This window comes from Hibiscus syriacus, unplaced genomic scaffold (genome assembly GCF_006381635.1).
Source record: "Hibiscus syriacus cultivar Baekdansim isolate YM2019G1 unplaced genomic scaffold, ASM638163v2 tig00117056_pilon, whole genome shotgun sequence".
Taxonomy (NCBI): Eukaryota; Viridiplantae; Streptophyta; class Magnoliopsida; order Malvales; family Malvaceae; genus Hibiscus; species Hibiscus syriacus.
Window position 1 is genome coordinate 3148226 of NW_024063539.1, and position 72089 is coordinate 3220314.

General features: G+C 33.1%; 2 protein-coding genes, 1 non-coding gene and 1 pseudogene across 3 annotated transcripts; all 4 read left to right on the forward strand.

Annotated features, from left to right (window-relative positions):
• The first annotated feature begins 14441 nt into the window (after positions 1-14441).
• Positions 14442-24843, forward strand: LOC120198277 (MADS-box protein AGL24-like). Its single transcript, XM_039199623.1, has 8 exons — positions 14442-14558; positions 14826-15009; positions 23179-23257; positions 23542-23585; positions 23665-23764; positions 23848-23889; positions 24546-24587; positions 24682-24843. The coding sequence occupies exons 2-8, from the start codon at positions 14828-14830 to the stop codon at positions 24841-24843; spliced, it is 651 nt and encodes a 216-aa protein (XP_039055554.1). The 5' UTR covers positions 14442-14558; positions 14826-14827.
• A 1806-nt stretch (positions 24844-26649) lies between these two features.
• Positions 26650-26720, forward strand: TRNAG-GCC. The gene has a single exon. It is a non-coding gene; the product is annotated as a tRNA-Gly (tRNA).
• A 5128-nt stretch (positions 26721-31848) lies between these two features.
• On the forward strand, positions 31849-39214 carry LOC120198659 (annotated as a pseudogene).
• A 7176-nt stretch (positions 39215-46390) lies between these two features.
• On the forward strand, positions 46391-53315 carry LOC120198198 (kinesin-like protein KIN-4C). Its single transcript, XM_039199565.1, has 20 exons — positions 46391-46499; positions 46612-46704; positions 46792-46894; positions 47019-47210; positions 47516-47659; positions 48375-48463; positions 48583-48674; positions 48757-48872; positions 48955-49085; positions 49882-49982; positions 50296-50392; positions 50541-50584; positions 50660-50770; positions 50879-50957; positions 51777-51889; positions 51944-52030; positions 52156-52240; positions 52683-52749; positions 52856-53080; positions 53243-53315. Exons 1-20 carry the CDS (start codon positions 46391-46393, stop codon positions 53313-53315), a joined length of 2151 nt encoding a protein of 716 aa, XP_039055496.1.
• The last annotated feature ends 18774 nt before the right edge of the window (positions 53316-72089 follow it).

Genomic DNA, 72089 nt, shown 5'->3' on the forward strand with positions numbered 1-72089 from the left:
TCAAGATAATATAGTATAAGCTCTGAATAGTTTGATAAAGGTTTTGAATAAGTTATATGTAATAATAAATTTTAAATTACTCACTATTTATACAAGTAAAGGTTTTTGAAAGTAATGTGGCACTTCGGACTCGGATTCGGTCGGATACGGGTTGAGGGGGTTATAATTTTGATTTATGGAAAGTAATGGAATAAGGAAAGAAAAGGATAGAGTTTACAGCATTAGATATGATAAGTTATACAAGAAGTATCGATTATAAGTTGATATAGAAATGAGAAAAGTGTATAAAGTAATATGAAAAGATCATGTGTATTGAAGTACAGACATGATTAAGAAATAATGAAAGGTCGGATATATATGATTGGTTAATTAGGGCTTGTGCCTAGATTGAATAGTGTTATTAATTAGTTGTAATATTAAAGGTGATAGAGTTATAAGATTTGGAAAAGATATAAGATGAGTTAATCAGTATGACGTGGATTTGGATTTGGTAAGGTATTCTGAGTATGTAAAAGAAGATAAGGATTTTGTATAGAACAAGAATTTTGGGCAATTCATACGGATTATAAGAGTTACGAAGATGCGATGAAGATCGATAATCAGATAAGTATAAGCGATATGAAAAGAGTATGAGAGTCTGAAGAAAAGATATGATATATGTTACAAGGAGGTTTGATTTGTGAATGAGTAAAGGGATAAGGAAATTAAAAGGGTAAGTATGATAAAGGTTATAGAAGTGTAACTGATAAGTTCGATATAGAAATACGAAAATGTGCAAGGAGATGTAAGAAGATTGTTTGATTCTATAAAGTATATTTAATCATATTTAAAGAAGATTTAAAGTTTGGTATTGTTATAAGGTAATTTGAGGATAATGAATAAATAGATTAGATTAATGATATGGGTGAGAGATATAGATATTGATTATATGATAAGTGACGTGGAAATATATATAAGGGAAAAGGAGTTGAAGAACTAAAGGAATGAAAGAGCAAGTAATGGAAACAACATAAGAACATTAGAAGATATGTTCTTATCAATGTGTGAAAGAAAATTCGATGACGAATTTTCTTAAAAAGAGGGGAGATTTGTAACATCCCAATCTATGGGTTAGTGACTAAATTATAAAATTTCAGAACTTGGTGACTAAAGTAGAAGAATGAAATAGTTTAATGATTCATTTGGAAATATTACCTGAAAGTGGTAAGTAATTATTAGATAAAGTGAAGGGCAAAAGGGTCTTTGTAAGGGAAATAATTAAATTAAAGAAATGTTATATTAACCACGTGGAAGGAAGAGAAATCTACAAGCTTCAAGAGTTCTCTTTCTCTTCTTCTTCCTTCATGCGTGGGAAACCAAAACAAAGGTGAGTTTCTGGTTAAATTTAAGATTGGTTTATCATTATTAGATGATAACTAAGCTTAAGGAAAGCTTAAGTTATCTTAAAATCAAAAGATGATGAAATTAGAAGAGATAAAGATTGTGAGTTTTGAATGAAATTTTGTTATAGAGTTAATAATTAGAATTGGAAGTTGGATTTGACTTGTCAATCTAAATAAGGAATATGATGTGTTAGAAATGGATTTAGAACATATTGAAAAATTGAGTTTAATTTTGAATCTAGAGATGATAGGATTTTGAGATTTAAGATGTGAAATGTGTATTAATTGGTTTAAATAAGAGTATGTAAGTTAAGGATATGAAATGGGTTGAATTATGGCAATATTGAGTTAAGTTGAGTGATTTTTCGTGCATAAATTGGAATTTGGACCATTATGCATCGGTACACATTCAACATGTACCGATGCATCAAGGATAAATTTCCAGAAATTGTTCAGTGTGTATCGATGCACAGGAAGTGCATCGATGCACCCCTTAAATGGAAACATCGAATGCAATTAGTGCATCGATTGCACATGTTAAGGGATGCATCGATACACTGTAGAATGTACCAATGCACTTCAAGGGAAAATAATTAGTCTTCTTTTGGCCTAAGAAATGATGGATTAGAATACATCAATTAGATACTGATATGTATCAATGTATAAACATGTAGATATCGAGCACGAACAAGTTCTAGGATGACCATCAAGTTAAGATTGATCGGAAGAAAAGAAATCAGAAAGAGGATTGGAACTTAGTGAGGCCAAGGTGAGTGCTACAGTTAGTTTATGATGTTTAATGGAAATAAGACTTGCGAAGAGTCTATTTCCTATATTAGAATGCATGAATTTATGATCATATATATGTGATTTGGGTATATGTGATATATATTACATTATGTATTAAATGATTTGTGTGAATACATGTATTGTGATAAATTATTGGAATTTAAATGAATGATCTATATGATTACATGGGAATGTGAAATAGGTTCTGTGATAGGTGACCATACATGTTACATAGTTACGTGATCAATTATAAGAATCAATATAATAGATTTATATGACTACATGAGAAAGGTGATGAGTTAAATAAGATTAGACTATAGAGTAATATGAGAATATATAGTGAAGGGAATTGAGTATAAATGATGATACCAAACCATAAGATAAGTATTACTTATAGAATAATATGAGATTATATGAATATATAGTATAACTTATGAGGAAGAATTGGGGTTATATGTTTAGTATGGTAATGATCTATGTGTAAGTAAATTACGTAATTATATGACTATGTGTGAATGGGTACACTAGGTAATTATAAGGTATGTGAATATAGGTATAAGATAAGCCACATGACTATGAATTAGGTGAAATTAAATGGTGATAATGATATGACAGAAAGTTATAAGAATATGTTATGAGAAGATATAAGAACAAGTATAAACTATGTGATATGTGAGTATTATGAAGATGTTCTACGTGCAAGTGATCTACGTGTATGTGTGATTTATATGGAAATGAACTACTTGACTATGTGTGATCTTATAAAAATGTAATAATAAGACATGTGACAAGAGATGTGTGATTACATAAAAGTATGATATAAGCTATGTGAAAGGGATCTATATGATTATTTGTCTATGTAAATACAAATATATATGATATATATGATAATGAGATATGAGACTCTATGAGAATATTACACGATCTACGTGACAAGAAGCTATGAGATTATATGCCTATTTGATACGAATGTATAAATAGGTTACAAACATAAATATTAATGCCCATGTTACGTGTCATGAGAGCTAGAGGTATAGTTGGCATGCCCAAGGTTGAGGGTCTACGCGGTCCTTCGAGACATATATGTATTCCTTGGAACAAGTGTGATGTCTTTTGAGACACATACTTGATCTTTGTATATGTATATGATTCTTAAGGATTTTTCTACGTGGTCCTTAGGGACATTTTATATTGCACTTCGGTGCAATTTACGTGGCTTCGGGTATTTATACGAGTTGTGGTGACAACATTAGCACACAACCTCTAGAGACTCACATATCAATAGTTCTCACATGAATACATGGGCTAATAAGATAATATTGAATACAATAATAGGATGTATGTTTTGGGATATGAATTATATGACATGATATGTGTGTTAATGATTATTGTATGTTATAAGATATATGATATAAACATAATAAATATATAAACAAAAGAATAGAAATATGAATGATAATAAAATGATAATGATAGGAATGAAGATAATTATATGCATGTATGGATTTGATGGATGAACGGAAATAGTTTGAGTATGCTATGATAGCAGTAATTGTTCAAGCATGATTACAAGTTATAGTCTACATTATATATTATTTGCCTCACTAAGTCATAGACTTAGCGTGTAAGTGATTACACGTAGGTTTCGAGAAGAGTAAAGAGCAATGTGGAGCAAGACAGGTCAATTCTCCTTACCGAATGTCAGATCAGAAAGAGGTGAATAATATGTATTTTTGTATATAAAGTTCTAGTGGTATATATTCAAAAGAGTATATTGTATAAGCTCTAAATAGTTTTGTAAACGTTTTGAATAAGTTATATGTAGATGAATAAGTGAATTATGCATGCTCTGATCGGTTTTTGCAATAATATAAATGTATTTTATGTAAGTTAGTCATTTATATGTTATAAAAGTTTTAAATTACTCATTATTTTATACAAATAAATGTTTTGAAAAGTCAATATGACACCTCGGACGTATTCAGGTCGGATTCGGGTTGGGGGTGTTACAAGTTCTAACTTGAAACATTTTGCAATCATTTATCCTCTTTTCAATCATACGCCACGTACAGTTTTGTCAATCATACACTTGTTTCGAAACGATCTTTGCTTGATTTGTTAACTTTTAGTTGATAGTCATCTTCCATGTATTCGTATACAAAACTATCTTCAAGTCTTCCTTTGTATCAAAACAATCATCTTCTTGATACGAATAACTTTTGTGTAACAATCAACTACTATCTTTACCAAACTCTTCTTCCGGTATCTGAAGTAATTCTGACATATTCCAGTTATACTCTTGTGGCATTTTCTTCTTTTCTTTCTCCGGGGACTTCTTCTTTTTTTCTTCAAGGTTATATGAATTACATAATGGATGTTCAACATGTTCATTCACAGTCGTAACTTCCTCGTCTTATCATCAACAACATCTTCCTCGACAATGGCTGTTCATCATCAAAATTCGAGTATTGACCAATATCAAAATCATTACATGCAGGGTCTGTTTCTTCTATTGAAACATCATCAAAATCTGAGTATTGACCAAGATCAAAGTCCGGTATTGACCAAGATAAATTTCGAATATTGACTAGTACTCACAATTTCTGGCTCATCATCGTCTAACTGGTCAATACAAAAACCGAAATTTGGTGCTGAAAGTTGATTGGGATTTGGATTAGGGAAAGGTTGTGGGTTTTGAGATTGTGTTTAGTATTGAAAATGTGGTGAAACAAATTTTCTTGGTGATGAAATTGGTGGAACTATTAAATTTTGAGGTTGATAACAACGTTGTACATTGTGAGTACATAAACTGGGGTTGAAGAACTTAGTTGATCGCTACCCATACTGACCCACTTCACTACTTCTAGGTTCAACAACATACAATGTAACATCATCTTCTTGCGAAACACTAATGTAAGCAATGAATCGTTCAACATCTTCATTGCGGTTACAAATAAACTTTACCTTTTCTCTGATAAGATAACCTAAAATCCACTTAGAGGCTCTAAATTCAATTCTTTGCAACACGTAACATTAGAGTTTCATAAGTTAACTTTTAATGACAGTTTTAGTTGAAGATTCATTGGTAAAGACATATATTGTAAAACACATGAACATTCTCCCATGACCCTCCAAACACAAATCTATCCAAACATGATCAACATTAGATGATTAATTCTACAAATTGTAAATTAATTTACTAAACAAACAAGCCTATAAACTAGATATCATCATAACTTAGAGAAAAATAACCTTATTAAGTTGATAGTTGATAATTTGGGAGAGAAATCATTGAAAAATTTATATAGAAATAAAATTATGTAAAACAATTAGAGATGGGGAAGGATGTCGTTGGATATAGGAACGGATGTCGTCGGAGAGAGTGATAGATGGAGATGGAATGAGTTGCGATTAGGGATTTAGGTTATGAGTTGTTGTTTGCGTATATATACCCAAAACATTTGTGTTGCGAAAATAAAAGTTGTTGCGAAATTAAAATTCGTGTTGAGATTTAGAAAATCTTGTTGCGATTTAGAAAATCTTGTTGCGATTCAGAAATCGAGTGCGAATTGAAATTCCGTGTTGCGAATTTTGGAATTCGCGTTTCGAATTGGAAATGTTGCGAAATTGGAGTTCGCATTGCGAATTTGTGGTTTTTTTGCAAATCCAAAAAAAGTTAGTTAAATCGTATATTATAAGGCATTTTCGATCATTGAAGTTATGTTCTCTTTTAACAATCAGGCCAACAAATACCAAAACAAACGTCGCCTCGAACTCGCGGGAAAGCCCCATGTACTAGCAGAACGCCTTAAACTCATCCTAAACAACTTCTGATGCTTAGGGCGTTACTACAAAAGTAATAAGATTTAGATACAACGGTTATATTTGAAAATTAAAATTTTGAAAATGAATCGGTTGTAGCTTGGGAGGTGTATACTGTTGGATTAGACCTCGGAGATGCTACTTGCACGTAAATATGGACCTCGGCTGGGAACTTCATTTCATGGATAAGGTCGTCAATTCCATCTTTGTTGTGGTCATCATCCTGCAACTTCACTTGTTTTGACTACCGTCGTTGGCATTTCTTTAGCTCTCGAACAATCCTTTCCTACACTTTCCTCTAAATCCGTCATCTCTGCTAGTCCTTTCAGTGAAGGCATCTTGCCGCCTTGGGCAATGATCTGCACGTCTAACTTGGTTAACTCTCTTAATTTATACAATGTAAGAAATTACTTATAAAAACTTGAGAGATTCTGAATAGTTTTCTTATCAAGACTTGAAGGAATTACAAAGATGATAAGAAGTTAAATGCTTCTTAGATAATACAAGAATGACATTTATACATAAACTGAAAACTAACTCAGCTAATAATATAACCAACTTCTAACTATTAATAGTTACCGTTAGCTACTAACTGTAACAGCCCCCCTCAAGATGGAGTCTGGTGTATGTTGAGGAGACCCATGTTGCCAAGGAGGGAAGAAAAAGCAGGCAATTGAAGAGCTTTCGTAAAAATATCTGCAAGTTGGTTGACAGACCGAACATGGAACAATTTTAAGAAGCCTTGTCGAATCTTATCGCGAACAAAATGACAGTAAACTATAATGTGTTTAGTTCTTTCACGAAAAACTTGATTTGAAGCTAAATGAATAGCTACTTGATCATCACAGCATAGAGAAGCCTGCGGGATCGAAAACTGAAATGAAGACAAGAGTGCTGCAAGCCAAACTAATTCGCAGGTAATTGAAGTCATAGCTCGATATTTAGTTTCACTGAATGATCGACTCACTGTGTGTTGCTTCTTCGTTTCCATGAAATCAGAGTGCCACCAAGATAAGTACAAAAATCCGTGGTGGAACGACGAGTGTCAGGACACGGGCTATAATCGAAATCAACAAAACCAGTCAGCTGCATACTAGATGTCGAGGAGAAAAACAAACCAAGACCAAAAATCCTCTTGATATACGAAAGACTATGATATGTTGCCATAAGATGAGGCTGAAGAGGTGAAGATACAACTGACTTAACAAATGAACAGTGTAGGTGATGTCAGGTCTGATGTGAGTGAGATACAACTGGCCGTCGATAAAGCTGAGGATCTGGTAATATATCAAAAAGGAAATATCGAAGATATATAAATTATTTTAATATTCTGAGTAATAAATAAGAGTAAACTCTAAAATAATTAAATCAGAAAATTAAATCATTAATTTAATCTCAATTTATTAGAATACTCAAATCTATTTAAAATTTCTTAATATTAAATTAATAATTCGAGTGAATATCAAGAAAATACAATTTTATGTTATAATTATCATCACGAGTATCATACACAAATATATTTATTTATGATACATAGATATATAATTGCATGAATGTATCTGAGCGAGTTTAATAGTCACTTATATTCCGTATATAAAGTGTTGTTTATGATGAAGCATTGTAAGTAATTGAATAATACATTGTTTCTTCTTCGTAAGTTTTGTTATATCTTTTCCGCTTCCTCCTATCAAAGTGATATCAAAGGTTGATTTGATCGTGAAGATAACTAACAATGGAATATTTTAATTTTCTTGCTTAAATATATATATATATATATATATATATATATGAAAATTTATATTTTTGTATGAAGGCTTATCTTGACTTATAAGATGTTTAAGAGATTGTTTAAAATGATTATGATTCTTCTCTAGACAAGTTATTGATGTCGTAATAAGAAAATGATGCTTCAACGAATACAATTGAGAAAAATAAACAAGCCCTTATCTTATTCATCAATGTTTAGATGAACCGATGTTTGTAGAAATGGTCAATGCCAACCACAAAAGAAACATGTGAGAATTTATAAAATTTTCTTAAGGAGTTAACAAAGTGAAGAAGGCTCAACTCAAAGTATTACAAAATGAATTTGAAGACTTGTATATAAATTAAAGTCAATTTTTAATTGTTGTCTAATATTATTGAGCATTATTAATCAAATGAAAAGATAGGGAAAAAACCTTAAAGAAAAATTCAATTACGATGGTTATAAAGTTTAATTACGATGGTGTGTCATTGAATCAAAAGGTTCAGGTTCTATGATTGTAGAATAAGTAATGTGTAAGTTGGGAGCATAAAAGAAAAATTCAAGAGTAGATAAGTCTATTGAACAAGCTCTCGAAGCTAATGTATCTCTAAATTGTAGTCGAGAAAACAAATTCAAGAGGATAAATATATTTAACTGGTATCAATACCAGTTGTCCCAATTATGCAAAAATATATACTTAATTCTTGGATCGTGTATGAATGATGATATAGTTTTTTAGAATTGTAACAACGTGACTAAATATTTATTCGAGTTAATTATTCATTAAATTTTATTTAGTTAAATTTTAGAGTATTTCCTTATCTTTTAGATATCTATGTTTTAATCCTTTATTTATTGAAAAATTACAATTTAATACCCGATTCAAATAACAATATGAAATCAGTTAAATTTTGATGCAAATACTTGTATATGATCTATGAGATGATTCTGTGACATTGTTTGATCAATGTGTGATATTTGATCAAGAAGGTTTTTTTTATGATCTTCGATTGCATCTTCAATTCGGTTTTTGTATTGATTAGGCTGTGGATGTTATAACCTATGCCTTGATCTTCCATTTGTTGTGCATACGGAAAAACATGAGGGTTAAAAAGTTTTATCCAACCTTGACATTTGATACGACGATAGGAATTTTAATATTATATTATATTATTGATAGGTTATCGAAAGTATGATCACAAATTTATGGGATACCTCCCCTTCAAGTCACCAACACATTGTATGTGTTCTAAGACTTACATTTGATGCCCAAATAGTTATTGGGTTACTGAGGCTAGTATATATGTGAACTACTTAATTGTCATAAATGATTCACAATGTTTATTTTACTTCATTAATTTTCTATACCCGTTATGATTGTATTTTTTTCGTAATGTATTCTCATTTCGTTTTTCGATATATTTTCTCATTGAATTGAGTTCTCTGCGAATTTGTTGTATAACACTGACATTTGGCATAACTATCCATCATCCTATTCACTTTCATATTCCTACACTATAGTAAAATTTTTCTTTAGCGGCGTTTGTGAGAAAAAAACGATGTAATATGTCTAGATCTATAGCGGCATTTGTTCCAAAAACGCCGCAATATATCGAGATCTCTAGCGGCATTTTTGGAACAAACGCTACAAAAGGTCGAGATCTATAGCGGCGTTTTTGGAGCAAACGCCGTAAAAGGTCAGATCTATAGCGGCGTTTTTAGAACAAACGCTGCAGAAGGTCGAGATATATAGCGGCATTTTTGGAACAAACGCCTTTAGATCTATAGCGGCGTTTTTAGATGCAAACGCCGCTAATTAACGTTCTTGTTCTAAGATTAATTTATATTTTACATATTTGTTTTCTTCTCTACATCACCTAAATTTAATATCATGTAACTTTATCTAATTAACATCAAACATAAATTTAAACAACAAAATAAATTAAAATTTATAAACATTAAAATTAAATGTAATGTAGTTTGACATTGTTCTCTAAAATTTAGTCTAGGTACTTTCACTTTCAATTAAAAAAATAGTATTCACTAGAATTTAGTCTTCATTGCTCCTTCGTGGGAAAGGAAGTAAAAAACAATTTTTCCTTGTTTGATGAAGCATCGTTAAGTTTTTCCTCCGTATAAATTGTATATGGAGAAGTTCTTCATCAATTTCACCAAATAAATCCCCTAGCTCCGGTTCACCAAGAAGACTCCTTGTACGCTTCAATGCTTCACTTGAAACAGATAACGAAGTAGCAAATTGTTTCTTACATACATCTTATGAGTCTTCCCACTGCTTGTCATGCCATAAGCAAATATGGTGCCTGTGAACAAAATTTAACACCGTAAGGTAAAAGAACAAGTTTTGAGAAAATACAAATTAAACGCCATAACTTTCGATATCAACCCACAATTTCTGATGCAAAACTGTGACTACTATTCAGAGAATGCAAGGTAGCTTCTTGCTTGAAACAATAGTTACCAAGGAAGCATAGGATACCTCAGTAACAAATCGTTCCATAAATCTAAGATGAGTTTTCCTAGATTAAAATGGCCTTCCTACAAAGTGATTATGATGCAGAGTCTTGAAAAGGGACTATCAATTAGATCTCAATCCAGTTCTATGAACACATTAAATAGCAATCACCAACAAAATTATATATGCCAAAGCACTCGGGAAACCTCTTATACTTGAACCTACTCAATCTAACTTATAAGCAAAGACACCAGATTATACTCACTCTTAGCAACAAGCCTTGGCAATATTCTCAAATTTTGTTATATATCTTTACATAAAATGAATATTACACAGGTCACAAAGGCAGTAACAACCTTGTCCGATTCAACTTCTCATGGATAAATACATTCACACATTCATAAATCCATCAGCCCATGTTGGATGAAAATAGCCAAACTATTTAATCTCAAAGTATCCTTAACAATAATCTCAATCCTTATCAACTAGTTTCTTAACTTTCTTTTTGCCCACCATTGACAATTAAAAAGTAATGAATTCCTTTTTCATTATCAATAAATGTAAAAACGTTAACAAGTAAACAAGTTTACTGCATTTTATCGAATGATGTAAGTGCCAATTTTATCTAAGAATAGGTCTTCACAACATACCATTGATGCCTTCCATGGAACCACTGACAATATGCTGAGCAGCAACATTATAAACATGGAGTGTAGTAGTTGTTGGGCCAACTACTCTAATCATAAGTAATAACAAATCAATTAAGTGAGATCTAGAATGCTTAAGAAAGTTGGAAAGATAAAGGTGAACTAGATAATATAGACTACGTCCAATGCCTAAAATTAAAATGACAGAGTAAAGCATTTTTTATTAAATTTGTATAGAACATAAATAGCGAATAGTTCTCAAACTTCATCAAGTACCACAATGATATTTCACAGACACAAAACCCAAATCGGAACATAAAAAATTGTTGCACATGAAAAATGACGGAAACAGAAACATGCTTAACAAAAAAATGTCAAATGTGAATGTTAAACATCAAGAAGAGAAATGTTTTAAGAAGAAACATAAGAATTAGAATCCTCAAAACCTGCCTTAAGGCTAAGGAACAAAAGAAATTAAGGGTTACAAAATACAAACAACCTAAAAATTATCTTCAATATTTTCAGCTCTTTAACACTGGAATTGCCTCATAGTATATTTATTCTAACATCATTAGGTGGTGTCTACAAAACATAAAAATGGGTAAAATTAAATGTATCTTCAATCAAATACATAAAGAAACATGATTTTAAAACTCTGTTTAAATTTTTAAAGAAAAATACTACTTGAGAAAATATAAAACTAACCATACACATATGCTATGGATGGATTATGTTCATTTCTAACAATTGTCTCCTCATCCACATACCAAGCAATCTCCTCGTCTGTCTTCCTCATTCTTGTAAAGATCATCACCAACATCAGATTCATCACTGCTATCACGTTCACGGCCAGAACCAGCATCACCGTAATCGCCTTCTTCTTGACTGCCCTGATCATCATCTCTTTCAGCAGTGTCCAGCCTCTTCTTCAATGGAATTTGAGACCCGGATGGTTTTCTATTTGCATATCCATGATCATCATCTGAATCATCATCCCTAGAGTCACTTCCCCCATCTGAATATGAACCCTCACGTCGCCTTCTTGACGGTGGATGAGAGTGTTAGTTTCTCCCTCCAGTACATGTTCTTCCCGCTGCCTCAAGAAGCAAATTTTCTAAGTCTGCCATGATCACCCGAAAACCCTTCTACGCTGTGAAAGCTTGTTCCACTTCTGAAACCAATTAAGAAGTTGTAGGAAACCAGTTTGAACATTCATTACACACACACACACACACACGAATGCATTGGGTCGTACACACACAAGCAAACGAAATGAATACCAAAAACCAGTTTGAACATTCATTAAATACATATACAAAGCAAATTCCGTTACACATCTACAAAGGAATTATGATGAGATACTCTATTAAAACATATACAAAGCAAGCACATAACCCATATAGCAGGGTTTTCTTACACCCTATAAACTCGTATATGGTATAATAATCAGTGACATTTTTAACAGCAAAACAATTTCAATTGAAATATACTTAACAACTCGAGGTGTACTTTTGAAACCTCAGGTCCTTAACTTGCTCATCTAGCTTCCTTCTTCAGCTCTTTTACCATTATCATATAAATCACATATCAATTAATAAACATCATAGCAGAATAATGATAAAGCAACGATTCCATAAAACCACTTACTACGATCTAAAACCTAACCTAGATAAACTGAAAAAACCAATTTTTCTCATTCCCTGCATGCAACACCTTTTTTTTAATTTTTAAAATTTGGGGCGAAAATTGGATACCACGAATTTCAAAACAAAACAAAAAAGTGAAAGAAACAGATATGGCACCGGCGCCAATGAAGCGACACCGCCTTAACGTCGGAGATATGAATATACTCTGGAAACAAAGAGGGCAAACGAATGAAGAGAAACAAATCCTAACCTGGGTATCGCGAAAACCTTATCGTTTTCGTCGCAAATTTTTTTATATGAGTCTCAAATCATAGAGAAATCGAAGGGGAAGAAGGGAAGAATGGTTAAGAACAAGCTGGGTTGGATTTGGGATTTTAGTTATCGACCCATTTATTACAAGGTAATGGTTCTTTATTGCTTTTTAAATCCAATTTTGAACTATATTTTCGGCCAAAAAACAATAGGAATACGAGAAAAACATCATTATCACTCATTCACCAGTACAAAAGAGCAAAAGAAAATTTTTAGTATTTCTTTTCACTCAAATTTTTAAATAAAGTTTACCCATATCTTGATTCCTTCCACCATTAACAATAGAACGAAGAATTAATGGAGAATGAAGCTTACCCATATGTACTGTGTAGAATCGGAGAACAAGGGCTGAGCTTGAAATTAACGATGCTCCAAAGCCAAGAGAAAGAGCGAGAGAGGATGGGAAACTTAGAAAGGTAATATGGGATATTACTAGAGGGAGATGCCAAATGTGAAGGGAGAAGAACACACCAGGAATGGTGTTGGAAGCGAAGACTTTGGAGGCGAAGAAGGATGGGCGCAGTGAAGGAGATGCCTGCTGTAGTTTGGTGGGTAAGTTGTAAACGGCAGAAAGTAGACAAAAGAAGAAGATGGAAAATGGCTAGGGCTAGAGGAGATTTAAAACTGACTTTGTGGCGTTTAACAATACAAACAACACTGTTGTGTAACCAATTGCGGCATTTTTAATTAAAAACGCCACTAATGTTAAAAACATTTGCCACGTTTACTGAAAACGCCACTAAATATAATTTTATTGCGGCATTTTTGTAAAAACGCCACTAAAGTAAGATTCATTTACGGCGTTTGTTACCAAAACGTCGCTAAAGTTATAATTTGTTGCGATGTTTATTAAAAAACGCCACTATAGATAAACTCTATTACGACGTTTACGCCGCTAAAGTACTAATCTGTTGTGATGTTTATTGAAAAAACGCCACTATAGATAGACCTGGTGCGGCGTTTATTGAAAAAATGACACTATATATGAACCCTAAAACTAAATTTATAAAAAAACACCGCTAAAATTATCATTTTGTGATATTTGAAATGTAAACGCCGCTATATATTTAAAGTTAGTAGCGTTTACTCTCAAAACGCCGCTAAAAATATCGTTAAAGAACAGTAAATTTACTGTAGTGCTATAAGAAAACAAAATTCTAAATCTAACAACAAAGACTATATTATTTTATCATAAACCTTAAAAATCCTAAATCACCCACCACCCCCATCACGTAGACCACTAACCATGAAAAAAATTGGATGTGGTTTTAGGACTTAAAAGGTGTTCATTCATAGATATTGTCGCGTCTACGCAAAAGATCTACAGAAAAAAGTGTAGTTCAAGAATATGTTACGTCTGTAAAAAAGAATTCTCTCTAAAAAATGTCATTTTTAAAATTAATCAGGAATCTATGTTATTTTATTTATTTTTTATGTCTTTAATAATATGTAATAGAAAAAGCGATGACATGTCATAAAAATATATTTAAACTAATTTAATTTTGAAATGTTATGGTATTGTGTCGATATTTAATTGATTGAAAGGGTAGGTTAAAGCTTTTTTCCCTTTAAAAAAAAGTGAAGGATAAAAGAGGAAACTTTCCTTTCTTGAACCAGCAAACGCTGATAACCAAAGGATCTTTCCCTTCTATCTTATGGTTTTTAAGTTTCCAACGTTTTGTAAATCGGGAGGCTTCTGATTCCTGTCACCAGATCACTGAGCAAACATATCCCATTAAGGTAAAATTAATGAAAATAAACCCATCATTCATTCTTAGAGTGTGTTTTTCGGTTCATCTTCATGAGCTAAGATTCGTGGGGTTTTTTTTTATCACTTTTCTTGTTTTAGTATCCTAGATCAGGGGTCTTTCACTAGGGTTTCAGCTAAAAAATTCCTCCATGAAATCGGCAGAGAACTCAAGAGAAACCCTTTTTAAGTCACTTTATGTTGTTTTTCTATGAGAATCTTTGTTTTTGGTTTTGATATTTTTTTCTATTTTAGGGTAGAAATGGCGAGGGAGAAGATCAAGATCAAGAAGATCGACAACGTGACGGCGAGGCAAGTGACTTTCTCGAAGAGAAGGCGAGGGCTTTTCAAAAAGGCGGAGGAGCTTTCGGTTCTTTGCGATGCTGAGGTTGCTCTCATTATTTTCTCAGCTACTGGAAAGCTCTTTGAGTTTGCTAGCTCCAGGTATATTCTCCATCAGCTTTGGATAATATTCTTCTTCCTCTCCTTTTACTCTCTGTCTGCTTATATCATAGCCATAGCTGAAGAGAAAGAGTTGGGGGAAGTTATTGTACTAAGCTTCCATTGCCATGTTTACATCCCATGACAGATGTTTCAAAACAAAAATTAACCCTTTGATGAAAAAAGAAGCAAAGTCTTAAACAAACCTGTTAATACAGACGGCTGATCTTTGTTTTGTTCAGTTTCCATAGATCTTGGAGGCTATGGTACTGTGTTAACTCTTTTGCATAAAATAGTATCTCTCTCTCTGTCTCTCAACAACAACAACAACAACAATAAATAATTAATTGTAAAACCGTTGGATAAACTTGGGTTCCTTGTTTCTTATCATCCACATGCTCCTCAGTTACTGGTTCGGTTTTCCATGGTCTATATTTAGATTCTTTTCCGGCACATTTAGCTAGAGTTTATCCATTTTTAAATCCACCCAGAAGATTTTAACTTTTTTACGTTATATTTATATATTATTTAGATTTTAATGGGGTATTAGACAAGCCTAATCCCGCTCGGATACACTCATGTTCATTAAGCAAAAATGATGTAAATCGAGGGGATGATTTAGAAGATGAAATCATTGGGGATAGTTTTTTTTTGTTGATAATTTTCAATGTCTTAATATTAAATACAATGTGAAATAAGGTTTAATTTTATAATCACTTTATTCCATAATTTTTAAAATTATTTTAGTTTTTAATGTTTTATTTTGAATTAAAATAACTTATGATTGAACGAAATCGGTAGTTAACTATCTGTCAATATTTGTTATTTTTTTATAGAAATCAATATTTGTCATTTTTTTTATAGAAATCAATATTTGTAATTGATGCGACAAGTCCTATGTATCTAAAGGATTAACGTAATATATATCACGTTATCACTTTTGCCAAATGCATGTGTTATGTTGTCATTTGATATATGGCATGTGCTACATCATTATTTTAGGCACGTGATATGTGATACACCATCACTTTAGATATATGATATGTGACATATCACTATTTTGCACACGTAACATATATCACATCATTATTTTGGGATGTGATATGTGCTACATCATTACTTATATACACGTGGCATATATCATGTCATCACTTATTTACATGTGTCATTTAATACATCAACACTTATGTACACATGGTATTTTCTTACCAGCCCTTTGGACAAATAATATTTGCCACGCCATTGGCAAGTATTAACCATTTATTACCTAATAATTTTTATTCAATTAAAGGTCGTTTTGACTCAAAATTAAATATTATGAACTAAAATAATTTTAAAAAGTAAATAATTATTTATTCAAACCTTTAATATATATCTTTACATTATGTCTTAATCTTTAGAGCTTTCAGCCTGATTTCTTGGTTCATGTACTCCTAATTCTAGATTCATTGCGAAAGGTTTTCACTTATATTTCAATTAAGTGTAAACCCACCAACATTTGGAGGATTGTGTTGTTATATCCACATATGAATATATCAATAAAAGTGTTGGATGCGATGAGAATTGCTTACCAAGTTGTATTGGCCCTTTACCTTGTATTAATAATAAGTTTGTAATTAGGACCACCGTAAAACAAAGTTTATAAATAGTTGGGTAAACAACACTTATGACCACTTAACTATAGAGATTGTAATATGACTATCAATCTTTCAATTTCGTCAGGCAAACTACTTAATTATTTAAATGATATCAATCAAGTCACATATTGTTAACATTTGACAGAGGAGCTAACATGACTGTTAACAAAATTGATATGATTTCACATTTAGTTCTCATTACTTACACACTCTGTCAATTTGATCTTGATTCAATAAATTTAATTTAATAATTATGATTGATAGAATGTGTAAGTAATGATGAGCAAATGTGGAATTACATCAATTTTGTTAATTGACACGTCAACTCTTATGTCAAATATTAACGATAGGTGATTTGATTGATATCATTAAAATAATTAAGTGATATGATTAAAAAATTAGTGGTCATATTAAAATCTCTCCAGAATTAAGGAATCATAGTTGAACTTATTTCTTTTTCATGCTTCTCTTGGCTCAGAAGTGTTTTTTTTTCCATACATAATATACTAAATTACTTTCATTTAATAACTTTTAATAATTTACATTATTTAGTTTAAATACAGTGTATTTAATTTATTTTAAAGAGGTTTCTTAAAGTGAATTTTCCCCTTTAATGTCAACTTTAAATTATGGAGTATTTTTTATGCATGGATAATTCTTTAATGCTTTTGCAAAAAATATGTTAACAAGACGGAATAAGTTTAAATTTATATTTTTTATGCATGGATAATTCTTCAATGCCCTTAAGGTACGTACTAATCACATGTTCCAACATTTTATCCATATTCTTGTCTAACTCTTGTTTTTGATCTAGTAAATAAATAGGTATGAGAATATATTGTTGCGGAAGACGGCTATCGGATAGAGTAAAATCGCAACTGATAATTTGAGAAAATAAAAGAGACACGGAATTTACGTGGAAAATCCCTAAATAATATAAGGTAAAAAACCACGGGCAACGGTAGAAGAATTTCACTATGAGAAAATAGGAATTACAACTTCTCTCTATCTACAAGGGAGAAAACAATGATAATTTTCTCTTGATAAAAAAGAGAAAAATAACTCTCAAGAAACTCTCTAAATTCTCTAGTATTGGAAAAAAGCTAGAATGTTTTGGATGGTTTTGAAGCTAAATAAGTTAGGGTATTTATAGTTGAAGTCTTAAGGACTAATTTGTAAATACCATAAATTACAATGATTAAATTTAAGTTTTTATCATTTTATTTTTCAACAATTTGGTTACCTAAATTTGACAATATTAATTGCCCAAAACCATTTTTCCAGCTGCCTTTGAAAATTGCACCATTCGGTGTTTACCTTGTCTTGTGGAAATTTCAACAATCTCCCACTTGAAGATTTGATTGTAACAATCATATCTTCACACCATTCTTTCTACCTTGTATCTTCATGTTGCTTATGTTTCTGACAGGCCACAGGAGGATCGACACCAATTAAATTTATCAGTGTTGATCGCCTTCGTCATGAAATCTGCTATGTTGTCTTTGGTATGGATCTTCTGCATATCTATTGTTCATTCTTCCACTTTTTCACGAATGAAGTGGTATTGAACTCGTATGTGTTTTGTCCTTGAATGAAATGTTGGATTCCTTGCTAGATGCAAGGCGCTTTGACTGTCACAAAACAGAGAAACATGCTCTTGATTGTGCTCAAGCTCCTCCAATAGCATCTTTAACCAAATTGCTTCTTTACTGGCCTGTGTAGCTGCTACATATTCTGTCTCTATTATGGATGTAGCCACAACTGACTGCAATTTTGAAACTCAGCTTACAGCTCCACCAGCAATTTTGAACACATATCCTGTAGTAGATTTGCTTTTATCCAAATCCCATGCATAGTCTGAATCTACATACCCATTGATTAGTAAGTTTGATCCTCCGTAACATAATGCAACATTTGAGGTCCCTTTAATGTATCTCAGGATCCTCTTTACTGTATTCCAATGCTCTTTGCCTGGATTCGTCATGTACCGACTAACCACTCTCACTGCTTGTGCAATGTCTAGTGTTGTGTATATCATAGCGAACATAAACTTCTCACTACTGATGCATACGGTACTCGAGACATCTCCATCCTCTCTTTTTCACTGCTAGGACTCATACTGGAGGATAATTTGAAGTTAATAGGAAGAGGGGTAGAAATTGGCTTACAATCTTGCATGTTGAATCGTGACAAGATCTTCTTCAAGTAATTCTTTTGTGAAAGTCAAATCTTCCTATTACTTATGTCTCGGTGAATTTGCATCCCTAGAATCTTGTTTGCTGATCCCAAGTCCTTCATTTCAAATTCCCTAGTTAGTTGTGCCTTCAATTCTTCAATATGATGTTTGTTGGGTCCTGCAACCAACATGTCATCCACATACAACAGCAATATAACAAAATCGTTATCACCAGACCTCTTGAAATAAGCACAAGGGTCTGCATTAAGTCTGTTGTATCCAAGGCACATAATGAAGGAATCAAGTCTCTAATACCAACACCTCGGCGCCTGCTTTAGACCGTACAGAGATTTGTTTAACCTGCAAACCAAGTTCTTATTTTCTTCTTCTTCAAAACCTTCAGGCTGGAGCATATAAATTTCTTCTTCAAGATTTCCATGAAGAAAAGCTGTTTTAACATCTAGTTGCTCTAGATGTAAATTCAATATAGCACACATTGCCAAGACTACTCGAACTGTTGTTAGTCAAACCACAAGAGAATATTTCATTGAAATCAATATCTTCTTTTTGAGCATATCCTTTAACCACCAGTCTTGCACGATACCTCTCAACTTGATTGTCACCATTTTGCTTGATTTTGAAGACCCATTTGTTCCCAATTGCCTTTCTTTATTGTGGTAGTGGCACAAGGTCCCATGTATTATTTTTATGAAGGGCTTCAATTTCTTCTTGCATCGCCATCATCCATAGTGAAGCATCTGAGTTGTTTATTGCCTCCTGGTATGTTGAAGGCTCACCGTCTTCTGTTAAAAGGCAGTATGCAACATTTCCTTCTATAACATAATCTGAGTGCCAATTGAGACGTCTTCTCACACGATCTGATTGAGGAGTTGTTGGAGCTTCAGAACTCTCTGATTCTTGTTCATCATGTGCTGGTTCTGCTTCAGAAGAATCTCCTTCTTCAACCTCCTTTTCCATATGTATCTGTGTAGTCTCTGACTTTTTAGCGCTATCATCGTCTTCGTTTCTTTGTAGTTTATCTTCTACAAAGATAACATCTCTGCTAATGATCACTTTGCAGGCAGTGGGATCGCACAAGCGATACCCCTTGACTCCATCAGTATACCCCAAGAATTTTCATTTCCTGGATTTTGGATCCAGCTTTGAGATTTCTTGGGAGTTGTACATCACGTACACAATACTTCCAAATACATGGAGGTTTGAATAATCAGTTGGTTTACCAATCCACATCTCCATTGGTGTCTTCAGCTCTATTGCAGTTGATGGAGCTCGATTCATCAAATAACAGGCGGTATTGACTGCTTCTGCCCAAAATGATTTTTCTAGGCATGTATCCCTCAACATTGCTCTTGTTCTTTCTAACAAGGTTCTGTTCATCCGCTCTGCCACTCCATTTTGTTGAGGAGTGTTCGCTACTGTGAACTGTCTTTTGATGTCTTCGTTCCTGCAAAAGTCATTAAATTCTTCGCTTGTGTATTCTCCTCCATTATCTGTTCTTAAACACTTGATCTTATTTTCAGAATCAAGTTCCACCCGCGTTTTGAAGTTTTTGAAAGTGGAAAACACATCTGACTTCTTTTTAATAGGATACACCCAACATCTCCTAGAGTAGTCATCAATAAATGAGACAAAGTATTTTGCTCCGCCTAGGGATGTTACTGGTGCTTGCCATACGTCAGAATGTACCAATTCTAGAACACTTTTGCCTCTAGAATTTGATGTGTTGAATTTCAATCGGCGCTGCTTACTTGTTATGCAATGCTCACACAAAGTAAGTGATACCTTTGTTAAGCCTGGAATTAGCTTTTGCTCCACAAGGACTTTCATTCCTTGTTCTGACATGTGTCCAAGTTTCTTATGCCATAGCATTGCAGAATCTGAACTACAAGAGGCAACAGAGACTTATGCTTCTAGCAATGTCTCTCCCTTCAGCATGTACAAGTTTGCAGCTATCTTTTCACCTTTCAGCACCACAAGCGCTCAACGGAACACCTTCATGATTCTTTTCCGTGTTTCAATCTTGCTAACAATATTATTCAATAATCCGTAGGATAATAAATTTTTCTTCATACCTTTCACGTGCCGCACATCTCGGACAACTTTAATTGTTTCATCATACATCTTTAATTTGATGGTTCCAACGTCAACGATCTCTAAGACATGATCATTGCAACTATACACAGATCCTCCTGAGACAGGTTCATAATGATGGAACCATTCTCTTCTTGAGGTCATGTGATATGTTGCTCCCGAATCAATGAGCCATATATCTGCAAATCGTTTTCTTCCTTCCACGGTGGTTGACGCTTCACAACATAGAGCATCTCCATCATCTGAAGTGTTTGCGGTATTGCCTTGTGGATTAGAGTTTTTATTTAGACTTCAACAATCCTTCTTCAAGTGACCCTTCTTTCTACAGTTGTAACACTTTAAATTCTTCTTGCTTCTCGACTTCGATCTACCATGTTTATGACTGCTGCTTTGGCCACGTTCTGTTGATCTCCCTCTCATCGTTGTCATCGTTGTCAATGCTTCTGCTTGTTGCAGATTTACTTATCTGTCTTCCTTGTTCTTGCGACAATTTTCTTCTTGTAGAACAGCAGCTGCAACGTCATCGAAGACTAGATTGGTGACATTACTATTTGTCAAGTTGATGATGAGTTGATCATACGAATCCGGTAGACTTTGAAGTAGAAGTTCAGCACGTTCTTGTTATCCTATTTTACAGCTTAAGGATGTAAGCTGAGAAAATAATGTGTTCAGTGTATTTAAGTGCTCCGTCACTGAAGTAGATTCTGACATCCGGAGAGTGTACAATTTCCTCTTAAGGAAAATTTTATTGTGCAACGATGTGGCCTCGTACAATTTGGTGAGATAATCTCATATCACCTTAGCTATCTTTTTCTCCTCGGTGCTTGACAATACTTTATCTGCTAATGCTAGATGAAAGTTTGTCATAGCATTCCCGTTCATCTCATTCTATTTGCTGTCATCTGTGAAATCCATCGACCTTTCATTGATAGCCGCTAGACACCCGTCTTTTCTCAGGATGGCCTTCATCTTCAATTTCCACAATGAGAAATTTCTCCCATTGAATTTTTTCAATATCAAATTTCGTTGCCATAGCTTCTATTACGGATAGCTCCCACTATTTCACTATCGTGAATAGTTCTCTAGAACCTCAAAGAATGTGTAATACCTTCTTATTTTTTTATGTTGGAGGATCCATTTTTTGATGGCAACCACAAAGACAATAAGCAGATATTACACACTCAAATCTGGCTCTGATACCAATTGTTGCGGAAGACGACTATCGGATAGAGCAAAATCGCAACTGATAATTTGAGAAAATAAAAGAGACACGGAATTTACGTAGAAAACCCCTAAATAATATAGGGTAAAAAAACCACGGGCAACGTTAGAAGAATTTCACTATGAGAAAATAGGAATTACAACTTCTCTCTATCTACCAAGGAGAAAACAATGATAATTCTCTTGATAAAAAAGAGAAAAATAACTCTCAAGAAACTCTCTAAATTCTCTAGTATTGGAAGAAAGCTAGAATGCTTTGGGATGGTTTTGAAGCTAAATGAGTTAGGGTATTTATAGTTGAAGTCTTAAGGACTAATTTGTAAATACCCTAAATTACAATGACTAAATTTAAGCTTTTATCATTTTATTTTTCAACAATTTAGTTACCTAAATTTGACAAAATTAATTGCCCAAAACTATTTTTCCAGCTGCCTTTGAAAATTGCACCATTCGGTGCCTACCTTGTATCGTGGAAATTTCAACATATATATTTTATAAATATATATGTTCTTTGAAAAAGTTTGAACTGTAACTACCCATATGGTTAATGCCGGAATCAAAACACTACTTATTTGTTAAACGCGGATAATGGGATTCTACCGTGATACTGTCATGCTTGATATCCAATTTCATCTAATTTCCCATTACTAAGTAGCTACTTGCTTCCTGTTTGTTCTGCTGTATTATGCTCTGTTTTATGGCTTGGTTCGTTTTACAGCAGCTCAACTACGTCTGTTCTGGTTTTTGTGCTGCTTCCTGCTGTTCCAGATTCCTCTTCGACCATGTTGTTCTGCTGTATTATGCTAATTTGCTCGTCGACAATATCAGTGGCAGTAAATGTTTAAACATGGCCTCTAGCATCTACGAATTTTCTCTATGTTTATCGACATTTATTGAGCAAATAATAACTGTTAGAAGTAGCCATAGGAGACATCTGATACCGCCCCTTGTTATCTGCATTAATATGGTTTTCTCTTGAATAAATCTTTCGTTTGTAATGTTTCCTTTCTTTTGTTCTCCCTAAAGCATGAAGGATATACTGGGAAGGTACCATGTGCAGACCAACAATCCCAACACATTGGATCAACCATCTCTCGGTCTTGAGGTAATTTAAAATGTCCATTTTACTTTTACCATTCGTATATTGTAATCTATCTGTGACGACACTCTTTTTGATAAATTTGAGGTAGTAGGTTCAGAATTTTTCTTAGTTTATTGATAACGCGCGCACACAGACGTATCTACTTGAATCCATATCCTCTAGGAAAAACAACTTTCCCTCACTCATAGAGTTCTTATATATATACAACACATAAATATGGATTTACCAGGTATAAATTTCTAATTATTTTGTTCTTTCTTTCAAATGTAGTCGGAAAACGGTGTCAGATGAGATTGAGCAAGGAATTTGCTGATAAAACCCTTGAACTAAGGTCAGTAATAAGTGATTTGTTGACTGTTGTTGAAGGTAATTCGACATAAAAAAAAGTATGATATCTTTGTATTAAACAGGCAGATGAGAGGGGAAGATCTTCAAGGATTGAACATTGATGAATTGCAGCGACTGGAGAAGCTGCTAGAGTCAGGACTCGCGCGAGTTCTTGAGACCAAGGTTCATACGAGTTCATCTGGAAAGAGAATTCTTGATTTTGTCCATTGTAATAAAAAAATTTGTATTCTCATTTTTTCTCTCAGGGTGAACGTATTATGAACGAGATCTCTTCACTTGAAACCAAGGTATGTACAATGGATTTGTTTTATATACATTTTGACATTTGTGTATATTTTTCCTGGTGTTCATGTTTTTAGGGTTTTTCTTCTTCATATTTTGTGTCGGGTAACACTATCATATCTTGCATTGTCTGGTTTATTAAAATTATTAGGGAAAAAAAATTAGAATTTGTGATTTGAATTTCATTAGGTTTAAGAAGATGGTGATGAATTATTTTAGGAGAAGAAAATAAAGAATTGTAGTGAATGTCAAGATTCTAAGAAATCAGAGACAGATACTTTTGACAACACAAAAGTATTTTAAGTCTCATATTTTAGGTCTTTTTTAATTTAAATATAAGTTAAATTAAGTTTTTTTAATCAAAATTTGAGATTAAATATATAATTAGTCATTATTTTGAGCTTAGATAATTTGTCCTTCCTAGTATTTGATCTTTAACTCTATTCTTGTGGAAGACGATGCTTATCTCTTGTACAATTTTGACTACAACGAATTTACTTTTCTATTTGTGATTATTTTCGTCTAGAGTTTTCATGTAAAATCTGCATATTCATTTTTATATACTATTTTGATTTGCGACTTCTTGCAATTATCTTGTTCAATTTCGTCTAAAATTCATTTTCTATCTGCTTATGTCTCTCTTTGATGATGATGATGACAGGGAGCAAAGTTACTGGAAGAGAACAAGCAACTTAAAGAAAAAGTAAGCAGACTAGTTTCCATGGTAATATGTTAAATACTTCAATTTGCAAGTTCATTATAAAAATGTCGACAAAAGATTCATGGGATCTTTTCAGTTGGTGTCATTGTGCAAAGGCAAAAGACTTGTCTTAGCAGATTCAGATGTTGCAGCTCAGCAAGAAGGCATCTCATCGGAGTCTGTCGGTAATGTTTACAGTTGCAACAGCGGCCCTCCACCGGAAGATGATACCTCAGACATTTCACTCAAACTAGGGTAAGTTAAAAAATCGAACTTCACGACGAATATTTATCGAATTGGGTAGAAAAAATTCGAGATTTTTAATTTCGAGCTTTGTGTATAGATAAAATAGAGGTCGCAATGTTTGTGCTTAATTGTTTTCATTTTGTGTTCTTTGCAGGCTTCCCTTCTCTTAAGATGAATCCTTGCAAGAATACATTCCTATGATTATATGTATTAGGTTTAAAGTAAATATGAAACATATAATATACATTTATATATAATATTTGAGGTTGGAAGTTTCATCTTAAGTTACATTGAACTTGTTCTAGTAATTGTATATATTTGGATACATTTATAGATAATATTTCACCGGTCCATGAAAATTTCACACTAAACTATGTATCTTTTCATCTAAACTATGCATCTTTATACCATTCTTCCTTCCATTCAAAATACACATTATTTGATTCAAATCAATAAAGGAAGAATTTTAATCCATTCCATTTAAGATTTTAATTGAAAAAATATTTATTTTTAAAAAAAATTAATAAGGAAACATTGTCATCTTCCTCGATTATTCATCTACCTCAATCGATTCCAAGTGAAGGAGAGTTTTTTATGAGTTTAATTTTCTTGTTTCATTCGAACAAGAGTAAGGAAATGAAGTGATTACAATACCTTGATTAAGCTAGAATTTAGAAAAGTGTAGCAGTTGCAAAAATATTCTAAAGTGATAATGAAATCAAGCCCATTGATTTATTTTGTTTAGAAGTGGAAATTTGATTTGGAATAACAAGGTAAAGATGTTTGTTTTGATTCTTAACATGTATGATATTTGGTGTAATTGATTTAATTTGTATGGTGTTGAAATCTACCGTGAATGTGTAAATGATTTAATTTGTATGGTGTTGAAATCTATCGTGAATGTGTAAATGATTTAATTTGTATGGTGTTGAATATATTGAGTGTTTTAATGATAAAAAGAGTATTGTTCTTCTTGGAGGTCTCAAATTCGAGTAGTGGTGTCTGTAGGGTTTGCACACATTATCAATGACTAAAAAAAATGTTAATTGACAATTTGCATAATTCATCACTTAATTATTTTCTTACTTCTATTTTGGTTATTAAAATTTTAAATTACTTCTATTTTGGTTATTAAAATTTTAAATTACTTCTATTTTGGTCACTATAAGATGACATGATGCCCCTTTCCTTTTCGATCACCCTCTGTCTATCATTATTTAATTATTGCGCCTCCAAATGCACAACCCCCTAAATCTCAAACTCTTATGATCGCATTTAAGAGTTCTTTTTTCTCTCACCCCTGCTCTTAGCACTCGCTAATCTATCTAACACATTACTTTGGTCACTCCCTGTGCTCTCTTGTCTAGAACGAGATGACATGCCCGACATTTTGACATCCATCTATTCTACGACACCATCATTCCGTCCTATTCTATGTGGCACGTTCCAATATCCTTATCATCTCATATTTGTAACCCTCATGCAGTCATCTTACTTTAACACCAAATAAACCCCTCAAATCGTTTAACTTTAAACTGAATTCTAAAACCTTTGAATTTTAAATCATACCCCCATAATCCTCGTACAGTAACTTATCATCATTTGTATAATTTATTTATTATTAAAAAATACAAATATAATTATAAACATCAAATATTATAAAACATTTGGATTAAAAATAAAAAAAATTAGTTACATGTTTAATTTATTTAATTAATTTGGTTTAATGGACTATTTGTTCTCTTTTAAGTAAACATGGTTAATTCAAGATTGTGATTTTATTTTGTGTTCAAATTAAAATTCCACCAACGAATGTTAGGCACCAGTGGTCTAGTGGTAGAATAGTACCCTGCCACGGTACAGACCCGGGTTCGATTCCCGGCTGGTGCATGTTCTTTTTAATTCTTCTTTTTATGCTTCCGAACGTGCCTAAATTCCGTTGTAAATTGAATGAGAGACCTTCAATGGTATTATCCGTCCGTCCATCGAAACTGCATAACTCATTCCATCTTGAATCATCAAAGTCCAGAACTTGCTTCTCCTTAGAGTTCTTTTTTGTTTATTTTATAATGGCTCCCCTACAGCATTCGCCATTCAAACCATTTCTATTACTTGCACTCTTCACCTTTGTGTTGTGTGCATAATCTGATACGTTGTTAATCTAATCTGCTTAGATCAATAATTGTAATTTTGGTGTAGAAGACACAATGTACTCTTAGGAAGAAAAATACATATTCGATCTTTACAAATAATATTATTGAAAAGGATAATCACAAATTCCGAAAATATTAGTTTTCATAGACTAACTTTGTAACCCTGCAAAACAAACCCCAAACCAACAACAATATTATCTTCACCTAAACTTCTACATTGATAGCCACTCACTGGCCTCCTTCACCTACACCGTTATCTTCTTGGACCAAAGCAAACAAAAACGATAGAATCTTTGCTAATCCAGAGCTAGTATCGTCTTCTCCATTTGTCCACTCGATGTACAGTTGTGAAAGAAAAAGAGAGAAATAAAATGGTGGAAGCTTTCCTTTGCTTTGATTTATATGGAAGCAGATGTTTCGGGCACTCCCTCTAAATAAAAGAAACAGATGTTCTATCAACCTAAAATTACGAAACGAAAATTTTCCATGATGATTTTGCATGAACTAAAATTCTATAATTCCCTACACCAAATCCAGACTGTTAGATATCGTATTTAGGAATTCTTTTTATATTTAAAACAATGTTAAATCCATATAACAATATATATGAAATGGGTCATAAAAAATGTCACATATATATATCAGAAAATCTATAAAACATATACATAACAAAATATCTGTAATATAATATATGAGATGGTAGCAAAAACACGTGGCTCCAAAGTATAACAAAAATACATATAAAAATATACAGTGGTACAAAAATAGGAGTGGTCGGTTCTCCTGATACTAAGTCTGCTAGCCTAAAATCTGCTACTATATGAAAATGTTAAAATTTACAGAATTAGCTAAAAGCCCAGTGCTCCTTACGGTATATAAAAACATACATATAAAATACTTCAATAAAAATCAGTTTATCAAACATGTTTTAAAAATATGACCACTACCCCTATCTGATCATCAGAATGTGTAGGTTCTCCATAACCATACACCCGGTAAGTCCTTATACATATAGCATAAGGACATGTGGTAAGGACTAACCCTGAGCACAAAGCAGAGGAGTCTGCGGTAAGGACTTACCCTGATCACAAAGTATAGGAGTCTGCAGTAAGGTCTTACAAGTCATAGACTAGGCCTGGTATATTTCCTTTAATAATACCCCAATTACAGTAATAAGCATGTATGTATTCGAGTGAAAAAGATAGTTTAATCCATTAAAACATGAAAATATTCCAAACTCATAAATCAGATACAGAAAATACAGAAATCAGATATCATATCAGAAATGTACAGTAAATCTGATATCAGATAAACATTATTCAGAAAATCAGGTATTGTGTCGTAAAAGTATTCAATATTATCATAAATCTAAAATTCAGATGAATAGTTTAAAACAGTAATGTAACACCATCAGAAAACACTTGTACAAGTCTGAGTAGTCTTATAAGAAAGCCTACTACTGAGTCTGTCGATCACGATCAGTGGCAGCGCTAGATCTTACGAATCGAAAAATCAATATCTAAATCTTAATATGAATAATAATAATAATTCATATTTAAACAATTCACATATGCATACGAGTAACTCTCGAGGAACGCATATAGTATGGATCTGACGGACGGGAAACACCGAATCTAACTGACCCTAGGTCAGGTAAAACACGAGTACTTTCATAAAAAATATTCTCGACTCAATTTCATAATCAAATCCCAAATAAATAAGCAAAAATGCTAAAAATACTAAGCATATTCAGATGAACGGACTCGATTCAGGGATTTCGGTCAGAATTTGGTAAAACAAATCGCGAAATCATACTCAGGACGTCGAAAAAGTAAAGATAGAAGTTTTCGAGAGAGAGAAATTCAATGCCAGTCAATGTCGATCAACGGTTAATGGTTAACTGGTTCGGGTCGGGTCAGGTAGGCAATGGATCGGGTCGACCAAATTTCAAGCAACCCACCAGATGGTGGAACTTCCCCATGCGCAGTGGCAGCGAGTGGGGCGCGTGCAAGGTCTCTAGGGATTAAAAAAATCCTAAGTACGTTTTAAGAGGTTTTGAGACATTTACCAAGCTCGGTTCACAGCGATGAACGACAGAGAGCTCGATTTTGAAATGTTGAAAACTTAATATTCCTTACCCTTCACACGTCAACGACAATGGAACAAGATGGACATTGGTTGATTCGGGACGAAGCAAGGAACATGATGTAAAGGTATCAAAAATGGAGTAACGGTCGGCGACAAAACGTCGATCAAAGGTTTCCTTCTATAAGAGGAAAGGTTGAAAAGAGATTTGAAACTTTCCAAAAATGTTCTGATTTTTGGGTTTTAAACTCATACTTATAAAAAATTGTTTAATTATACTATAGGTCCTTCATCTTTAGTACTTCTCGAATTTATATTTAAATTTAATCAAAATTTCACTTTGACCCCCAAATTTAGTTAAAATTTCAATTTAGTCCTCAAAAAAATTTAAGAAAAATTTAAGCCCTAATTTGAGTGTGACAAACTCATTTTATATAAATTTATTGGTTTGGTTTGCACTAGTGTATGCATGGTGAGCTAGTTAATTTCTAAGTAAACCAAGAAAAAAGACGACAATCTCAACCTCTTTTCCATCACTCGTAATCCACACTTTTGAGTCTTATCTTAGCCCCCATTTTCTTTCTAAAATTGAAAGAGAGAGCTTCTGAATTCTGATCAAATATATTTTCTTTATAGTGTTAGATTTCAGTTTTGAGGATGGTATAGTGGTGCTGGCTATGGTGGTTGATGGCTTGGATTGCTTGTTGAGATTCTTAGGGACATGCAAGAAGAATATATGTGGAATATATCAATATGCAAAAAAGTAGTAATTAAAATTTGACCTAAGAGACTGCAAAAATTACAAGGATGTGCTATACTTACTCTTAACACTAGCTAATGCATGCAAGTGATGATAATGAATATTACTAATCTACAATTACATGCAATGTAAGTTGCAAGCATAAATGAGAAGCAGATTTCATTCTCTTAAATCATCAATTTATACTCGTCCAATGCTGTTAAATCAATGTAAAACTTTTATACCGTGCAACTGGATCCTAATCTTATCTCTATATAATCCAGTAAATCTAGCCAACAAAATGTGATAACATGAACCCTAAACCCTAAAAAAACATCAAACAATGGATTTTTTATGGAAAATTCTAGAACGCTCGTTGAGCGTTGATAAATACAATTAATGATGAATATCATTAAATTAATTTATAAAATATTAAATTATAAAGTACTAAATTTATTATTATAAATTAGTTAAAAATCTAAATGTAATTTCATTAATATACAATACTTATAAAACATTAGTTTTTATAATCTTATTTTAATTATAATTAGATCAAATATTAATTTGGGAAATTTATAAATCCTAATTTATTTTTTATAGCTCTGAAGCCACTGCTGCCACCATCGTTGTTGTCACAGTCGCTACCGTCATCGTCGTCGTTGGTATCATCTTTCACCGTCGATTTAGTCTTTGTCGTTCGTTGATGTTTAAAGATGATGCCGATGGCGATGACTACCATCGACGAACAACGACGGTAACGATGGCAGTGGCGATGACAGTGGTGATGGCAGTAACGATAGCGTGACGATGGTAATGGTGACAATAACAGTGGTAACGGCGGTAGCTTTAAAACTATGAAAATAAATTAGGGTTTATAAAATTTTCGAATTAATATTTGATATAATTATAATTAAAATAAGATTATAAAAATTAATATTTTATAAATATTATATTTTAAGTAAATTACATTTAAATTTGTAATTAGTTTATACTTATGCGTTTAATACTTTATAATTTAATATTTTATAAATTAATTTAATAGTGTCATCATTAACGATGCTGCTCCTTCAAGCGTGAAAGTATCATCTATTTTTTATTATCAAAATTCATTTAAAATGAGATTTAATCCATTTGAAAAAGTGAATATTTCAACAGTTGCGGTGAGAAAGTTCGTTTAGAGATGCTTGTTATTGTAATATTAATTTTGCTTCATTCCCTTTTGTACCTTTATTTTTTGTTTGCTATTTATAGATAAATTTTAATTTAATTATTTTTTAAATAATTAATTTATTAATATAAAATTATTTTTTTAGTTTTATTAAAAAAATTAACTATCGTTAGAGATTTTTATTATAATATTAAAAATTATTAATGATTTTTAGCATTAGTTCATTTAATTTATTTTTAATTTATAATATCATGTCTAAAATAAATATTTTATTTTCTTAAAAACACTTTTTGACGACAATACCAAACATTAAAATTTTAAACTCAATTCCTTAAAATCACTTTTAAAGGAACTTTTTTACAATATTTTTATACATCAATTTTCAAAAGCAATGCCAAACTACCCCAAATCATTTAAAATAATTTACTTTATATAAGTTTAATACTTTCATTTAAACTAATTAAATTGTCGATTTTTGATTTAATCGATTCAAATAATCAGATTAATTAGAATTCAACAACATTAATTATTGTAATTAATTTTTAATTATGGAGTTAGTAAAATGTTGAGTTTTAAATATGAGATTAAAGTAATCTACAATCAGATCACTATTAAATTACCTAAAAAGGTTTAGAGGCAATATATAAAACTATCCAAATTACGAGGGGACACTTCCGATAAATCCCTTTTCCCTGCCCCATTGACTTCCTATAAACCAAGTTATACGCGCGAAGATAAATGTTCATTTGCTTTTCTATCGCCTGATAGATTCGTGTTATGTACTCTCTGAACTTGCGCGTTGCTTAATCATCCTAACCCAACACGTTTCTAATATTTTTTACTCGAACTGGTTTTCTTCTACGTTCTTGTACTCGGAAATTAGGGCAGTGCCTTTCCTCTCCCTCTCTGAAGATCGCGGGTAATAATTGGTCTCCTCTACGTTTACTCACTGAGTTTCTATTTCCGACTCACCGAGTTGCCAACTCGTTTTGGTCGTTCTAACCTATAGTTGCTCACGCGCCGATGAACAACGGTTTCGAGGTGTTCGAATTCAAGGAGGAAGACGGGGTTTCAGAATTGACAGCTGATAAATGCTTTTGCAAATTGAGAAACCCTAATTCCGATGACCCGACGACTATGGAATGTCAGATTCTCGAATGCGGTAGGTTTCTAAAACAAAGAAATCTTTTTCAATTTAAATATTTTTTGGGCGCTGAAAAAGGCCCATAGAAAACGATCGGATTTTCTGTCAAATTTTAAACGGACAAAACCCTTACCTTTTTTTAGTAAGTTTAGGGCAATGAAAACGAAGTGAATTCTATGTAGTTAATAATTGTATGAATTTGGTCGTATCAACTTTGCAACGAGGTTGTGGGAAACAGTTTGTAATGACTGTTTGGATTTGAGCTCCATAATTAAGTGAATGCGGGCTCTGCATTCACATCCAGTGAACTGGAATTTTCCCGGGTCCGTGGCCATTAGCAGATTGAGTGTTTAGTTCTAATCCCTTCTCGAGTAATGGTGATCAAGATGTGGAAATACTGCAAATTACAAACCTCTAGGTTGTTTGATCGATGTGAATATTTACTTGTGTCTTTTGAGCTGGTAGTCTTTTCTTTTACTAGCATGAAAACATATGTTCACCTTTGGATTGCTTGGGTTTGTTTTTCTGTTTCTTTATATACCACAGGGAATTCTCTATGGATTTAATTTTTGGTTTTCTTCTTTTCTGTATATGTGGTAAGTGGGTTTAAAAAGTATGAATTTATTCTCTTTGTTCAGCAATAGTTGTTGCATTTGGTGGTTAAAGTAATGTTATATGCAAAATTTATTCAAAAACAGGAATTGTTGGATAATTGTTGAGTCAGATGTGTGATGTTTCATAATTAATTATCTGCTTCTGATAATAATTCTTTTACATTTGCTTTAAGTTGCCCATGGTGCTGCTGTTCAGAGAAAGGAAATGGACAACATTCCTTGTGTAGATGTTGGTGCAATTGATGGGGCTACTCCTGCTGCCTCGCTGGGTTCTGGTGAAAATGAAATTGCCAAGGAAGGAAATACCGAGCTGGATGTTTCACCAGAGTCGAAGTCCACAAGTTCTGAACAACAGCCAGACTTAGAAAAAGATATGCATATGCATGGAAGTACCTTTCCTGAATTTGACTATAGAAATTCCTTTTCTGAAGCACCTTCACCTGGGAAAAGACAATTAAGCTGTCCCCTTTCAAGTTCTCCATTAAGTGTACTTTTCCTGTTATTCCTAAATTCCATTTTGAATTAAGCTATTTATAATTTGGCTTGCACTAACATTGTTTTAGCTCTTGCAGAATGAGCCAGTTGATATGGCTTCGATGCTAATGGAAGCATGAGTGACACGTCAAGTCCTGTTTCTGATGTAGCAGAGGATAATGGTATTCCTTCGTATTGGAAATTTTATGTTCATTTCCCTATTGTTTGTAGTGGTTCTTTATATTTTCTAAATCTTGTTATCTGCATTTTCAGTTTCTTTGAATGGCAATGCGGTAGATCATTTTGATGGCAATCCCCTATGGTAATTTCCTTTCCTTTCAAATCTATTAGTAACAGATATCAGGATAGGTGGTATGCAGTGGTTTTCATCTTTAAAGGTTTCATTCATATGCCAAGTAGGCTATTGCCTGAGTTAAAACTCTGGGTATAGTTTTTTTAATATATACCCTCTCGACATGTTATTTTAATTTTTCTTTAGTTGAATGTTAAAACAGTTCTAGAGAAAATTATTAGCCAATAAGACCTATATTATTAGTACGTGATATTCTGAAGGCTTTTCTTAGTTTGTTTCAGTTATCGTTTTTTTGCAGGATAACATAGGTGGGGAAGTTGTTATATTTCCGGAATATGTTCTATATCAAGAGAATTATTACAGGGGTATCAGTCATTTTTTCTCCTGATGGCATCAAAATTGAGTGCTCAACTGTGAGTTATCACCATGGGGCCTTTAGTTTCGAAAGAGGAGTTGATGATATTATTACATCCATTGCCAGTGGTTTCAAAGGGTGAGTCATGAATGGAACATTTTAAGTTAGTGCTTTTGTACAGTTTATTGGTTTTAAAAGTACACAGTTTTCTGTATGGACTGCATTGTAGGGTGGGTGTATGATTGTCAATCTGAAAGTCCTCTCAAAGGTTGCGGCAGAGGCTGAGAATGAATGTAGCACTTCAGGTTAGTGGTCTTACATAGCTATTTTATTTTGTTCCTTGTAAAATTTGTTTCTTATTTTCGTAGACCCGTACACTTCAGGCGAAGAGTCTTGGCCTAGGTTTAAAGTATACTATGACCATCATATGGGAATTAGTTCTCAGCTAATATTTGTTTTTCTTTTCCTTCATTTTATCTGACTTTATTTCTCATGTATATTCCAGTTATTGAGGAGTTAAAGTTCACGGTTTTTGACCCCAGATGGTCTGAGAAACAGGAAGCAATCACCATTAAATCATAAATACCTGGCCATGTGGAATATTGTGTTTGAGTAAGCTTCTAAATAGATGTTTCTTTTCAAAGTCGTCATTCAACTCTAATTGGCTGCTTAGAGTTCCATTTACAATTTTGTTGCCTTAACAAAGACGATACTTTCATGTCTGTCATGATATTATGATGTTAAATCTAAGAGCAGGGCTAAAATATTCATTTTCCTTTTCAGTCCACTGATGGAATGGACGGGGATGATTCGCCAATACATAAGTCTTATTTTCCCAAGTAAGTTATGGGACTTCAACCCCCTTCCCTCTTTCCCCCCCCCCCCCCCTTGAAACACACACACACGAAGGGGTTAAAAGTCCATGTTTTCTTTATTGTTTCAAGTTTGTTTACTGATTTCATGACCTCTAGTCTTGCTTATGCTCTATGCCAACAACACCTGTTTTGCAGTTTTGATGAGCCTTTTGAGGAGGTTATATATCCAAAAGGTGATTTTGATGCTGTTTCCATTAGCAAGAGAGATGTTGATCTGTTAGAACCAGAGACCTTCATCAATGATACGATCATTGACTTCTACATTAAGTAAGATCAATTTAATTCTTTTATCATGCTTATGTTTCTATTTTTTAAGGAATGGTGCAGGCTCAAGTTTGGAATATTTTTTTTTGACAGGTATTTAAAGAATCAGATAGAACCTGAAGAAAGGAAGAGATTCCATTTTTAACAGTTTTTTCTTTCGGAAACTTGCTGATCTTGACAAAGATCCATCCAGTATTTCAGATGGCAGGGCTGCTTTCCTGCGAGTTCGTAAATGGACAAGAAAATTGAATATGTTTGGAAAAGATTACATCTTTATACCTGTAAATTTCAAGTAAGATTTTTTCCTCAGAGTCGTTAGTTCTTTTTAAGAAATACTTATAAGAACTTATGAGCTAACATTAAGTGTATTTGCATATTACTCACAGCCTTCATTGGAGTTTGCTAGTCTATGTCATCTTGGTGAAGTGGCTGCTTTTAAGGTATATTCTTGTTTGACCGGAAAAGAGTTTTGGGGAATAGGCCTTTATTCATGCATATTTTTCTATTCAGAACGAGGACTTGGCCAAGTCATCGAAGGTACCATGCATATTGCACATGGATTCCATCAGAGGAAATCATGCAGGTCTTAAAAATCTAGTCCAAAGGTATTCTAAGGCTTTTAAAGTTTGATGTAAGGGATGGCAGTGTATTATTCTCCTGGTTAATAAAGTAGTAGGCACTCTTTTCCCTCTTCTTTTGTCCTTCATGTTACTATTGTAATATGGAGGGCAACTAGAGGGTTTTAACGAGGCCTAATATCTATCAAAAAATAATACATTTGCTTGCAACTTTACCTTGTTAGGTTTCAATGCCTGCACTGAGTTGCTTCTCTAAGTTAAAACTGCTGATATATATATATATATATCTAGATTATTAATTTCTGCTAGCTTCAGCATATGCAAGTTTGACTTTTGAAAGTACCCAAAAGATAAAAGACTTAATGACTTGCTTTATGTTGCAGCAAAAGCTAGCCGTTGAACGAAGGGGTCCAACCCATATTTGTATTTACTGGTCTTGTGTAGCCCTTTTAAAAATTGATCTTTTCCATTTTTCTCCAAAGTAGTCATACACATTTTTATTGAATAATTTCTTCCCGTCCATCATGTTGAATCTTTTCACCTACATCTTTAATTTCAACTTTGTGTGCTTATTTGACATTTAAACCCCCCCCCCCCAAAAAAAAAAATAACTAGTATGCATTTTGAATGGTATCTCATTATTTCTCAGCCTGACTTTTGTCCTTGAAAATGACAGTTACCTTTGGGAAGAGTGTAAAGAGAGGCACAAGGAGACATCTGAAGATCTTTCTTCAAATTCTTGAACTTGCGGTTTGTCTCACGAGGTACAGCTAAATTTGGTTTAATATTTCTATTTCATGATATGGTCTTGGAATAAGCATTTCCTTAATAACTATGTGGATTCAGAAGAGGGGAGAATGGTCCAAATATTATTTCTTGTCCCATTTGATCTGTACTTGAATTTATCTAATATCTTTTTTTTTGGGGGGGGGGTTTGTTTGGGGGCAGGGGAGCTCTTGGAACAGTGTGTTAATCTATCATTCAAAGGATACTTATCTTGCTCCACTACTCATGTCATGATAAATATATTTTTGCATTACCAGAGAAGTGAAGTTGTGATACACATTTGCGCTTGTTTGCCCTTTAATTTTTATACGACTGTATTCCTGTCATCTCTCTGGTTATATATGCAGTATTAATGTTTACATCTTTGTCTGTATGCTTGCATGAAATAGAGAACCGGCTTCTTTATTTTAGTTGGGACTGCAAAGTTGAAAGGGGAAAGAAGGAAAATGAAAAACTAATGTGTTATTCCTTGCATCTTTGTAACTCTGTTGTTATACATTTGATAATTGCTTAGTTGATGACTCTCTTGTGGTGTGTATAATGCATTTTCTCTTATATTTGTTCCTTCATTGTCAGCTGCCCACAGCAGGAGAATTCTTTTGATTGTGGCCTTTTCTTACTCCACTATCTAGAGCTCTTTTTAGCTGAAGCTCCTCTTAACTTCATCCCTTCAAATAACCAAGTTCTCTAACTTTGTAAGTGGTCAGCATATGTATTTGGGTTCATACTGCAGTTGTTTTTTGTCTGATACTGTATGGAAGGCTCATCCAAGCACAATCTTCTTTTGTTCTTTCTATATTATTATTTTATAATTTTAACTTGTACCTTTTATTTTCTTTTCTATTTTTCCATTTAGCAATGATGTGATCTAAGGTTTGTCATGAAAATGCTTTAGTGGGAAAATGTTCTGCACTTTTGTCTCAGGATGGGAACCAAGTTAAAAGTTTCTTCAAGATAACCTGAGAATAACCAGTTGACTAGTGTTGTGATCAATCTATATATTTGTTATATGTTCAGAAAAATCAATCCATGGTTTTTTATACTGTTTTTCTCCCTTTGTTTGTCTCCCAGCTTAATTTGGATTGGTTTCCACCTACTGAGGCATCTCTAAAGCGCACTCTCATCCAAAAGTTGATTTGAACTCCTAGAAGCTCGTTCTCGGGAAATCAGTTCAGCTCATGCAGTGATGACAATAATTCTTCTGAAAAGATTGAAAATGAAAACGGCGTGAAGTTTATTGCAGGGAGTTTCAGTCCAGAATTAGCTTATCATGGGAATTTAGATTCCCAAGCAGGTCAAGGGATTGAAATGACTCTGTTAGCATCATCTTCTATGAGAAACATGGGGAGTGTTAATGATTCTGGTCTGGTTCTCAGGGAGTGTTTTATCCAGGAGTTACAACAGGCCTTTGCTCGGACAATTTCAATCTTTTGACCAGCCTCCGTATTACAATCTGAATGGGGCTATATCACCAACAGAGGTATTGAATTTCATCATTCTTATGATGCTTTTCTACTCAATTAGGTTTTAAATGGGTGCACTGGTAACCCGGTGATACTTCCTTACTATACCTCTGATGCTATGTCAGAGATGGAGGCATACCAGAAAAAAAATGAGGGAAAATCAATTACTGTGAGAAATTGATAAATAGAGGGATTTCTGCAATTTGATATTCTTGTTTTATATTTTTTCTTGGATTTCCATACCCAATTACAATATCTGTTTATTTACAGGAAGTGCAAACTGGTCAACAGTTTACTTATTTGGCTTCTGGAGAAACTAGTTTTCCACAGTTCTCTGGAATCACACCTCAAGCTTGTGAACCTCCATATCATCAGGAGGTTTTGGCATGGACAGCACATGGAATCCTGGAATTTCCATGCAAGGAGATCATGAAGTTGACACATCTTCTGAAACATCTGCATCTGGTGATGAAGATGATGACGATGATATTGGGATCATTGAATGTATCCCTTTCAGTAATGAGGAACGAATTGAAAGACAGGATACAGTTCAGGAACAGTCTCATCTAGTGGAAAATGTGGTGTGTCTAAAGAAAGTTTCCATGCCTGCCTCCATTGAGGTGCTGGAGCCATCTATCAGCGAAGCTTATGGAGCTTCCGATTACACTGTCAAGACCTGGATTAGCACTGAGGATGCAGACCTTCGCTCCACCGATGATTTACCTGTACTGTTGCATCAAAATTCTGGTGCAGCAGTAACCATTTGGATCAGGACCCTGAACTCATTGAAAAGAACGCTGAAAGGGTTGAGAACGAGGCCAGAGGTGATGATGTGAAATAACTCTACTCTATCATCGTCTGGAAACCCCAATATGTTGTCAAAACGGTTGGATCAGGATTCAGAACCCCATGAAACAAGGAGGCTAGAGCTGATGACTTCCCACCCGAAGATATTTCAACTATGCTCTCGCTTCAGAATCCAAGTACAGTGTTGAACCAGTTGAATCAGGATTGAAATGGTTGAAAACAAGGAGACAAATGACCATGATGTGCAAATAACCAGCAATGATATGTCAGCAGAAATAGCCGAAACCAGTAGCAAACGGATGCGGCTTACGCCTTCCGATGAAGAGAAAGTGTAGTCATAGAGAGACATGTGGAATTGGAATTTTTTGTTTGTTGGTTTGTTTCCACCTTTCACATACACTAGGAATTCAATCAATCCTCAACTATGTATTTATTTACGCACGTTGTGCCATGCTGTGAATACTGTTAGTGGCTTTATGTTGAGAATGGGGGCGTAGGACGGTAGGAGATTCGTTTTAATCCTTTGGATAGCTCTCTTAGCTACAATATATACCCTGTTAAGGAGAGATCTGCTCCCAAAATTATCTTGGACAAGTCGCTTGTTGCCCTTAACCTGAATAGGTTTCCCTAAATTATTAGTGTATTAAATAATTATAATTTATAAAGATTAAATCATATTATCACTGTAGAAAGACAAAATAATTTAATCATATTAATTTATAATTTCATAAATTTGATATATGTAATTTTATAAAAATCTGAAGCCAATCAACTTATTGCGAAACCACGGCCATCAGGTCGATTGCTATAACTAATGTGGATTAAGAACTTCTTGGATATTGACCTATTTTTACTGACAATGTATTGTATTGACATTATTGTAGTCCTGTAAATGAATTGAACGTTCAGCGAACCGTTCGTGAACCGTACGGCGGGAAGTTCGTTTATGTGCGTTTATTTATTAAATGAACGAACATGAACAATATTTTTTTCGTTTAATTAAATGAACGAACATGAATATAGGTCTCGTTCGTTCATTTACGTTCGTGAACGTTCGATTATGTTCGTTCGTTTATGTTGTTATGTTCGATTATGTTCGTTTGTTCATTCATTTATGTTTAACTCAATCTTCTTAAATCAATTTTGGTGACCAACTCCATAATTAATCTGATATTCTGATGACCAACTCCATAATTAACCCAATTATTTGGAGATTAAATCCAATATGTTAACCTGTGAGGCACCGCACCTATTCATTTCCCCCTTTTTTCCCAAACCCTAGTGTCCACTAGAGAGTGGAGACGATCGCTGAAAGCTTCAAAACAAGTTATATTATAGTGCAATATGAAGTTTACAGGTCTTTTTCATCTCTTTCTCTTGTTTTATTTGGCTTAATAGTTGATATGTAAAGTTATTGCAGGTATCTTCACATCTAAAACTCAAGAAACATCATACTTCTTTCTAGAAATATGAGAAGATAAAGTAACAATCGGAAGTATGAGCATCAATAAAGAGAAAAATATAGAATTTGCCAGAAAACAAAACAAATGTTTCTATGCAATTTCTGAAAAGAGTGTAATAGCGAAAATGATTGTTCATATGTAATCATGGACCACTAAGATAAATGTTTATAGCGTTAAATTAAAGTTGTGTGAATCATTTAATATCTTTAAAGATCGATCAAAATATTTGATATCTTCAAACATTTCATCACTGCTAATAAACTCTTACTCTATTTATCACTGTAGAATTGGTTGATTTGCTTTGTCGACTATTTTCATGAAGAACAATGGAAGTAGGGTCTCCAACGTTTATGTTCGTGTTCATTTATGTTCGTATTCGTTTATGTTCGTGTTCGTTTATTTATTAAATGAACGAACATGACCATATTATATTCCTTAATAAACGAACATGAACAAAAAAAATTCGTATGTTCGTGTTCGTTTATGTTCGTCTATTATTAAATGAACGAACATGACATACTTCCGTTCGTGTGCGTTCGGTTCGTTTACAGGCCTACATTATTGAGCAACATAACTTTAAAACTCATATTGGGGGCGAGGGTAGTTGACTTTAATTAGTGACCAATATGTAAAACTATGCCGAAGTATTAGGGACTATAATGCAAATAATCCCAAAAATATAACATGTGCAAAATAGATAAATTTCATATTCGGTCCCTACAGGTGAACATGAAAAAACGCGCTAAAAGTAGGAGACTAAAATGCGATTATACCAATATTGCAAAGCATGAATATAATGTGAGAATAACAAAACTGGTCTTTCCAGTGATCTCTTTGCAAAATACGGCAAAGTTCGGGGGACCTAAACATAATTTCCCCGAAACTCTGCTATATATCACTTTAGTTTTTTTTCTCATTTCACCCCGATTTTTCAAAAAAAAAATCTTTCTTTCTTTTTTCTCTCAAAGCCATCGGCCAGCCCACTATCGGTCGCCCTATCTGATCTCGAACACCGTCTGATCACCGTACCAGCTATCGCACACGGAGGCTGAGCTTTGAAATGAACCCAAAAAGCCTAAAACCCCTCACTCTCCTAAACCTAGATCTAGTACCTAAAATACCTAAACCGCCCCCAAAAGAGCCCCCAACCCATTATTTCTCACTCACCGACCGTCGAAGAAAACGAATCGGCCTCCTCTCCGACGTAGGTAAATCTCGACCCCTCTTAGGCTCGATTTTATTTACATGCAAACTATTTATATTTTTTGTTATTACTTTTACTATTTATTCGAACACAAAATGAAACACAACAAAAAAGAAAATACCTTTCGAAAGTTCTTTTTTTTTGCTTTTATTCGACCGAAAACTCAAAGGGAATGACCCTTGTTACATATTTTTGCTTCGGTTATATAAGCTCGATTTACTTTTTTTAACCTATTTTTGCTATGAAATGATTACAAAAAAAATCAACTTGCGTGTAGGGATGGCAAAAAAAACTCGAACCCGACCGGGAAAATCGAAAACCGAATTAAACGGTGACGGGGGAAAATCGTTTATGCTAAACAGGGACGGGGAAAAACTATTTATTTTAACGGGATGGTTTAGTAATCCCCGCCTCGATACCCACCCGATACCCGGCCCAATAAATATTAAAAAATCATTATTATATATATATATATATTAATAAATTTAAATTAAATTAAAAATATATATACTTTATATATTTAATTTAAATATATATACCCGACCCGATACCCATTTAAATAACCGTTTATGCTAAACGGGGATACTCGTTTCCCTGCGTTTTCCTCGATTACCCGATGGGGATCCCCGTTTAAATTCCCACAATTTTTTAAACGAGGATGTATGGGGTTTTTTAAATGGGGACAGGGACGGGGGACCAATACCCAGCTCATTACCATCCCTACTTGCGTGACGTATGAGTTTGGTGTTCAGTTGCTTGTTGAAATGTTCTGAATTTCTGACACTGTAGGGCCTTCGTTGTGGCAGAGGCGGTGGGCGAAACGGTGGCAACAACTTGCTCAATCTGGACTGTTGGATGGTCCAGATCCGACAACTTATATGAAAAGGGACGGTTGCTGAAGAGGAAACCCTAACTAATGGTTGATTTGGGTCGTTAGATCTCTCCCATATCCAACGGCTGGGAGCTGGCGGTGGCTGTGGAGATATGGTAAAACCCTAGCCAGGTTGCTGGGCTCCCAAGTAGGTCATTCAGTTGGGCTTTAAGCTTGGGCTTATATCTGGGTTGGGTTGCTTGTAATTGGGGCCGAGTTTGGGCCATGATAATTTGATTTGAAACTGGGTCATGTTTTGTATTTTGGGTCCTTGTTGAATCTGAAATAATAATAATAATAATAATTGAATGGGACGAAAAACAACTGTTGACAACTATTCCTCTTTGCCCATTCTTGTGTCATCAAGAATAGGGCAAAGATGAAGAGACAATGAGTTTTTCGTCCGATTCATTTCATAGTTTGAAATATGATAAGGGATCTGTTCCACTGTCACTCAGGGAATATTAGATGTGAGGATGTTGATCCATTCCGCTGTCACTCAGGGAATATTGAATCGGGGCAGACTTGTTTTGTTGTCACTCAGGGAATATCAAATCATGAAAGAGAGAGATCTGTTCCGCTTCTTTGAAGGGAGTATCAGATCTAGGGGGAGTTGATCCATTCCGTTATCACTCAGGGAATATTGAATCGGGGCAGACTTGTTCCGCTGTCACTCAGGGAATATCAAATCTTGGAAAAGAGGGACATGTTTCGTTTCTTTTGAAGGGAATATCATATTTGGAGGAGTTGATCCATTCCACTGTCACTCAGGGAAGATGAATCGGGGCAGACTTGTTATGCTGTCACTCAGGAATATCAAATCTTGGAAAAAAGGGACATGTTCCGCTTCTTCTGAAGGGAATATCAGATCTGGAGGAGTTGATACATTCTGCTGTCAATAAGGGAAGATTTCACTGTCACTCAGGGAATATCAAATCTTGAAAGAGAGGGATCTGTTCTGCTTCTTCTAAAGGGAATCAATCTGCAAATTAAGCATTACCAATTGTTAGTATATGTTCGAAAATTTGAAAGATCATATTTGAAGATTTAGACTTCAAGATAATCTTTGAAAATCGATTTTCTTGTGCAAATTTATCTTGCAACCATTGAATATGGGAGTTTGCCTCCCTAAACATGATTCTATGCATTTGAGGTTGAATTTAGCTTCTACTTGTTGGGATTTTGATATCACGAATCTTCTCTTTCATTGAAAGATCTGTAAAAACCATATGTTTATGTGCAAAATGCAAATGCATTCTTTATGCAAATGATGTTCTCATGCATGCACAAATGCTGAATTAATTTTTCTTTAACTCCAAATTAGAGAACCACGTCTCTTCCTATTGACCATTTTTTTCTAGGGTTTACTCAGATATCGGTGTAGCAGCTTGCAACTTCTGAAGATCTACCCAATCATCTTGTCTTGTGTCTTCTTTGCCTTTTATGCATTAAAGTCTCAGAAGAAATGCTTCACTTCTTGATGCCATTAATAATATGACATGATGTCCCTTTCTGCTACTGGATTGATGCTGCCATGATTTTCTTTATGAAGTAAGCTCTGCTCATATTCAGGGTTTACCGCTGACACTCCAAGTCATGATACTCACTCAATGCTTTCTGGTCTGAATCTTGTAATCTCAACATGATCTGGGTTTCTGGTCATGCCCAAAGTGGGTATTTCATGGTTCCACCTTACTTGGGTGCCAAAATTCATCTTTGACTGGTCGTATTCTTGCATTTTGCTATACGCTGAGATATGTGCCCCTTTCAAACAGGCGATCATCTGCTTCTTTGACAGATCACTGCTCCAAAGACTTTTCGCATTTGAGATGTCCTGTTTGAAAAAATGTTTTCCTCATTTCTTTTATTTTAGAAATCAAATAATGAAAGAATTTGTGAATGATTTCCCCTTAATTAGGCTCACAATCAAATTGCAAACATTAGTTCACAATCAAAAGAATCATTGATCTTTAATATTTTAAAGTTATAGCTCTTTGACCAGTATTAAAATTGATGGGTTGGCTTCGGTTGGCTTTCTTATTTTCTAAGGTTTAGCCATTGAGACACCGCCATTTGTTTATACCATGTGCACCTTGTTCATATCTTTCTTTCTCGGCTTGGCATATTAAGTGGATGCAGACAAAATGAAGCAACTAGCATATTCTTGCTCGATCTGAACCGTTGGATAGGTCCAGAACCGATGACTTATATGAAAGTTGGCAGCTGCTGAAGAGGAAACCCTAACTGATGGTTGATCTAGGTCGTTGGATCTCTCCCAGATCCAATGGTTGGGAGCTGGCAGCGGCTGTGGAGATAGGGTAGAACCCTAGCCGGGTTGCTGGGCTCCAAAATGGTTCGGTTCAGTTGGGCTTCCATCTAGATTAAGTTGCTTATAATTGGGTCGGGTTTGGATCCTGATAATTTGATTTAAAACTGGACCGATTTTTATATTTTTTTGTTCTTGTTGGATCATAAAAATAAAATAAAATAATAATAATAATAATATCGAATGAGACGAAAAACAATTGTCGACATACACCTTTCCTTTCTTGACCAAGAAACCATCGTAAGCCTCCAATGTTGTTGGAAAAAATCATACTCCTATAAAAATCTACTATGGAGAATGATGTCTGTATCATTCATTGAAGAAAGTGTTAGAGATAACATTGAATGACAGTTAAATGCAACGACGATATTAAATCTAAGATTTGAGTTAGAGAAGAGAAGTTTTTTATTTTTAATCTTTGAATAAAGTGAAAAAAATCCAAAAAATCTAGAGGTCAATTTATAAATTAAATCAAATTTATTAATGTAATCAATGTGATGAGAGTTAATGACTTAATGATCAATTTTTAATAACTCGATAACGTAAATGATTAAAATATAAATTTTTAAAATTTAATGATCAAAATAAAATAAAGGCAAAATAAAAGTGACCTCGATAATAGTTAATCCAATTTTCAACTTAAAAAGTGAGCTAAAGAAATGTACAAAGTTTTTTTTTTCATTTTAGGGTAAATGACATATTTAGTCATCAATCTAATCTCATAGTTTTGTTTTGGTCATTATACTATTTTGTTCTTCAAAATCATACCTAATGTTATATTTTATTTCAATTTTAGTCATCTACAGTTAAAAAAATAGGTATAATGACAAAAATACTAATACTTTTGACAAAATAGTCACTTTAACCCTTATTTTTTAATCAAATTAACCCCCTAACATTTCATTTTGGGTGAAAAGAAGCCCTCTGTGGATGAAAACTATTAGTCAACTAATATCGATAATTATAACTAATTTATCATAATATTATAAATTACAATTAAATTTGAATAGAAACTCAAATAATTTAATTCAAATTTTATAACACAACTTGGATATAAAAAATTTAAATGAAATTTGAATAATAAAATAAGACTCGTCAATTCTACTAATTCAAAAAATTTATAACTCAAGGCAACTCAATCAATCAATACTTAACCTTAATGTTATTCTTCCTAGAGGATTTGAGTTTGAGCAGTTGTCTTTGCAGGATATATATCTATTGTTAATGACTAAATATTATAATAAATACTACCTTAAAATCACCTCATGTTAAGAAAGAGTGAATTAAGTGACATCGATAGTAAATGAATTATTGTTATTTCCTGAGATCCTGAATTCAAGCACCAATAATATTAGGGATGAGTGTTCAAAGTTATCTTTTAATAAATATTAGATGTACTTAATCCAAATTAGTAAAAAAAATTATTAAAAAGAAAAAAACCTTAATATCTCACTTCATATATACAGTCAGCATTATTTGGAAAAGACACGAAAGTCACGTGTCCAACATCTGTCGACTCTCACTCGTCAACCTTTTGAATTAGGATATGAGCGCCTTTTCTCAAATCCAGTTCAGTTATGATTATAAATTAAATTCTCAAAAACATTTCCTCGATTGTTCAAATACCTATTCGCCCTTTGTCCCTCCAGAAATTCAAATTTTAACGTCTCGGAACCCTAAAAATAGAAGCAACAATCTCCAAAGCCCTCTGGTAGTGTATTCTCCTATCAAATTAATATTTTCTCTTCATATTTGTCTGCTTCAGATCTGAAGCATATGATTTTGAGTGATTCAAAAGATTTTTAATGGTTCCATTTCCTTTTCAAAAGTTAGGGTTTTGACGAATCCTTCACAGATTTGGGTTGCATTGCGTTGGTGATGGACAACTCGGAATCCGTGAGGGTCGCCGTTAATATTCGACCGTTGATTACTACCGAGCTTCTCAATGGAGTACGGATTGCATCACCGTGGTTCCCGGAGAACTCAGGTATTATCATTCTATAAAATCTTCCTGAGTTTTGATTTTGGAATGAATATATGTGTTCAAATATTAGCAAATTGGGTCACATGTCTTTACTTATGATTACGTTTATGGGGAGCTGGCTCGCCGTCTTCAATTTATGATGATTGCGTTGCTCCTCTAGTTGATGCACTTTTTCATGTTATAATGCTACTGTCTTGCATATGGTCAGGTTAGTTCATTTTGTTATATTATTATTATTATTATTTTCATAAAGAAGTTTATAATTTACTAACAATGATTTTTTCTGGGTTTTTAGACGGTTCCGGTAAAACATATACTATGGGAACCAACTACACAGCAGACGGAAGTAATGCTGGGATTATACCTAAAGTTATGGAAGCCATATTAAAAGAGCTGAAGCAACAAAAGCTCGACTGAATATTTGATAAGAGTGTCATTTATTGAGGTGCTGGCTAATAATGATAGTAGAACTTGATTCTACTTATCAGTAAGATCTTATATTATGATTTTTGAATTTGACAGATATTTAAGGAAGAAGTGTTTGACTTACTTGACTCAAATCCAGCGGCTTCAGCGAAAGTTGAAGGGTGTCTCTTGCGAAGCACAGCTCCAGGAAGGCTACCTATTCAGATTAGGGAAACATGAATGGATAACACGGCTGGTGACTGAGGCAGAAGTCCGGACAAAAGAAGATGGCATCTTACTTGTCACGAGGTTCTTTATGTCGTGCTACAGGGTACCAATATGAATAACTTATCAAGGTGGGCATATTTTTTCCAACTTGCATCTTGTTTGTGGATACTCTTTTATTTAAAACACCATGTTCATTTATTACAATAGCATCTTCCTTTTAAAGTAATGAAAGATACAACCAATTCCTACAATTGGCTTTATCTTGGTTTTTGTTTTTTTTTTTTTTGCGTCAGAATAGATAAATTATTGTGTTTACAAATCATTATCATGTAATTCTTGTATATTTTGTAATTTGTGCTTATGTTAATGTTTATTACATGTTCCAGTCGCTCACATGCCATATTTACAATAACCATGGAGCAAAAGAAGATTGCTAGCTGCTCAAATGAGATGATGATATTGGTGATGATATCTTATGTGCAAAGCTTCATTGAGTGGACCTTGCTGGCTCAGACGTGCAAAGAGAACAGGTGCCGATGGCATGCGCTTCAAAGAAGGTGGTTTTGTTTTTCTTATTCCAAGCCTTGTATTTAGAAGTAAGCTGTAATCCAACATGAAACTTGTGCTGATGTCACCTAAAATTTTGATGCTTTGCTGTTGCAGGCATTCATATCAAAAAGGTTTACTAGCTCTGGGAATGTGATTAGTGCATTGGGATGAGAGAAGAGGAAAGAAGGGGGCCATGTCCCATATCGTGATAGCAAGTTGACACGCTTGTTACAGGCATGTTTTAGCTTTTATTCTGATTTTTACAATTTGTTTTAACTTGTACATATCTTGATATCCATGAGTAATCATCTCAATCCGTTGTTTAAATCGAACGCTTTCACTGTAATGAAGTAGACTGTCCATTCTGAAAAATTAAAACGCATAAATCAAGTCGTGCCACTGATCAGTAATATTCATCAGTGCGTTATGCATAGACTATTTTTAATCACTAAATTGATAGGAAGTGAGAATTACTAACATCACATTTATACTGTAGAAATTAAAACACTAATGGCTACAAAATGGATGTTTCTTTCGTCAAGCAGAAGGAGAACATATTCATTTTCTTTTCTAAGACTTCTACTTGGATATGGTTATTATGTATATTTTGTTCTGGAATCACGTCTAAATGTGTTGGCTACAATTCTCTTTGTTTTAGAATTAATTTATTCGATATAAATATGTCCTTTGATGAAGCTTTACTTCACAAAGAAGTTCTACATTTTCTGATGGAAATTTGAATTCTCAGGATTCCCTTGGAGGAAACAGTAAAACGATGATGATTGGTATGCTTTATATGTTTTAGAGCATTAACTTGTTGTTCCATCTCTCTATTACCATAACTAGTTTTGGCTTTGAATTTCTCTAGTATGCATAAATATCTCTTCTATTTATTTGATTGTAGCTTGTGTTAGTCCGGCTGACACCAATGCTGAGGAAACTCTCAACACATTGAAGTATGCTAATCGAGCTCGAAACATTCAGAACAAGGCAGTTGTAAGATACCTATTCATATTTGCAGAATATTTTAATGATTATTATAATCCCCATGACCATCTCATCCCTTATATTTGGTTAGATAAACCGTGACCCAACGGCAGTTCAATTGCAGAGAATGAGAAGCCAAATTGAACAATTGCAAGCTGAGCTTTTGTTTTATCGTGGTGATGGCAATGCATCATTGATGAACTTCAGGTTATTTTATAAAATATAAAACACCACACTTCACTTTACTTTCTTAACCTAGTTGCTAATTTCTTTTCCTTTGTTTTTCCAGATTCTCAAGCACAAAGTTTCTTTACTTGAAGCAAGCAACACAGAGCTACAACGAGAGCTTCAAGAGCGTAGACTCTAGTGAACAATTAGCTCAACGTGCACTTGATGCTCAGTTTTTCTCCATTCATTTTTGTCTTCAGTTGTTTAGGTTGTTCTAAGATCCCTTTTGCATTCCCTGCTTGTGTAGCTGGTCGAAGGCACTATAAAATCTCACGATTTTCAATATTTTAGGTCGAGAAAGACAAACTGGTAATGCAAATTGAGTCAGCCCGAAATGGTAATCATGGGATGAGATTGACTCTAATATAATCAGGTAAAGTTTGTGCTAGTTATTGAATCTAGCAGATGATGAATAAACCTCGGTTACATGTGTTTTTTCATTATTGTAGGATTTTGATTTGATGAAAACTTATGTCTTGAAAATTCAAGAGTGGAAGGAGAATTAATACGATTGAAAAGCTTAAACAACTCAAAGCGTTGTCGGTTGTCTGATTGTGTTGATTCCGGTGATGGTGGAAACTCAAAAATTCGTTATTTTCTTCTAGAAATGATTATTATCTTCAGGTAAATTAGGAATGACGACCTTATCATTTGGTTTCACTTGTATATCTCATGTACTGGTTATGATTGAATTCTAGTTGAATCCCTTGATGTAAGTTTTTATTTTACATACCGCTAACTATAACAAGCCTTATTAAGGACTAAATTATACAATTTGACGCCCCTCTGCGCATCTCATAATATCAACAATTCAATGATTTTTTATTTGGCTTTGTAACAGTGTGGAATTTAATCTTTGATATGATGCATCATCATTTAAACCTTTCACATTTTATTTTCATTGATATGGCTCTTCCATTCTCTATGCAACCTTGTAAGACCTTAATGTAGAACTAATACAGATAAGAGTTTCTTCCTTCATGTGCAGATGAGATTGAGGATAATGAGAAGGAGCTAGAACATTCATCTCTCCAAGAAAAGTTGGACATGGAACTTAAGGAGTTGGACAAAAGACTTGAACAGAAAGAGGTATGTGTTGCTTTTGTCAGTAATTGAAGATTTAATTTGGCCTTACACTTTCTTTTTCATTTTACATTATGCTAGTAAGATTGGAGATATTCAAGATATTTGTTATTGAAACGTTAACATTCTGGTTGGTTGCCTTTACGATTCCAGAACCATCAGAAGCCGGATACTTATTGCTAAAATGTTTGTGAATCAATTGTTGAGATGGTTATATTATCATGCTATGCAAAATCCCGTTTTTTAGCAACTTGGTTGACCTTTTCTTACTTCTTATTTCTTTCATTTTTTCCTAATTGCTTTTTATTTGTTTATTAAGGCTGAAATGAAGTGTTTTACGAGTTCTGACACCTCAGTTCTTAAACAACATTATGAGAAGAAAGTTAATGAGTGGAAAAAGAAAAAGAATTCTGCAGGTTAGTCACCTGTATAAAGTTACCGTGGTGTTTTGTACTTGGTGTCATATAATATTAATTCTTTTTTTTTGTCACCTGACAGAAAGAATTGAGGATCTGAGAATAACCTTGCCAATTTTCTTCTACTTCTGATGCTGGTGCTCAAAAGTTAAAGGAGGAATACTTCAGAAGCTGAATGTCCTTGAGGCACAGGTGAGTTTTGAATTTTCTTTCCCAGTCAACAGCATTTATACTTATCAGCTTGCATATTAATATTCTGCTTGTCAGGTTGTGGAGTTGAAGAAGAAGCAAGACGCTCAAGCTCAACTTTTGAGACAAAAACAAAAAGTGATGAAGCAGCAAAGACTTCAGATGATTCTGAGAATCAAATCTCAGAAGGTGAATATCAATCCCATGCTGTCTAATTTCATCTTAAAAACTGAAATTGTTTTTACAAAATAGGAATAAGATTCTTGCTATCAATCGTTGCAAATGTCTATTTTATAGGTTCAACTGCAACATAAGATCAAGCAAGAATCTGAGCAGTTTAGGTTATGGAAAGCATCACGAGAAAGAGGTTCTTCAGGTACACTCAAATATGAGTTTAATAAATGCTTCTTCAGATCATGTATCTGTTATGTACTTATGCGATAGATATTTGCTATTTGCAATACCACTATAAGCTACACAAACTATATTAATAAATTGTTGGCATTCACATGGGTGTGAGTGTTACCATGTATCTTGAGGATCCTTAGAATGTAATGTAACATCCCCTTATTCATGTGTTACATATAGTGATAGAAACAGACACTTCAAAATAAAGAGTTGAAGCAACATAGAACTAGCATACCATCTAAATATTAATTATTTGATAATTGTTAATGGGGGTATTTTGTGTGGCAGTGATACCTAAATTTACTCCACTTAAACATTCAAGTTTTTTGTGTAGTAACCTTCCAATAAGTCATATTAGTTTGAATCGAGGATATCACATGGCTTGCTCACTCTAGTACCAAAAGTTTTTTTTAATAAGAGTGGTTGCTTCCAGTGGAAGTGTTTTTGTTACTGTTAAGACTCGAGGTTAGTAGTAAGCAGAGATTTATTGTTGTTACTTGTTAAACAAAAGATAGAATGCAAATTCAAATGGTATCAATTCTTTTCTTTTCCCTTCTTTTTCATTTTGCAAGAGTTGTACAGTTTAGACAATCCTAGCAAAACGTTTTTTTGGTCAATATATAATTATTGTTTATTTTTCTTGCTAACTAGCTTAAGAAAGAAGGAAGGAGGAATGAGATGAGATGCACAAGCTCTTAGCTCTGAATCAGAGACAAAAAATGGTAAATTTATTTTCACATAGAATCTTTGTAATATGAACTTCTCACACTCTGCATATGCATGTTAGGTTGCAAAGAAAGACTGAAGGCTGCTATGGCTACAAAAAGGCTAAAGGAGCTTCTAGAATCTAGAAAGACTTCCTCACGTGAGGCTTCCAGTTTGGAGAATTTCTGTGTGCATGTATTCTTTCTTTTGTAGCTAGAACTCATATTTGTTATACTATTTGATATGCAGGCACTGGAAATGGCATTGGTCTGGAATTCAGGTAATTGGCAAGCAGATAGCTGCTTGTTTTGGAGTTGCTCAGACCTATTAGTTTCAGTCTAACATATCTTATTGAATTCCCATGAGAGGGGTTATTTTTCAATATTTTCTTTCATTCTTTTGGATTTTGATGCATGTTCCAAGTGTTCTTTTTTGTGATATAATATATCATCCTTTTGAAGGCAATAACGCAGACAATTGAGCATGAACTTGAGGTCACAGTACGGGTTCATGAAGTACGTTCTGAATATGAAGACAAATGGAAGAGTGAGTCCTTATTTTTCATGTGCAGCTCTGTTGGCAATGTTTGATATGGCTACACAATGGAAACGATGGATGCAAACACTAAGGCTTTGCTTGGTTGTTGGAAAATGTAAAGAAATAATTTTGAATGTTCTGGTAGGAAAGAAAATGAGAGGGATGATCATTTTCCATCCTAATCCTCATGTGCAAAAACAAAAAGGAAAAAAGGAATGTCAATGTTAAAAAATAGACCATTTTTCATGAGCTCTTATATTAAGATATTCCTTTATTTTGTATGGTTGCCCCATCTTCCCTCTGGTTCCTTGCGTTTATGGGGATCCCAGAGAAAGCTTGTTCACATAATGTGTTTGGGCACAATACCATTAATTTCTTTTACATAAGATCCCAACTAGGAAGTGGAGGCTTTCTTATTGTGCTTCTGTTTAATGTTCTCATTGCATAATAGAGGGCCAGATGGCAAAGGAGGTTGCAAGACTGAAGGAAGGGCTGAGATACTTAGACACCGTATTAAGGTTAAAACCTTGCAAATATGCTCGTTTTGTTATTTTAATTGTTCCACTTTTTAATATTACATAAACCAATGATCAATTGGTTTTATTTTAATGCTTCTAAATGCAGAGATTGTCCTGAGACAATGTCTCCTGGTGCACGAAACTCGAGGATTTCGCTCTCGAAAACATGCTTGCTTCTACTTCTAGTACTCTGGTTGCCATGGCCTCACAACTATCTGAAGCTGAAGAGCGTGAACGCATTTTTAGTGGAAGGGGACGTTGGAACCAAATTCGGTCTTGCTGATGCAAAAAATATTATGAACTATCTATTCAATTTAGCATCATCCTCAAGGTAATTCATCTTTCCAAAAACAAAAGTATTCCATGCTAACCTTTCCATTTCCATTTCTACCAACTGATTTTTCTGCAGCTTTTTGCTTTTGTTATCATGGTTGTTAACATCATGGGTCTTCATTTATTTGATTCGATTAATAATTTGCCGTCCCTTTTCAAGGTGCTCATTGCGAGATAAGGAAGTAGTTGCAGAGAAAAGGATGCAGAATAAGGATCTGAAGGAAAGGTGGTGAAACTTAGTAGTTTGGCCAACTAGAGGCAAAAAGGCAGATCTTCTTCATCAAGTGAAATGAAGGTTAGTTCATACTTTATTGGTGTTCAATCTAACTTTAAGGGGTTAAGGTTTACTATGGGTATTAAGGGCAGTTTGACATTGTTTTTGAAAATTGATTTTTAAAAGCACGATAGAAAAGAATTTTTAAAAATGTAGTCTAAAATTTAATAGTTTGGTATTGTTATTCAAAAGTACTTTTAATAAGATAAAATGTCTCTTTTAGACATTATATTATAATTAAAAAAATATTAAATAAATTATTTTAAATTTATTAATATTTTAATATATAAAAAATAAATTAAATTATAAAAAAATTATAATAAAAATATAATTATAATAAAATATAAAACGTAAATATAAATTAATAATTTATAAAATAATTGATTTTTTTTTCTGGGTAAAAGATTGGAGCTCATGTATCACAATAAGGGTAAAAACATAACTTTACTTTTAAACGGAAATTTGAACTGAAAAAGCTAGAAAATTCAGCTTTTATGGTTGGTTTAAAACCACCGTTCTAATCACTTTTACCTTAAATTTACACGTTCAGTAATGATTCTGATTTTAACTTAACTTTAGACCAAAAGTGCATTTAGAAATCATTACCAAACGAATTCTTACTAACTGTTGCCAGTTCTTTCAAATTCTCCATTGATGCCAGCTGAGTTTGGAATCTTAATTTTGTTTTGCTATATCTGATCCTTGTAACAGAATATGAAGGAAGACACAATGACAGAAGACATAAGAATGAATCGCGGAAGCAGGTAGGCACCATTTTGTCCTTTTCACATCTCTTTCTATTGCATTTACTTGTTGCTTTAGGAAGAATGGTTTTAATGATTGCTTGTTGTGAACATTGTTATAGGAACACCAAAGGTCCGTAACCTATATAGAGGACATGGATACATTTGAGTCGGAATATTCAGTACGGATGCAAGTGATGACGACGACGATGTGATTGGGTGCAGTCTGAGAGAAAGCCAATAAGGAAAGAGTGTCTAGATCCAGAGCTTCAACTGCAGGAATTCCTAAATCAGATACCAATGATGTGGGAACGGATGTACAGGCGAGGCTGCAAGGAAATTGAGGGATTATGCTGCACTTGCACCAAGAAGTCTTCGTGCAAGACACCGAAATGTCAATGCAGAGCAAATGGAAATTCTTGTGGACAATCATGTGGCTGTTCTTCAGTCAAATGTCCAACAGAGAAGCCGAAGCCAACCTGTTACTGATGCGGCACTAACGAGGAAGTGAACCTTGTTGCTCAGGGTGCATCACTACTACAGAATGCATTAGAGGGTGAGAAGGCAACTGAAATGATGGTGGTACTAAAAAGAGAAAAGCACTAAGTGACATCGGAAACACATTGGTATCATTTCTGTTTTAATATGATAAAAAATATATCTCAGGCATCATAATCCTCATTTATTTTCATTTTCTAACCTCGTGATTATAGGCTAAACCCAATGTACCAAGGCCTAATCAGAGTAAGAAACGGTTAAAATCGGTGATTCAGCTAGTTCCGGTAGCTCCACCAGTTACAACTAGAAAATAATGCGCACCAGGAAATCCGAAGATGTTGATCGTCCACAAAACCAGATAACTGTCCGAGTGAGTCGGATATCCCTTTGAAGTTACCAAGAGCAATGAGATCAGCTTCATCAGATGGCAGTAAAGTGCTGAGAGACAAATGCTGATCACAACGGGATGAATCAACAACCAAGGAGTTCTCCATTTTCCTGTCAGTCCCGTTAGGGCAACAAGACATTAGAAGAGAAAGAGAACCGCCGCCATTAACTCGAGTAGTACTGTTCCTTAACCAGCCATTCATTGATAATTAACCACCACCACTGTCAAAAACCAGCTATGTACAAGAAAGGTCAACATGAGCAGTTGGAAATCCTTTAGATGTTTATTACAGTTCAGGACAGAAGCTTTGTCCTGATTTCTCCTGAGAGTGAGGAGTATTGTTCTTGTAATGCACTCTTAATTGCCGAACATGAAATTGAATGTCGAACTTTTGAGTCGGATCACCCCTTAAGCAAGGTTATTTTTTTTTGGAATTGTGAACTTATCTGAATCGTCTTGTGGACGGGGCCACCTTGGGCTTTTCTCCCACAAGGATAACTTCGACAAGGTTTGCCAAAGATTACGGTGATGTTGTAAAGAGGAGGGAAAGCGATTAAACGGCTTCGATGGAAAAAGTGTGTTAATCAAAGCCAACCGAGGTTATGGGCTTTTGGGATCTTCACCTCTTCAACCTATCGCTTATGCAAAGCAAGGTGGAGATTGATCCATAATACAAACAGTTTATGCTTAAAAGTGTGTATTAATCCCCATCGTCAATAAAAAGTTAAAGTTGATGAGTTGATGGAACCACTGCATGCAAAGCCTTGAGGCAGAACTTGGACTTCAAGTGCAGTTTGGAAAAGTACTTAAAAGTCCAATACGGTAAAAAATATATTCTCTTTGTCCCATTAAATTGGCAAAATTCATCAGATAATGGTGTGGAAATTTTTTTGTGAGATAATGTTGTTGGAGAATTAATTGCTGAGATAGGGGTTTGCTACAATTCGAACGTTGGTCGCCAGGTGCTCGGGCGACCAAGGAGGTCGCAAGCTATTCGAGCGACTTGTGCTGAGTGTAGAAGCTGTGCATGGCCATGCACGTAGGTCACCATGTGATCCCATCCCACAATGGAGGTGTGTAGGTCGCCATGCACTCCCGCGACCTACATGCACGGCCGACGACCAAGCAACGCCCCGTGAAACGCTTCCCCTGCATGCCATTGTCCCATGCATGCAACTATATAGTTGCATTATTGTAGCATGATTTGCGCTGCTGCATGCAGCAATAATTGCTGCATTTGCAGCCTCCTTCAACAGCTCCGTGAGCTATTTCAGCATAATTGCTGCATTGAAGCAGCCGAGTGAGTTATATTGGATATGGGGGTTAACGCATGGTGCATAAGAAAGAAAGAAGGAAGAAGAGAGAAGGAATGAGAAGAAGGAAGAAGAAAGGGAGAAGAGATCGGGGAAAGTTTGTTAGTTTAAATTATAGTTTGTTAGTTTAAGTTACATTATATTAGTTTGTTAGTTTAAGTTATATATTAATTATAAAAAAATTAGTTCATTATTTGTTAGTTTCTTAGTTTAAGTTATATATAAAAATAATTAATTAGTTGTTAGTGTGTTTAACGTATATTAGGTTGTTTGTTGAAGTTGAGTTATTATATAAAAAGTTAATTAGTACTTAATTAGTTTGTTATTTTAACTAAGTATATTATATAAAGAATAATTTATTAGTTTAAGTTATATTATAATATTTTATATAAATTAATTTGTTTAATTTATTGTTGTTTAAAAAAATATTTTGTTTACACCTACAGGGCATTATTCCACAACTTTTGCTCACGTACAAATTGATTCGAAGAAAGAAAGAAGAGGCATAAATACGCGGGTATTTTTATTTTTTGTTGTTTTGTATGTGTAATTAGTTAGTTAGTTAGTTTATATTAGATTATATAAATTAATTTGTTTTATTCCCGTTTAAAAAATATTTTTTTTAATTTATATTAGATTATGTGTAAATTAGTAAGGAGTAAAATTAAATCGAAATAATCGTAAAATTTATAAAAAATAATTACAATTTGTTTGATATTAAAAAAATAAAAATTATTAAACTAATTATTATATTAGTAATCATTACTAATGATTAATATCAAATCCAAATCAAATATTTATAATAAATATTATTAGTAATCATTACTAAATCATTAAATATCAAATCATTAAATTAATAATTATTAATCATTATTAGTAATGTTAGTAATCAATTAATCATGTTAAATAACAAATTTTATTTTCGTTAATAAATATATTATATTATATTTATTTATTTAATATTTGAAATTATCTTATCAATTTTTTTAATCTAAATTTACTATTTTTTTATTTGTAGAGAAATGAGCAACACTTTTTCACGATTGTCTATTATAATGGATTATGAAAATGTCGAAGTTTTTCAGTCTGAAAAACCAATAAATATGATGTTCAAAAGAGACATCACGTTTGTAGAATGAAGCAATAGAAAGAAAAATTCGAGCGCAGTTGATGGTTGATGTACAGGTTTTATGATATGTCTCAACCCAGTCAGATATGCTGCAGTACCACTTGAAGAAGAAGATGATATTGAACCATGATTGGATTACATGAGTCAACCAATATAGCAATTATTGAGTTATTTGTTGATGTGCGTAACATATGTGATGTTTCTGGGTCATTAAGAAATGTGGCTTGAAATCCATCTGAAATGGCTTTCGATAGTGAGTTTGAGGACCCACATAAAATTTCCCAAAGTTTTATGGCACTATTAGAAAGTAGAAATAGTCGAGGGACATCCGCAGCAGCAGTATGAGACGAGAAACATACACTATTCGAAATTGACTGTTGATATGATGCTGAAATCGATGGGGAGAAATTCATGATGATTCAAACGAGATGAAGAAACCGAAGACCCTTTTGGCGACGATGATAATTTTTTCGGTGGAGGTGCAATTGACTTGGCCATTGATGAAGTTCTGACATCGTACGAAGCTACTCCTCACAGGCGAGATGGATTATGATACGATGAGGACACCTGAATTCCCAGACATGCCACATTTACCTCATTACCAAATGGCTGAATCATTCGAAAATTCTTGTGAATTTTCAGTTAGGGTGCAATTCATAGGAAAAAATGAAGCTACGCTGACGATTAAAGAGTATTGCATCAATGCCATGTTGATGTCCTGTGCAGAGTCCAACCAGAAAACCCTATACGCGAGTGTGTTAAATATGGCCCAGAGTGCAATTAGAAGATCAGAGTGTCGAAAATTCAAAGGCACGATGGTTGGGTCATCACAAGGTACAATAGTCCTCGGACTTGTTTGTGAAACTCCATCGAACAAGACCACCGACTATTGGATTCAGATGTAATATGCGAAACGTGAAGGCAATGGTTGAAACGGATCCAATGATCTCTTGTTCAGTGTTAGCTGCATCTATTGAAGCCAATTTGGATATCAAGTAAAATATGGCAAGGTGTGGAATGCGAAGATGAAGGCAATGAAGCTGACGTATGGAGATTGGGATACATCGTACAATGAGCTACCACATTTGTTACAAGTAATAAAGCGATTTATCTCATGAACCATATTGAAGTCTCAAACCTTGCCCACATATGACGAAGAATGTCAACTTGTGCCAGGAAAGAAAATATTTCATAGACTCTTTTAGCCATTCAAGTCATGTATTGAAGGATTTTCATTTTGCAAACGTATGATCCAATTAGATGGTACGTGGTTGTATGGACAATATAGGCATGTACTCTTGATGGTAGTTGCGCAAGATGGTGAGCGGAATATCTTCTCAATTGCATTCACTATTGTTGAGGGAGAGATAATAGAGGCTTGGGATTTCTTTTTGACCAATCTACGTCAATATGTCGTTCGAGAAGATGGAGTTTGCTTGATATCTGATAGAGGAACAGGTATTTTGGCGGCAATTGAACGACCAAGAAGTCGCTGGATACCTCCTCATGCATATCCGACATTTTGTATCCATCATATTGGTAGAATAGTATCGACCAGTTTCATAACCAAACATTCGTAGCGAGATAATAAGCATGGGTAAGTTTATTTCAATATTTGTGCATTTTTATGTGTTTTTTTAATTGAGATTACACATATATTATGAAACATGATACGAACTACGCCGATCAAATTTTGATAAGAGATTGGAGAATTTGAAGGTATTTTATGATGATCAGCGTGTTTGAAAGCGGGCTTCAAAAATACCGCAGGAAAAATGGTCGTAAGCATACGATGAAGGTCGGTGATACAAACATATGACCACAAACCTTGCTGAGGCCATTAATTCAGTACTAAAAGGTACACATCATCTCTCAATAACGAGTGTGGTGAAAGAGACGTACTTTAGGTTGGCTAAGGTTTGGTCCGATAAAGGCAAGGAAATTGAGTGTCTCATAAATAGAGGTCAAACTTGGGCTCCTAAAATGGTGGAAGCAATGGAAGCAAATGAGCGATTGGCAACATCATGGTTGTTCATAATTTCGATCGAGTTGGTTATACTTTTGTTGTGTCTGCATACATCGTACGTCGGAGGAGAAGACCAAACATTTAGAGTTGATTTACAATACAAATGGTGTGATTGTGGCCGCTTTCAGGCATGGAAATGTCCATGTGCTCATGCAGTCGCTGCATGTATGTATGCTAGTGTAAGCACATACACTTATGTTGATGAATGTTTTCACCTACATAGGATATTAAATGTCTACAGCTGTACTTTCAGACAGATCTCAAATGAATCATATTGGCCCAAAAAGGATCATGACGAATGACTGCCAAATCCAATGCTTCATAGAAGTCCAAGGGTCGACCTGAGTCCAGTTGTGTATTCATACTAGTATGGATTCCATGCTAGAGAGAGAGGTCAACCAAAGATGCATTATATAGGGGTGAAGGTCATTCAAAAAACAATATCCTAATTTATCAAGATATAGCCTCATTAGAATCATATATGTATTTCTATATATTTATATATTTGATTTTGTAATAATGACCTATTTTTGCAAGGAAATTTATGTAATTTTTATCTTAAATATTAATATTCGAATGTAAGTTGAATTTATGTTTTATAACTAATAATTATTAAATCAAATTTATGTTTTTTTTTAAATAATATTTAAGTTCATTTTTAATTGAATTATTTATATTTTATCTTATTATTATTTATAAATAATCAAATTTATTCAATTTAAATCGAATTTATAAAATTTATGTATGGGCAAAATGCCCGGAATAATGCATAGGGGATTATTTTTCCCCAAAATAATGCACGGGGAAATTATTACTAATAATTATTTAATATGATTGATTGATTACTAATATTACTAATAATAATTTAGCAATGATCACTAATAATAAAATTATAACATTTGATAATGATTTGATAATAATTTTTAATAATGATTACTACTAATTTGATAATATTTTTGATTTTTTTAAATATCAAACAAATTTATTAATTAATTTTTAAAAATTTTAAGACTATATTCGATTAAATATTTACCCTTTACTCAAATGAAATTTTTTTACTAAAGGTTTTGAAATTTAATCGAGTAAAAAACTCAATTTAAACTAAGTAGTACCGATACTGCTAAGGCAGTACCGATACCATGGAAATAGAACCTCAAAATGGTACCGATGCTACTAATGATTTATTATTAATATTTAATGATTTGATATTTAATGATTTATTAATGATATGATTTAGTAATGATTATTAATAATGATTTATTATTAATATTTAATGATTTAATACTATTGATTTAATAATGATTACTAATAATGAAATTATAATAATTACTAATAATGATTACTAATAATTATTTAATAATAATTAAATATTTAAATAAAATTTATTCAATTTAAATCGAATTTATAAATAGTTGAATTTATAACTAGTCGAATTTATATTTATAAATAGTCAAATTTAAGTTGAATTTATGTTTTATAACTAATAGTTATTAGATCGAAATTATGTTTTATTTTTATTTTATCTTATTATTATTTATAAATAGTCAAATTTATTCAATTTAAATCGAATTTATAAAATTTATGTATGGGCAAAATGACCGGAATAATGCATGTGGGATATTTTTCCCCAAAACTATAAGATTTAATAATGATTTGAGTCCAGTCGTATTAATAATTATTACTATTAATTTGATAATATTTTTAATTTTTTTAAATACCAAAAAAATTTGTTAATTAATTTTTATAAATTTTAAGATTATATTTGATTCATTTTTTACTACTAATGATTTATTATTAATATTTAATAATTTAGTAATGATTACTAATAATAATTTATTATTAATATTTAATGATTTAATACTAATGAGTTAATAATAATTACTAATAATGAAATTATAATAATTACTAATAATGATTTAATAATGATTACTAATAATGATTAAATATTAAAATAGAATTTATTCAATTTAAATCGAATTAATAAATAGTTGAATTTATATTTATAAATAGTCAAATTTATTATTTTTACATTTCACGTAGAGGCATGCATATTTAATATTATAATATTTAAATTTTAATAATATTTAACATATTTAAGTTTATTTTAAATTGAAATTTAAGTTTTTAAGTTAAGGTTAAAAAATTCTAAATACTAACTTATGTTTACAAAATAAAATACTAGTCTAATTTAAATATTTAATTTTAAAAATAACAATGGAGTTTATAATTGTTGTCGATGATGGGGTGTTGTTGAATGATAATGTCGGGGCGGACGTCTGATGCGTTGTGGTCTTTGCGGTTGCTCAGGAGTATGATACCTATCCTCCTCATTCATTGGTGGCATTTCAACTGGTGTTGTAAATATATTCCAACCACTATGCTCTGCCATTCCACCAGTTTTCTCTTCCATCTCACTTGGAAACATTGACTGACATATAATGGTATTTGACATCATAGATGTCATTTGGTTAAAGTCATACATCGACTCAAACATGGGAGAGTAGATGGGTTCCTGAGGCTGCACAAACTCTGGTACTTATGCCGGGACAGTAGAATCATCAAATGCATGATGCAACGATCCCGCATCGCCGAACGGTTGTGGTGCGCTATTATCCACATGGGTTATTTCCGCTTCAGGTTGTTGAGAGAAACTCCCAGTCCCACTCGGTAGAGAGTATTCAGCTTTACCAAATTTTTTCTTAAATTTAAAAAACTGTCACCTTTCTACCCTTGTTGTCAAGAACGACTTTCCATTATCCCAATAATAATCAAGGTAAGCCAAAGTCTCAAAATTAAAGTTATCATCTTGAATGGGATCAAGAGTTGGCAAGAATGAAGCCCTATTGTTCCAAACATTAATTTTGCTTGCATGCTTCTCAACCCAATTCACCTTTTCTTTACGGCGACCATCTAATTTGTGGAGGTGGTCATGATCCCATGGACACAACGGAATAGGTTGGTGGAAGCTGGATTGCCTCAATACTCTATCCGCAAATTGGATCTCAACAGAAGCAAAATTATTCAATGGTGTAACAGCACACCAATATTGACATCCATCAAAAACATCGTGCGACACATACGCCATAATTTCTGCATCTACGTATGGTCTCTAATTAAACTGTAAAATTGAAATAACAATAAAATTGATTTAAATCAAATAATATAGTTAAATTAAATAATAATTAATAATAACAGATTATATATACCTCCTTTTTACCCTTAATGTCGATCTTTAGCCTAAACTTTTTAATATTGTTATGCACCAACCCCGTGCCTTCTATTTTATGCTTCAATCTGTATATCAATCAAAACAAATATATGAAAATTTTGTTCAATATTTTTAATCAAAATAAATAATTTATAATTAATAATTTATATTAAAATAGATAGTTCATATTACCTTCCGGTAAGTGGAAAGTTAATCGCAGTCCGACTAATCGGTGTAAAAAATGGAAGTCTATGCCAAGCCCATGATATAGCAGCATTAGACATCCACCAATTTCTGTTGTATTATTATTATTCACGACTAATGACGCCTTGCACATCTCACGATACAAGAATGCCAATATTGTCGATCCCCATTTATATTGCCTAGTATTCACAAAATTTCTTAAAAATAGAAGATACAGAGTGTGAACTAGATTACCAGATTTATCCGGCATCAAAATCCCCAAATTAATTCCAATATATATTCTCGTGTTGCATATATAATTTCACCATGACAACTTCACATGCCACCCTTTACACTTTAGCGTTACTGGCGTTTGCCCAAGAAACGCATTGCAAAGTTGCTCCACATTATTGTACTCATTTGTCATTACCACTTGCATCCCATTTGCTTGGACCTCGAGTTACATTGCCACATCCTCCAGACTTATCGTACATTCTCCACACGAAAAATGAAATGTGTGTGTTTCTGGTCTCCAACGTTCAATCAACGCACTGATCAAACCTGGGACCAACTTGTATTCTAACACAAATGTTACATAGCCTGTTGCAAGTTTTCTTCTATAAATTGGTGTGGCTTGGCTGGAATATTAAGCCAATGACGAATGACTCGCTGCTCGTCCTCATGCAATTAAATAATTCAAAAAATTTATCACAATCATAAACTAATCTTCAAATATTTAATAATAATAATTCATTAAACAAATATTTTATTTTATTAAATAATAATAACACCATTATTCCCAAATGAGTAGAAATATGTTGATTGTCAAGTCTAAGCAGTGTATTTTGGTCAGCTATTCGAATGAATCTGTAAAAAAAAAATTAAACAACAATATTTAAAAAATCATTTAATATAATCTAATATAAACTAACTAACTAACTAACTAATTTACAAAATAACAAAAAAAAATTATATAATAACTTAACTTATAGTATAATAAACTAATAAACTAACAAACTAATTTTTTTAAAATATAACTTAAACGTGAATTTTTCCTTAAACAACTAATACACTATTTTTTATATCACTTAAACTAATAAAATATTTATTTATTATAATATAACTTAAACTAATAAACTAAATTTTTTATATAATATAAATTCAACAAACAAATATAACTTAAACTATTTAACTAACAAACTAATTAAATATTTTTTATATATAACTAACAAACTAATTAAATAATTTTTTATTTATGTGTAATATAACTTAAACTAACAAACTAATATAACTTAAACTAACAAACTAATTAACTAAAATTTTGTTTTACCCTAAACCCTAAACTAACAAACTAATAATTTAAAATAATAAATGAATTTAAATATTAAAAATTATCTCACGATGAAGGTTTGGAACTTATCTCCATTTCTTCTTATTCCTTTCCTTTATCTCTTCTCCCTTTCTTTCTTTCTTTCTTCTGCTCCATGCGTTAACCCCCCATATCCAATATATAACTCATCCGGTTGCTTCAATGCAGCAATTATTTGTTGAAATAGCTCACGGGGCTGTTGAAGGAGTGTAACACCCCTAACCCGTACCCGACCCGGATACGAATCCGAGATGTCACATTGACTTTTCAAAACATTTACTTGTACAAAACATTGAATAATTTTAAAACTTTCACCAAATACAACTGGATAATTTACATAAATTATCTACAAAATGGTTTATAAAACTTATTAGCGCATAAACAATTTAAAGCTTTAGTTACATGCAACACTATTTAATATAAGAAAGAGAACATACTATAAAATCTCTTCTGATCTGATCTCGGATAAAGTTATGTTGTCTCAGATGTCTATCCTTGCTCTTCCCACTTCTTTGATCCTACGTGTGAAACAATCACACACTAAGTCTTTGACTTAGTGAGGCAGAAACCATAAAACATTTCATATAAAAAATGCATACATGCACATATATCCTCATTATCAACATCAATATCATTATCATGATCTCTATCATTCTCAACATCAATATCATTATCATGTAATACATTTCACTCTGCAATATACACAGTATCACATATAAATCTTGTAATATATTTCATATAACAAAGCATATACATCACATACAGTGTATTTATGTTATCTCTTTAATAGTTCATGTATTATTCCATGTATACTTTTGATATCTTTTGTAGGCCCATATACAGTACTGATATCTTTTATAAGCCCATGTACATTATTGAGAACTCAAGGTATGTGAGTACACTGAGGTTGTGCACATATGTTGTCACCAAAGCTTGTATAAATTCCCACTAAGGCATATAAAATTATCCCGAAGGATTTCGTATATGTCCCGAAGGACCTATCATCCCGAAGGATGTCATATGTATCCCGAAAAACCTGTAGAACCCTCAACTCTTGGCATGCCAACTATACCACTACCTCTCATACCACATAACATGGACTTTATCATTTATAACAGTTCACATCACTTGTATCATTCTTGTATGATCTCATAGATCATTGTCATATAACCCGTATCACATAGGTTCATATCATATCACATATATCACATGTGCATGTAATCATGTAGATCGTATAATATAACTTGTATAATTTCTCATGTGTTCATATAAACATGTATTTCATATCTTGCTCACATATGAATGTATTCACATATATTAGATTCACATATCTCATATTTTATTCTCATATGATCACATCAATCATGTCACATAAAATAACATGTCAAACATATCACATATAATAGCATATGACACATATACCCATTTTCATGTACTCATGCATACATAAGCATCATATCAATCACATGCTTGTAGTTATAGAATCATGCATTCCAACCTGGGAAATAGACTTATCGCAAATCCTACCCAATGATGTATAAAACATCCATATATAATGTTGTGCATGCATCACAATCAAATAACATTTTAGAAGTCACTTTTTATCATAGTAACTCCGTCACTGGCTCATTGCAAGCCAATGTTTATTCTATAACATAAGTACAAATTAAATTTGCACTCACTTTGACACTTTATATATCCAAAAGATGTTCCTCACTATAATCCACAACAACCTTTTTATACTTGACTTATCTTAGTCACAAATCAATCACGATCTGTACAAATAACAATTTTATAACGATACATATGTTAGTATTGTACTAACATAAACACATCTCCAATACAAAAATCCATAATATACTTGAAACTCATTTTCTATCAAAATACTTAACACTTAATAATTCCTTTTAATATTGACACCAACTTTTCCAATTTACACAAAATGGTCATTCACCATTTTATCACTTAAATTTTAAATACCAAAAATTCTAGAAATTCCAGTACTGGATTTTTTACCAAACAAGTATTTTTACAAAGGTACAATTACATTTGAGTACCCCAACTATGTGAATGTTGCATTTAAATCATTAATCTTTTCAAGCTTCCAAAATGATCGTATTTCACATCTAAATGCTCATTTTAATCCCAAAACAACAATTTCCAGCATAGTACATCAATTATTAAACAATTATACAATCATTCACAATTTTTCTAAAATTATCAAATTGGTCCCCCAACTTTTCAAAAATTACAAAATGGTCCCTGAATTTTTATAAGGCCTTTAGAATACTTCCTACATCATTTCTAGACCTTATATAATTTTTCCATAAATTTTCTCTCTCAAATACATCATGATTGAATACTTTATCTTTTAAAACTACGTTTTCATGATTTTGCTCGATTTTGATTCGATTCAAGTATGAAATCAACTTTCAATCAACCTTATAACATCTCTACAATCAAATTCCTAATCAACTCTCATCAGAACACAAAGTTCTACAATTTATAATTTGGCCGAATTTACATAATAATTTCTAGGAAGATTGAACATGTTTTAACCATAAATCAAGCTTGAAAATGAATCTATAACCTCTAAATCATCAAGATTCATCATCAATTTCATGAATCATTTCATGAAAATAAACCCTTAGATTTGGGATCTTTGAAATCCAGCAAAATTAGAAAGTAATATTAGTACCAAATGATAGCATTTTTCGTGTAGATCACTTTCCTATTTCACAACATAACTCAAATTCCAAAGAAAATTGCTCAAAAATGGAAAACAAATATTTTCCCTTACCTTATGAAACTCACGTTCTTTGCTGGAGAAGATGACATCTTGGCATGATATTTTAGATTGATATCATGGTTATCTACCTTTAATTAATATTTAATTCATTAAATTGGGAAAATATCATTTACCCTTAATAAACTTCATAATTACATTTAAACCTATACACCTCACCCTTATCCTCTTCCAAGAAGAGACATACCATCCTTATCATCTTTCAATAGTCAAAGATGAACAAAATATTTTCCCACTTTACCATTTTGCCCTTGCAAATTCCAAAAATTACAATCCTACCATTTTAATCCAACAGTCCAAATTAAACATGTAATTAAACTATTATATATTATTTTCCAACATTTTAAAAATGTGAAAATAATATATTTATTTTCTTATTTTCGAAACCAACAATAACTTTTTAAAATTACCATTTGGTCCCTAAACTTTTGAAAGTTTATATTTTGGTCATCAAACTTTACAAATTTATAACTTGGTCACTCACTAAATCCATTTATGGAATAAAATTCTTTTTGGAAAAATTACCACTTAATTCCTTAAACTTTTCCCAACTTTTCTAAATTACACAAAGTTTCAAATCTTACAATTTGGTCATTAACATGATTTTTGGGGATTTACAAGGAGGCTGCAATAATGCATCAATTATTGTTGCTTGCAGCAGCACAAATCATGTTGCAGTAATGCAGCTATTATAGCTGCATGCAGGGGACAATGGCATGGAGGGGAGCAGGCGTTTCACGGGGTGTTGCTTGGTCGTTGGGCGTGCATGGCGACCTAGCAGGTCGCAGGACGTGCATGGCGACCTACAACACCTCCATTGTGGGATGGAATCACATGGTGACCTACGTGCATGGTCCATGCACAGCTACAACAACTCAACACAGGTCGCTCGGACAGCTTGGCGACCTCATTGGTTGTCCGGAGCACCTGACGACCAACGTTCGAACTGTAGCAAACACCTTATCTCAGCAATTAATTCTCCAACAACATTATCTCACGAAATTTTTTCCACACCATTATCTGATGAATTTTCCCCATTAAAAATGTCCATTTTAGTTTTTAAAATTGTCCCATTTAAAATGTCTTATTAGAAAATTCAACAAACAACCAGTGGCGGAACTCAACATTATTTCTTAGGGGGAATTTTAAAAAATATATATATTAATTAAAATATTTTATTACATTAACTCAAATAAAGTTAAAAATTGAATATTTAATAATTTGATTGAAGTCCTCAACTTAAAAAAGATGAACAACCAAACAAAAAAATTGTATCTTAAAATTAGAAATAATAAAAGAGAATACATTTTCATTCATTTAAAAATAAAATAATAATTGAAGAAAATGAATGTTAACTATTTTTAATAAATGTTAACTAAATTTTGAAGTAGTAGTTTCCAAATTTTAAATTAGTATACATATTTTTTTTGGATAACTAAATTTAATAACATATTATATACAATTTTAAAGGATCAACTTAAAAATTTAATATATATAAATATATACCAATAATAAGTTGGTTTAATGAGAAGAGCCGCTAGATACTTTAGCAAGGACAGGGATTCAAATCCTGACGTTTGCAAATGGAGCAAATTGGGTTGTGAGGGTCGCTCTCACTTCTGTAGTACTCGATCCAGATTAATCGATTAATAAATTAGATACAAATGATTTTATCTAAAATACATATTAATAAATTAGAATGATTAAATTAGGAGTAATTTGAAAGTTAATTCATTAAATTAAAAAAATAAACTTTAGTGACCAAAATAAGAGTGAGAAAATAATTAAGTGATGAATGATGCAATTTACCCATTCACCCATTAAGTTTTTTGAAGTACTAAAATGAAACAAAAACTAAATATTAGGTATGAATTTGAAAAAATTAAAAGTTTAAATACAATAACAGACCAAAATTAATAGTTTAGTACTAAATGCGTAATTTACCCTAAAAAATACGGGGCCATTACCCCCACCTCTAGTCCTTTAATAGTTCCGCCTCTGCAAACAACACACTTAGAACTATGCAAACAACACACTTATATTTCCTCTTTTTACTCTTGCATGTCCTACTTTTTACATTTTTTCACTTGGCAAATATCATCATATAAAGGCCCATTATAAGGGTAACATTCCCACTCAAATTGCTCTATTAGTAAACGTTAAGGTTTGAACTCTTTACTTAATGAATTTAATAGCTCATCCAACTAGACCAACTAGATATTGGTTCAAAATCTTTTTTAACCATCAACAATTTCCACACATCATGTAAACGTAATTGTGTCGAACCCAAAACCTCTAGAGAAAATAACATTTCCCTCAACCACTAAAACTACTTGATTAGTTCGAGCAATTAATTTTAGAAAAAAGACTTGTAAAATAACAAAACGAAATCAAAAGCATGAACCGCATTATTGAACTAATACCTGCTCGTTACAACAAGTTTCAGGAACAAACCTTACAATACGGTCATTCGACGGATTAAAAGACGGACGAAAAATGAGTGTCGACAATTGGTCTACAATCTTACAAAGTACCAGTGTAACAAAATATATAACTTAAATATGAGATTGATCGACAACTAGTACTTCAAAAGTATCAACAAAACATGAAAGCGGTACCCTTTAAGTTACTTAAAAAAAAGCATATTCTATAGAAAAGATTTTACAACTCCCTTATCTAGTATCTCATACAAAATAATAAATATAGTAATAAATTGGTAAAATTCAATATCATATAAGATATTAAGAAATCTAAACAACACGAAAGTAATCTAATATTTACAGGAAAATAAAAATATTATAAATTAATATCAAATCGATCAAATGTATAATCTTTTAGGATTAAAATTGTTATTATATCATATCATATCATATCATATCATATCATATCACATTAGACATTTCTTTTAATTTTAACGTAAATTGATTTGTTTGTAATAATAATTTTAAGGGTAAAGTACATAAATAGTTCCAAAAATTTTAGGGAGCTTGCATTTTGGTCACCCAATTTTTGAAAATTGCAATACAATCATTGAACTTTTAATTTGTTTTCAGTAAGGTCTCTGTCGTTACATCCCGTTAGTTTTTGCTGACGTGGAACTTAACTTCGTTAACCCCTCCTTAACTCTCGTTAACTCTTTTCTCCTTCTTCTTTCTTCTGCTTCTTCTTCCTCCTCCTTTGGCACCAAGAGAATGTCAATCAAAATACTAGATGAAAATCAAGCCAAAAGTAGTTTACGATTGGATTCTGCAATCTCCTCTAACCCAGTTGATTACGACACTTACACTCAAGTCTCAGTAACATAGCTGTACCAAGTTGATTCCAAATTAAGCATACAAGAACATGACCAAGAACAAACAATTCACCCTTTTGCATACTTCCTTCTTGACTATTCTAATTTCTTGATAACATCAAGAACATTTACATTGCAATTTCTATTGTTATAAACAATTATCCAGTACAAAAGATGATGAGCCAAAAATAACAAGGAATTACTTCAACCCTGCAACTGTTTACATACAACTTCAAATAGAGGAGGGACAATGACAAGGAGGCACAACCGATTGGATTTTTGTCAGAACGGTATGAGGACTCCAACGGTGGTGGCGGTGTTGCGAACGGACAGTTCAATCGGTCAAAAATCGATGAAAACAAAAAAGAGGCACATACGAGATTCGAGACCCTCTCTACTACGAATAGAGGTGAGTCTCGGTAAGTGGTTAGCGGGGTTTTGGTCGGAATGGGGCGACGCTCCTATTGGTATTGTAGGTGACTGTTAACTTCCTAAAAATGCTACTTTTAAGGCCTTTTTCACTTAAGTTATTGTTTGTTTAAAAGCCCATTTTAGTCATTTTAGGATCATGTAGTTGCATATAGTTGCATTTGTGGTGGTATTGATGTTTTATTTCTTAATGGTGTTGTATGAGAGAAAGGTGCACTTGTTTGTGGTATGCAGGGAATAGCAGACAAAAGGACTCTTTGAGAAGCAATGTCGCGACATCACACGATGCTGAAGCAGATTGAAATGCCTTGGTATTTCTGGCACAGAAAATGACAAAAAGATACAGCTGTACGAGGACAGCTGGCGCTGCACGTAAAATGATTGTTGTAACCGCCTGCCAGAGGACCACTGCCACGTGGAGGATAAGGTTCACACATATGGTGTGATTCTAGAGGTATGAGGGGTATTTTGTACCCAACAACCTCATCATTATCTTTAGATATTTTTATTATATATGACACCTCATTGGAGAGAAGAAAGGGGGACACAACAAAAAGAGAGACACACACACATATAGTATAAAAATCCCATTTTTATTTTCCTTTTTCCTTATTCTTCCTTGGGTTTTACTCCATTGATAAAGCTCCAAGGAGTGGCGAGCTAGGCGTCCGAGAGGAGCTAGCGAGCTAAGGTGGTTCGTGGTGCTTGAGGAGACCTCCGATGGCGTACGTCGAAGGCTTCTTCTCACTTCCCTTTTGCTGTTATTTTTATATTATTCTTGGGTTATTGGAACGAATATTTTCATGATTTATTTTGTAGATATTTCGAACCCCACCATGAACTATCTTATTTGGTGGTGGTTGTTTTAATGGTTGTTTAAACTTTATTTAATGGTATTTATGTTTACTTGGTTATTTGTTTGCTTTGATTATGAATACTTCACCATCTAGGCTTGTAAGAGGTATGAGAGTGTCCATTTCTTAGATGAATGTTAGGTGTTCGAGAGAAACTTAAGCTAAAAATACTTGTAGTATTTGAGAGAAACACAAGACAAGATCCTTATAAACAATGGGCTATAGTGTTTTCAATGGGCTTTGAACCGGCCTAGGAATACTATAACCTAATCCCTTAGTTCTCGAGAGAGACTAGGAGGATTTCAACGACTAAAAAGGGTGTTTTTATCAATAGTGTAGTCTTCCAGCTTCGTTGAGTGAGAGCAGATGCCTTGGCATCCTATTCTGTTAGGTTCTTTTGACTAGAGATAGCGGGAACACTTTAGGAAAACCTTGTCGAGTGAGCAAAGATTAGATAGCATAAATCTACATGAGAAATAAGTTTAGCATCCTTAA

Bases quoted from the DNA above. Each gene is read 5' to 3' on its own strand.
- LOC120198277 (XM_039199623.1), top strand. From the start codon at position 14,828: ATGGCGAGGGAGAAGATCAAGATCAAGAAGATCGACAACGTGACGGCG. The intron at 23,258-23,541 runs GTAATTTAAAAT...AAACGGTGTCAG, and splicing joins AACCATCTCTCGGTCTTGAG to ATGAGATTGAGCAAGGAATT. The intron at 23,890-24,545 runs GTATGTACAATG...TGATGATGACAG, and splicing joins TCTCTTCACTTGAAACCAAG to GGAGCAAAGTTACTGGAAGA.
- LOC120198198 (XM_039199565.1), top strand. From the start codon at position 46,391: ATGGACAACTCGGAATCCGTGAGGGTCGCCGTTAATATTCGACCGTTG. The intron at 47,211-47,515 runs GTTCTTTATGTC...TACATGTTCCAG, and splicing joins GGCATCTTACTTGTCACGAG to TCGCTCACATGCCATATTTA. The intron at 49,086-49,881 runs GTCTTCAGTTGT...CTTCATGTGCAG, and splicing joins GTTTTTCTCCATTCATTTTT to ATGAGATTGAGGATAATGAG.